General features: G+C 31.6%; 8 protein-coding genes across 10 annotated transcripts in view; 5 read left to right on the top strand and 3 right to left on the bottom strand.

Annotated features, from left to right (window-relative positions):
* The window catches only part of LOC130966354 (small polypeptide DEVIL 13-like), a 479-nt gene extending 171 nt beyond the window's left edge, over positions 1-308 (bottom strand). The window contains exon 1 of the mRNA XM_057891145.1: positions 1-308. This exon is cut by the window's left edge and continues 171 nt beyond it. Within this exon, the coding sequence (XP_057747128.1) occupies positions 1-308 (308 nt within the window).
* Positions 309-24,598: 24,290 nt separating this feature from the next.
* Positions 24,599-27,447, top strand: LOC130969535 (ATP-dependent zinc metalloprotease FTSH 3, mitochondrial-like). The gene is made up of 4 exons (XM_057895298.1): positions 24,599-24,619; positions 25,419-25,611; positions 25,864-25,991; positions 26,771-27,447. Exons 1-4 carry the CDS (start codon positions 24,599-24,601, stop codon positions 27,152-27,154), a joined length of 726 nt encoding a protein of 241 aa, XP_057751281.1. The 3' UTR covers positions 27,155-27,447.
* Positions 27,448-28,484: 1,037 nt separating this feature from the next.
* LOC130967805 (ATP-dependent zinc metalloprotease FTSH 8, mitochondrial-like) lies at positions 28,485-31,195 on the top strand. The gene is made up of 5 exons (XM_057892815.1): positions 28,485-28,918; positions 28,996-29,218; positions 29,400-29,471; positions 29,703-29,833; positions 30,645-31,195. The coding sequence occupies exons 1-5, from the start codon at positions 28,868-28,870 to the stop codon at positions 31,020-31,022; spliced, it is 855 nt and encodes a 284-aa protein (XP_057748798.1). The 5' UTR covers positions 28,485-28,867; the 3' UTR covers positions 31,023-31,195.
* A 2,393-nt stretch (positions 31,196-33,588) lies between these two features.
* On the top strand, positions 33,589-38,476 carry LOC130967670 (ATP-dependent zinc metalloprotease FTSH 10, mitochondrial-like). Of its 2 annotated transcripts, none has more exons than XM_057892630.1 (8): positions 33,589-33,971; positions 34,073-34,298; positions 34,483-34,557; positions 34,779-34,918; positions 35,654-36,127; positions 36,306-37,073; positions 37,408-37,635; positions 37,867-38,476. In XM_057892630.1, the coding sequence occupies exons 1-8, from the start codon at positions 33,921-33,923 to the stop codon at positions 38,347-38,349; spliced, it is 2,445 nt and encodes an 814-aa protein (XP_057748613.1). In that variant the 5' UTR covers positions 33,589-33,920; the 3' UTR covers positions 38,350-38,476. The 2 variants fall into 2 exon arrangements, with proteins under 2 accessions (XP_057748613.1, XP_057748614.1); XM_057892631.1 differs by having other exon boundaries at positions 33,590-33,971; positions 34,486-34,557.
* Positions 38,477-39,532: 1,056 nt separating this feature from the next.
* On the top strand, positions 39,533-44,243 carry LOC130965261 (uncharacterized protein C24B11.05-like). The gene is made up of 8 exons (XM_057890001.1): positions 39,533-39,685; positions 39,772-39,837; positions 39,922-40,022; positions 40,106-40,143; positions 40,269-40,359; positions 41,381-41,707; positions 42,112-42,177; positions 44,091-44,243. The coding sequence occupies exons 1-8, from the start codon at positions 39,616-39,618 to the stop codon at positions 44,187-44,189; spliced, it is 858 nt and encodes a 285-aa protein (XP_057745984.1). The 5' UTR covers positions 39,533-39,615; the 3' UTR covers positions 44,190-44,243.
* A 4,798-nt stretch (positions 44,244-49,041) lies between these two features.
* On the top strand, positions 49,042-51,392 carry LOC130966000 (uncharacterized protein C24B11.05-like). 2 transcript variants are annotated; one of them, XM_057890746.1, is made up of 9 exons: positions 49,042-49,179; positions 49,594-49,682; positions 49,787-49,852; positions 49,953-50,050; positions 50,158-50,195; positions 50,298-50,385; positions 50,479-50,778; positions 50,870-50,935; positions 51,141-51,392. In XM_057890746.1, exons 2-9 carry the CDS (start codon positions 49,622-49,624, stop codon positions 51,288-51,290), a joined length of 867 nt encoding a protein of 288 aa, XP_057746729.1. In that variant the 5' UTR covers positions 49,042-49,179; positions 49,594-49,621; the 3' UTR covers positions 51,291-51,392. The 2 variants fall into 2 exon arrangements, with proteins under 2 accessions (XP_057746729.1, XP_057746730.1); XM_057890747.1 differs by having other exon boundaries at positions 49,115-49,299.
* A 160-nt stretch (positions 51,393-51,552) lies between these two features.
* Positions 51,553-54,118, bottom strand: LOC130969517 (uncharacterized). The gene is made up of 9 exons (XM_057895272.1): positions 54,101-54,118; positions 53,801-53,929; positions 53,292-53,316; positions 53,150-53,182; positions 52,926-53,047; positions 52,609-52,739; positions 52,279-52,508; positions 51,868-52,091; positions 51,553-51,783 (listed from the first exon to the last, which is right to left on the bottom strand). The coding sequence occupies exons 1-9, from the start codon at positions 54,116-54,118 to the stop codon at positions 51,679-51,681; spliced, it is 1,017 nt and encodes a 338-aa protein (XP_057751255.1). The 3' UTR covers positions 51,553-51,678.
* A 2,484-nt stretch (positions 54,119-56,602) lies between these two features.
* On the bottom strand, positions 56,603-59,232 carry LOC130968533 (scarecrow-like protein 30). Its single transcript, XM_057893867.1, has 2 exons — positions 59,074-59,232; positions 56,603-58,974 (listed from the first exon to the last, which is right to left on the bottom strand). Exon 2 carries the CDS (start codon positions 58,931-58,933, stop codon positions 56,852-56,854), a length of 2,082 nt encoding a protein of 693 aa, XP_057749850.1. The 5' UTR covers positions 58,934-58,974; positions 59,074-59,232; the 3' UTR covers positions 56,603-56,851.
* Between the last annotated feature and the right edge of the window lie 12,240 nt (positions 59,233-71,472).

The following is a 71,472-nucleotide window of genomic DNA, read 5'->3' as shown; positions in this document are numbered from 1 at the left end:
CTTCTCATGATGTAAAATCTTGCCTTTTGTTCCTTAGCTATCTTGGTGCATTTCCTTCCAATAGAAGGGTTGTTACTGTTACTGTTACTATTATTCTTCTGCGAGAAGCTCCTATGGAGATTATTAAGATTGTTACTATTGCACTTTGATGTGGAGGAACTTCTCCTCAATAGAGGGGAGTTTGAAGAAGAAGATCCTCTTGTTGAGCAACTCCTTGAGAATAATGACTTGTTGGTGTTGCTGCTGTTGTTGCTGCTGCTTGAACCAGTTTCCTTCTTTGATGATGATAGCTTCCACTTCTCATCCATTGAGAAATTATACAAAGAAATTAAAGTTTAGAATCTACAGAACTAGCTAGCAATATGATACACCCTTATTAGTGTGTAGTGTGAAGAGGGGAAAAAGGTAGTGAATGAATCTAGTAAGAGAAAAAAAAGAAAGGTTGTTGTAGTGTAGGACTGTGCAGTAGTGTATAAATATAATAAGGGTCGATCATAGAAAAATTATTAGTAAAATTCGATGCCACATTGTGCTAATTAGTTTTATAACGATATGCATAACAGGTATGCAATACTTACTCATCATTCACATATATATAATATTCTGTTTATATTTACATGGCATAAGCTGTGTCACACACTGTACACTACACTACAAACATTTTTAAGCATTTTTTTCTTCTAATTTGCTCTTTTTTATTCCAATTTTTGACTGATTAATTAAGGAGTAGTAGAATTTTAAAATAAAAAATTTGAGACACTATTCATATGTATTTATACATAAATACATATGAGTTAATTTAAATGGCTGATTTTGATATATACATAGCACTTTTTAATAACTAATTATGATCTAAACAACTAGAATTCAATGTTTATTGGCTTCAAAAGAAATAATTTTAACATAAGATGAATAAAAAATAAAAATATTTATGCGAAAATTGACACGAATTCAAAAAAAATCTTATGTGACAAAACGTGTTCAAAATATGATCATTTATATTTTTCTTTCTATTCGATTTAAACTTTTAAAAGAAATAACTTCATTAGGTAAAAACTCAGGTGAAGTCGACTTCACGTAAAGTTGATATTTGAGAGTCATTAGATGAAAATTTAGTCAAATCAGTCAAATAATCTAACGCTCTTAGGTATCAACTTCACGTGAAGTCGACTGCACCTGAGTTTTTACCTTATGAAATTATTTGACTGCACGCGAAGTTGATACCTAAGAGCTATTAGATTATTTGACTGATTTGACTAAATTTTTATCTAATGACTCTCAAATATCAACTTCACGTGAAGTCGACTTTACCTGAGTTTTCACCACTTCATAAACATTATTGCACGTATAAATTCTTTTTTTTTTTTGCATAATTATGAAATATATTGCATTGTAACTATTAATTGTAAGTATGAATTACTGAGTAGTAAGAGTTGAAAGTGTGTATTATTGAATGGGAAGCTCAGCCTCGAAAGGTTTGATTCTTTATGGAGACAGAGTCTCCCTTGTACGCTTCTAAAATGGGCAATCACTTATTAAAATTGTCCACTGTTGTATGTAGACCACATCGTTAGCTGGTTTTCATGTGGACGGTTCTGTGCCTTGTGCCCCCTTTCCAGCATCCCAAGTTACTAAGACACCTTCCACATATTAATCTTCATTAATTAAAACAATATTTTTCACACTATAATAGCTACTATTACTACTTATGATTAGTTCGCCTAAGATGCCCTCTCTTCTTGCTTCACCAAATCAATTAAATGTGCACATGCATGTGGGGATTAACCAACCTTGTCACTAAGCTAACCTAACTCTAAGATCCTTGTTGAGAGTCAAAAAGTTGTCTTTGAATAATTACAAGTCCTCATCATCATAGTGAGTAATGTAAGATACCATATAGTCCTCATGATTCTTATTATTATTTTATTCCTGTGAACGTGACTCTTGTTTGTCAATTGTCACCCATGGAAATTATTTTTTTATTTTTTTAAAAATTTGCTCTTGATAGGAATAATTTACACCAAGGTATGGTGTGATGCATAAGAAGACAATATGTTCCTTAAATCATCTTTTTGAATATCTCTTGCTCTCTCCTTTTTTTCAAAAGGTGAGGAATAATAAGAAAGGATATCATTTTATACTATAATTGATTTCTTAGAATTTTTTTATTACCTATATATAGGTATTTTATAAGATATGTTAAATTAATATATATTTTTTAAATTGAAAGATATTGTTTATGCGTTTTACATTATTAAATAAAATTTAAGAATAAAAATATCAACTTATTCATGCACGAATCAAAAAATAAATTTAAATAATACATATGTTAAAAAAATAGCTCATGATCATCACTTAATCTTATATATGAACTAATTATTAATTAACACCGGAGGAACATAATTCGGTGCTAAAGTATCTTTCACCCTTGATATATATGATGTTGATGTAGTTTTCAAATTTTTCTAATGATTAATGAAAAATATGGCATATCAGAAAAGAAACTAGCTACAAGTCGATCCTGCCAAATTTGGTGACAATCACAAACCACTGTTAAGCATATTCATGTAATTTAAATAATGGCCGTAATATTTATTTGTATTCGTTATCTAATATTCTGGATTCACAGGCACATGGCAACTACGTAGCTAGACTGCTAGAGCAGTGGTTATGATCAGATTTCAAAATTTTGAATTAGGATACAAAACCTTAGAGTTAGCTAAACTTAACATGTGAATAAATTGATTTGTATTTTTCTTATGAATGATATAACATCTTAATTATTTTAATATCGAATTCTGATAATTAATACTAGCTTATTATATATATAGTATATTTTTCGTGCATTATTATTGTTGCAACACTTTTTTTTAATTACGACGAAGGTTAATGCCTTCCAAAAAAAAAAAAAGAAGAAGAACGAAGTGCAATGCTTATTGAATTTTTAAGTCTGAATTTTAAATTTTAAATTTTAAATTCTAATTTTTAAACCAAGAATATGAACCTTAAAATCTTAAATTTTAAATATAAATTATTGATATAAAATATAATAAATAAAGAGTTAGAATTTATTTAATTGGTTACTTAATATAAATAAAAACGAACTCATAATTATTCACATACAATCTCGGTAGATAACCAATTAAGGTATCAGTCAATTTGATAAACAACTTTTTAAAATTATTAAAAAATATATTTTTTAATTTTTTAAAATAGGATTTTTTTTAAAAGAAAAAACTTCCATTCAAGGAAATAGCCAAACGTCACTTTTGCATATTGCAGAAAAAATATTAAATTTAAAACTAAATAAAAAAATAAATAAGTTCTATGTTAATCTATGGTTTGAGAGGAGGTATAAAGTTCAATTACAAAGAATCTTATAGAAGAAAAACAGAGACCAGTTACAATATCTTTTGTTTCTAAATCTAAACAGAAAGTATTACAACACAGAAACATATCTTCTCTTCTTCTCAAAATTGGTCTGAATGCTGTTTGAAATTGTAAATATTTCCATGGATGAAAGACTCTCGTTATATCTTCATCCTGTATCTACGAAAACATATCCAAAACATCCATAAAGGAGACCAATATACTATAAAAGGGGAGAGAAACACCATAAAGAGATTATTTGATCTAGATCTGGATCTCAAATATAGATCTCTAAAAAGAAAGTAAAAAAAAACAGTGAGATCAGTAAAAACAACAAACTAAGAAAAGGAAAAAGAGGAGAAGGATGGGTAAAAGAAGGAAAGAAAGAAAAAGGCGATGGCGAATCACAACGTCAACGATCCGATTTCACTACAGGATACGTTGCATGGAGATCGGCACATCACACCAAAGAGGTTTCGATGCAGAGGGGACTGGCGCTGTGATGCGATATCAGTTATGGTCTATAAGGCGACGATTGCTAAAGCTTCAGGAAACACACGTAAGGAGATGATGTTTGTATTGCAGAAGCGGCTACACGAGAATGGTACGTGGAGAGTGTTTTGCGTTAGGCTTATATGACGCGTTTTTTATATCCTAATAATATGTTTTCAAAATTCTAATTTCTGAAAAGTTGTTCAAGTGGACTTATAGTGGAATTTGTTCCTATACTTTCTCTAATACTAATAAAGAATAATTACACAATGATGATGATGATGATGATGATGATGATGATGATGATGATGATGATGATGATGATGTATGAATTTAAAAAGATATTTTGTCATGAAATACTTGAAAAGGCGAAATTTTTGAATATTATTCTTGAATTGTTTCACTTAGAGAGTGATTACATACATAATATAAAGATTATTTATAACCTAATTAAGGAAAGAAAATAACAGGTAATAAAAGCTATTCAAAACAAATCTACACTAAATCTGTCATAACATAAATAAATCTGTACTAATTATAGAATAATTACAACACTCCCCTCAAGCTGGTGAATGTATATCTATCATTCCCAACTTGCAAGTAAGGTCTTTTAAGTGCTCTGTGGGAAGTCCCTTAGTGGACATATCTGCCAATTGGAGTCTTGAAGGGATGTACTTGGTGGCTATAAGATCATTGTCCAATTTCTCTTTAATGAAATGTCGGTCTGTTTCTACATGCTTTGTTCGGTCATGTTGAACTGGATTCTGTGCAATACTAATGGCAGACTTATTATCACAAACCAGTTCTATAGGAGCTTCATACTTTACTTTGAGGTCATCGAGTATGATCTTCATCCATAATACTTCGCAAATTCCTTGGGCCATGGCTCTAAATTCTGCCTCTGCACTTGATCTTGCAACTACATTTTGCTTCTTGCTCCTCCATGTCACCAAATTTTCACCCAAGAACATGCAATATCCTGAGGTGGATCTCCTATCAATAATTGATCCAGCGTAGTCAGCATCAGTATATACTTTCATGGATAAAATTCCTTCCTTTCTGAATAGCAATCATTTTTCTGGAGAGGCTTTCAAGTACTGAATAATCTTGTTTACAGCCTACAAATGTCTCTCTCTTGGATCATGCATGAATTGACTAACCACACTAATTACATAGGCTATGTCAGGCCTGGTGTGTGATAAGTAGATGAGTTTTTCCACAAGCCTCTGGTACTGTGTCTTCTCCACCTTTGGGCTTTTCTCATCATTTTCAATTCTATGATTTTGCTTTATGGGCACTCCAGTGATCTTACAATCTAACTTACCAATCTCTTTGAGGAGATCTAGGATATATTTTCTTTGGAAAATAAATATGTCTTGTCTAGAGTAAGCAACCTCTATCCCAAGGAAATACTTTAGCTTGCCAAGATCCTTCATCTCAAACTGAGTGGCTAACTTTTCTTGCAAAGTTTGTTTTTCTAACTTATTATCACCTGCAATAATCATATCATCTACATAGACCAAGAGTAGAGTGAGTTTGTCTTCCTGTGAATGTTTTATAAACGGATTATGATCACCTTGCCTTTGTTGATACCCTAAATATATCATAGCTTGAGTAAATCTTTCAAACCAGGCACGAGGTGACTGTTTAAGACCATACAAAGTCTTTTTTAGTCTGCACACCTTATTTTCTTCACTAGTGATACCATATCTTGGTGGAATCTCCATGTACACTTCTTCTTCTAGACTTCCATACAAGAAGGCATTTTTAACATCAAATTGATGCATCTCCCAACCAAAGTGTGCTGCTAAGGAGAGGATAATCCTGACGGTATTCATTTTTGCCACCGGAGCAAATGACTCCTCGTAATCGATTCCATAGGTTTAGGTATATCCTTTTGCAGCTAACCTTGCTTTATACCTGTCCAGTGTGCCATTAGATTGATATTTAACTATGTATATCCACCTACAACACACTGCTTTCATGTCCATTGATCTCTCTACAATCTCCCAATTCTCGTTCCTTTCTAATGCACCCATTTCTTTATTCATAGCTCGAACCCAATTCTCATCTTTTGAGGCTTCTTGTATTGATGTAGGGATTATGACAGAATCAATAGCTGAAAGAAAATTCTGGTGATGTACAGAAATATTTTTAGTGGATACAAATTTAGAAATATGATATTTGACACAGGATCTTTTTTCTTTGCTCATGGCAATAGGTAAATCATCTGGGTTAGTTGCACAAGTGGTATTTAAGGTGTCAAGAGTCTCAAGAGTATGAGGTCTTACCTACGGTTCAAACGAATGAAGTTGCTGTTTGACCAGGACGAGTTCTCGTTGCCTTCGCTGATATTTTTTTTCAAAAAACCTGTCCTCATTATTCTTTTCTAGTAGTGATGCTGATTCAGGGTCTTTGTTATCCTTCGGAGAAGTAAAATTCTACAACAAGGGAAAATGTGACGACTCAAGGAACTCAGCTTCTGGAATACTCTCCTCCTGAAGCTGAGAACCAGGAAAGAAGGACTCGGACTCATGAAATGTGACATCTTTTGAGATATAGAATCTATGATTTTGAGGATGATAGCATTTGTATCCCTTTATGTTTGAAGCATAACCTATAAAGACACATTTGATTGCCCGAGGATCCAACTTACCCCGATGAGAACTATGAATATGAACAAAAATAGGACAACCAAAGATACGACTTTGAAGACTACTCATAATAGGGATAGATAAGTAAATTTTGGTCAGAAATTGAACAGGGCTAACACCGTCTAGGACCCGAGATGGTAATCTATTAATCAAATAAGTGGCCGTTAGGATAGCTTTCCCCCAGTAAGACTTATGAACAGACGTTTGGAAGAGTAATGCTCGAGTAACCTCAAGAAGATGATGATTTTTCTTTTCTGCCACCCTATTCTGTTGAGGGGTGCCTACACAGGTCAATTCATGAATAACTCCATTATCCTTAAGGAACTTGAAAAAGTTTTAGTTCACATATTCTCTGTCACTATCAGAACGTAATCGCTTAATCAGGCTTTCAAATTGTGTTCGAACTATTTGGTAAAAATTTTTAAACAAGTAGAAAACTTCAAATTTATCTTTCATGAGAAAGATCCAGGTAATTCGAGTACAATCATCAATAAAAGAAACAAACCACTTTGTACCAAAAATATTGCTAATAGCTGAAGGTGCCCACACATCAGAATGAACACGATCAAAAGGTTTAGAACTTTAATTATTACTAGGAGAAAAAGTAGCCCAATGGTGTTTAGCTAATTGACAAACATCACATTAAAAAGACTCGACAGACACTTTTGTAAATAAAAAAAAAAATAAAAACTTTAGGATACTAAATGGAGGATGACCAAGACGTTTATGTTGAAGGCATATCTTAGAGTTTGCCCAGGACGGTATGTTTGTCTGATGATTTGAATTAAGTGCCTTTTGTGTGGTACTCTTTTCATGCGGTAAGTAGTATAACCCGTCCTGCTCTTTAGCAATTTCAATCATTCTTCCCATAGCAAGATCCTGAAATACACAATGAGTATGAAAAAAAGTTGTTGCACAATTTAAGTCTTTGGTAACCTTATGAATAGACAAGAGGTTAGTAGATAATTTTGAAACATGAAGCACATTTTTTAAATGGATAGAAGGTTGAAGGTGGATGTTACCATATCCAGTATTAGGAATATGGAACCGTTAGCAACAGTGATTTGTTTGTGACCAGATGAATTAGTGTAAGATGAAAAAGAAAAGGGAACATATCATCTGTAGCACCAAAGTCTACAATCCAGGTACTCTCAGTGCTAGGAGCATTAAAGGATAAGAAGTTAGAACTCTTATCAGTCATGGTTAAAGCACAAGGGCCAGATGTCTTACTAAGTGAGTCCATATGACCACATAAATGGTCTAATTCTTCTTTGCTAAGGGCTGGGGCCTCCGTTGTAGCTTGTGAGATAGTTGAGTCTTCCACACTTTTAGGGTCAGACAATGTGTGGTTAGCACATCTTTTTATGGCACCTTTGAATCATCCAATACATTCAAAAACCTTCTCCTTTTCATGAAGTCCAAAACATGAGTCCTTAGTATGACCCGTTTTCCTACAATAACTGCACCAGCGATCATCACGGTGAGTCTTTGAGGGAGGCTTTTCATACGAAAGGGATGGACCTTTTAAAGGACCTTTGCCGGTGGCTAGAGCTAAACCATCAACAAAATTTCCTCCTTCCAACATAACTAACTTCCGAGTTTCTTTCCCTCGTATAATATGAAAAACTTTTGAGAGAGAAGGAATTTTTTCTTTACCGAAAATTTGAGCTCGAATTGGATCAAATTCAGAGTGCAAGTCAAGACATAAATTTAAATATACGTATCCTTTCAATAAATTGTGTCAATGTAGTAGAATCAGGTATGCACTGCATAGTCAAATTTTGATAATGATCTAACTTGATCCACAAATGATTCAGCGTCCTATAGTAGTCTGTTACAGAGAGGCTCCCTTACTTGGTATTGAAGATCTTGTTTTCTATTTCATAGCATGCTGCAGTATCCTTCTTCATTGAGTATGCCTAACTTAGGTTATTCCAAATCTCCTTAGCAGTGGGAAAGAACATATAATTACGGCTGATTTATGGTGTCATAGAATGCCATAACCAAGTCATGATAAGAGCATCCTCATCATCCCAGGCTTCATATTTGGGGTCTGTCGTGGCTGGAGGGTTCCCTTCTAGATGATTTAATTTCTTTCGCCCCTTGAGAGTAGTGCGAACCAGTTGAGACCATTGGAGGTAGTTGCGCCCATCAAAACGATACGACCCTTGTAACACCGGTAGACCATTGGGGCTGACGAGAGGCGCAGTCTTATCATCCGTCATTAGTAATAAGAATCAGCAGCAAAAGGAAGACAGAAGAAGAAAAAAGAAAACCGACGATCGTGTCTGGACAAGCAGCGTCGCAATCAAAGAGATCGCGTGCGGAGTGGCTGATGGCAACGAAATCTCCTGGACTTTGTATATTGACAAATCTCGCTTCTATTTGTGCGGCAGCAGCAGGGCATCGAAATAGGTATAGTTGCAACAATGAAGGTTGCTTGAAAAAATGCTGGAAAAATGTGGAAGTAGAGCCCTCAGAATCGGGAGCTCTGATACCAATTTGAAAAGAAGATTTTCAAATATTATTCCTGAATTGTTTTACTTAGAGGGTGATTACATACAGAATACAAAAATTATTTACAACCTAATTAAGGAAAGAAAATAACAATTAATAAAAGCTATTTAAAATAAATCTGCACCAAATATGTCCTAATATAAACAAATCTGTACCAATTATAGAATAATTACAACAAAAACTATACATCCTAAAAGTTTAAATTGATAAAAAGAGGTAATATGAATAATTATATCTTGAACATTCTTTCAAGTAAGAATTTATTTTTTTAGATTTGCTTAATCTTTGCATAGACCTTCTTTTTTATTTTTATGTCTTATGTTTTTTTTTAGAACTCACCAAAAATCGAACTATTGACTTTTCGGACATAAAATTTTGATACCATATTATGAAATCATTCATTCGAAAAAGATATTAATAATTATATCTCGAATAATTTTATACTTATTTGTTGTATTAAAACATTTTTAGAAATTGCTGCGCTCAATGCAGCAATTGCAGCATGGAGTTTAGTTAATTGATTAACATATACTGTAGTTGTTAACTATATATATTAAACCAACAGAAAGAAGAAATTAAATAATGGAAAAAGTTATAATAAATGCAGGAGGAATCTAATAATGATTTGGAAACAAACTTTTTGTTGTTGGAATTATTTGACTGGTCAAAAAATTTTCCAATGCATGCAAGTATTGCTATGATTGTAAGCAAAACTAATGAAAAAAAATAGACGCGCCATATTCGTCCCTTTTTCTCTTTGGTTGGTCATATAGAGGGTCACTCACGACAAAAAAAAAAAAAAACGAATTTATATCATGATGTTCTCTTATAGTACTCTCTCCCCACATTCAGTGGGAAATAGTAATATTTCGAGGTCTCTAGAAAGCTCATATACTGTTACTTATTATTATTATTATTATTATTATTATTATTATTATTATTATTATTTAGGAGTGAATATATATTAAAATTAAAAGCTGATGAGATATGCATAAAAGAAAAATGGTTTAAAGATGACAAGGATGAATGATGATCAAAATAATGTCGTATCACGTGGAGTTTTGGATTTTTAGGCCGGAATTGAATTTTATTCTATGGTGAGTTCTTTATCTCCTCGATTCTTTGGTGTTATTGGATTGCTAATTAATGATTATAGATACATAGTGGTTAAGAAAAATACAATTAATAAGTTTAGACGATATAGGACGACATGCATGATGATTGTCAAGCAAAGTAAAAACCTTTGCAGTATAGTTTACACTTTTTTGGGCAAAAATTAATTGAACTTGTTGAGAAAAAGGATTCCTCCTAACACAAAGGGACATACATGATACATGCTTTAGGATCCACAAAATAGTTACAAAAATACCAATATATAGAAGAACCCAATGTATAATCAAACTTAAATCAGAACAATGAAATGCTATATTCTCTTTTATTTTCACTAATAATTAGTATGCGTTGATATTGGCCATCATTTTGTCGAGAGCTAATATAAACATAGAATATTTAAAGAGTAGAGTGAATTAGTTATTGAGGATTTTGATTTTAGATTAGTTAATCTTTTTGAAAAAAAAAATATCAATTAGATCTTTCGTAATAACAAATAATATATATATATTTTGTTGTTAATGAATAGTATAATACGAAATAAAGTTATCCATATATTTATCATTTTTACTAATATGTGTTCTGTTGCTATTTGCCAATAAATATATAGAAACAATGTAATTTTAGATAGTGATATATTTATTTTTTTTTTTAAGATATCATATCATTTTTATTAACTGTTCTTTATTTATAATAAATTCTATCAAAACAAGTAAATTTTTGCTTAAAAAATTGTTATTTGCATGATGATTTTTTATAAATAAATAAATTATAATAAATAACAATATATATAAATATCACTGTTAAATTTTATGTAATAAATTAATAAAAAAATATTATATATCTATTATTTACTATTATAAAAAATTAAATTAATACTTCTTTTTTAAATTAATTAATTTAAAATCAAAATTTATAAAAATTTAATGGTCACACTTTATTCATGAACTTTATTATAGCAAGTGAATTATAGTGTATGATTTTTGTTACTATTTAACTACTAGGATAGGATTTTGCAATTTGGTGGTGGGCTGGCCATGTCGGCTGGAAAATGAATATGAGGATCGAGGAGTGCCACATGCACACATGTGACCTGCAACTCCATCGTCATTCCTCAGCTCCAACAGTTGCACCTCCAATTTAAATTATTAACAAGTATACGGAGTAATTTATAACACAAATTTGGACAAACAATTTTATTAAATTTTTTTAAATAAATAAAATATAAAAATTTATATTAACAATAGTTTATAAATAATTTTTTATTTTTTATTTTTTTATAAATACTTTAAATACTATTTTAAAAAATTATAATTTATTTTTAAAAATTATATCAAAATTAATACTGTAATTTTTCATAAATTAAAAAATAAAAAATTACTTATAAACTTATCTAAATTGATAAAAAAATTAAAAAGAATTCGTTGATATATTGATAGAAAAATTAATTCCTTACTTGAACTTAATTATTAATTAATTAACTGCAATTCCCACTAGGTAATCAATAGTAGCTAAATCTACCTCTCTAATTAATACACCACCGCTCTTGATATTATTACTTTGGCACTTTTCATTGTTTCATCTATCTCATATTAATTAGAAAAACAATTTTCTTCTTGTTTTGATGAGCTTCTCCTTGCATAATTATTCGTCCTAGATGAAGCCAATCTTAATTTAGTTACTTTTATTCCCAAAAAAAGATAGTTGTTTAATTTGTGCAGTTCTTTAATTAGTTCTTTTAGTATTATTAATTTTGTGGCAAACGCTAATTGAGAGTATATATATATACACTCAATATTTAAGAGTAGTTTATTGCAACTTATCAGCAGGTATGCATCACTATGCAATATTTTAGGTGCATGGAGGGAGACAGATTCTGTTTTCTGTATGAACGACGTTTTTTTGAGTTTAGATGATGTTCTTTGACTGGTGACCAATGGCAGCAGTTATAGCAATGCATGACAACCACCCTAATCTTCAGGCGAAAATATAGAACACAAATTAAAGCTAAGAAAGAAAATGTATGAGAGGGACAAAAAAAAAAGTAAATTGTAAACATACATGTGCTGCAATATGTGTGTCTTTTATATTATTATATGTAAATGAATGTTGCTATATTTAATTAGTATAAAAGATATCATAGATATATGTATGCGTTTCAACATTACACATACTAATCAACCTTAGAGTCGTCAGAGATAAAAGTTGCTAGCAAGAGAAAATTAAATCGTAAAAAATTTCTAGTACCAAAATAAAGCACTTGTCCAGTTGTCATTATAAATCTACGAGAATTTTATATATAAGCTAGGATCCTGAGTATGTGTTGATCAAATAGGATTATATATATATATATATATATATATAGAGGTAAACAATAACTATTTTAAATAATATGAATACTATATTAATTAAATAAAAATATATTACATCCTAATTTAATACTATTAATTAAATTTAAGATTAATTTATTCTTTTAATTCTATTAATTTATATTATTTACCCATTATTCAAAAATATTATTGATTACCTGTACTTTTTGATATAGATATGTGTGTGTGTGTTTGGTGACATATATATATGGATGCACAAGAGAAGGCACAACATCAGTCAACATATATATCAAATTAATGTAAATTATTCTGCATCGTATTACTACTTTAATTTATTTTTTGAGTGATAGTATGCTGTGTTTTTTTGGACGTATAATTATTTATGTGATTTTTTTATTAATTTAACTTTTTAAAAAAAATAATTTCATAATATGTTATTAGAATTTTTATGAAAAAAAATAAAATTTGATTTTTATTATCATTTACAAAAAATTAGCATAAAACAAATAAAAAAATTTAATAATAATAAAAAAACAATCTTGTGTTAAAAAGATGTATTTGATACACAAATATTTAAGTTTAAAAAAAATAATTTTATGACACCCAATATATTTATATATTGAATAATAATAATATTATTTATATATTTAAATTAATATTTTATGTTTAGTCATCTATATATTATGCACTATTATTGATTAGATTTTGATTTCTGACTATTTTTTATTTATTTATTTTTTCTTTTCATCTTTAAAGTTAAATAATGTCATCAATAGACATTGGATTACTTATATACTATATTGCCTTTAATTTTTATTATTGGTTATGTAATTATTATTATTTCTTCATCTCCTTCGACATACATATGGGAGATAGCTAGAGGAATTGTGCTACATGATTAATAATTTTGTAGACATATGTACATACACCATATAAGAGAAAAAAAAATCTAATTAAGTATATACATTATTCTCATTTCTTGAAATTAAATAAGAAGAAAAAGCAAAAATAATATTATTAACTACATGTTAATTAAAAAATTATTGTTGATACTTGGATCCAATTTTTCATAAAGAATATCTTATTGACTTATTAGAGACTTTAAATTAAAGGAAAAACTTAGTAGAAAAAAAAATATAAAAATGTATATTTCTAATGAGAATATTTTAATATAGCAGCATTATAATTCATTGTTGGCGTTCCTTCTAACCATAAACCATAGTTTTTGTCGCCAACACTGTGGCAATAGCATGCATTGGCCAGCAATAAGCTAAGTTATATTGAATATAGGATGGGCATGTTTAAACCTCTTCGCCTTTTTCCCCCCTGGGAAACATAAAAAATAAAAAGAAATTAATAAATTTATAATTTTTTTTATAAAAATTTAAAATAATCATTAAATTAATTGATGATTATATTATTTATAATTTTAGATTGAATTTTTTTAAAAATTTATTATTTTAAATTTTATTTTTAATTTAAATTTTTTATTTTTTATTTTATTAATATATATAGAATTTGAAATAATTAAATTTTATATTTGTTTAATTTTTTTTATTTTTTTGCAGATAGAATTAGATAGAGTTTAAAATTTTAAGATATAAATAAAATTAAAATTAAAAAATTTACAACCTACAAATAAAATAGAATAAAATTTTACAAATATTTTTTAATTCGCGAATAGAGTTAAGATACTCTACTTATTTCCAACCCTATTTGAACGTATTCATAAAGTAGCAATTAAGAGAATTTAGATATTGTAGTACAATTTACTATTAGAGGTTAAAAAATAAATAAGAAAAAAAAAGAAACATACATTATTCCCATGCATTTGAGGACACTCTGATCTTATATTAATTAGTTTCCAAGACAAATGCAAATTGTAACGAACATTTTTTTATTTTAAGAAGAAATTAAACTAATTAATCAATGATCACAAACACACGTTTTTTGAGGGCGTGGCAATAGAGAGAATAGCTCCTCCAAGTCACAAGGCTGAAAATATGTTGATGGCCGCCATTGTTTCTTCTTCTTCTTACCAAATGAAAACGGCTTCTTTTTCGGTGGTGGCGGTGGCACTAACGCCGCCGGTATCCGGCATTCCCACCGCTCCGGTGTTGAACAACCATCACTTCCTCTTATCTCTTCATCCATGTACCTAATATTAATTCTGTTAATTTTTTTGTTACCCTAAATTTTAATTGAAAGATCAGAAACCCTACAAAAGGCTCTAATTATATATACAAAGTGGAAAGGGAGTTAATAATGGAGTGATAATAATAAGAAGGAGGTAATCAAATTAAACATACATGCATGCATGAAATTAAATGAAAAGCAAGTAAGCAACAATGGAGGAAAGGTGAAAGTGCAAGGTGGCTAGCGAGCAGTGACCAATATTTATATCTATTAAGTCTTAACCAAATTGAATTCAGCCACTGAAATTCATGTCACTTGTTGCCATGCATGCATGCATGCGTATACTAATTCTGTGGTTTATGATAGCGACACCTACTCTTTACTTCACTTCTTACGTGGTGAGATCAGCTTAATCTTTTATATATACGTGTCGTGATGCTATAGGTATCCTTTTTCAGCTAAAAAATAATTTGGTGTAATCCTTTAAAATGAGACTTTTGAATAAGATAAATTTTTTTTTTATAGAAACAACTTTTGGTTCATAGAAATAGTCATATAATTCATATAGATAATAAAGCTAAATTAAAAAATAGATATTTTGTTAAAATTTACTACACATACAATTTTTTTTTTTACATAAAGTCAACCAAAACCTAATAAAAACAATTCTCAATTTAAAGAGCGTGTCACGTGCTTTCTCAACTTTGAATAGCACAAAATTAGAAATGGTTCTTCTTTAACATTTGTATTCCACGTTCTTCCTTCTCCTCCTTCTCCTTCTTCTTCTTCTCCTTTTTTTTGCATTCTTCCTCATTTTTTTTGCATTCATTCTTCTTCTTTTTCGCGTTTTCATTCTCATCGTGGTTCTTTTTATTGTTATTATTGTTGCTGCATTTTTTCTCCTTCTCTTTCTATTGATTTTGTAACATTACGTATCTTTTTTTTTCTTTGTTTGATTTTTTCTCCCAAGATGAATTATAAGAAAACAAAATAAGAAGTTGAGGAAGAAGAAGCAGTAGAAGATGAAGAGAAGAAAGAGGAAGAGTTTTGAATTATGTAGAACTTATCAGAATAAAAATACATCTAAATATCTTCATGTTACATCCAAATATCTTCGTATTACACCCAAATTTGCTGCAAATACAGAAAAATATTTCCTCTAATGCTGTATTTTTTTCTTCTTCTTCTTTTCTTATTTCTTTCTTTTTTTTAGTTAAATGAATGTAAGTTCATCATCTTTCAAGTAATTTTTGCAGCATTATGTGTTTCTTCTTCTTCTTTATTTGATTTTTTTATTTTTATTCTTGTTAAGAGAGTAAAATAAGAAGAAATTTGAGAATGTAAAACAAAAAAGAAAAGATAAATAAGAAAAAAAGAAAAAGAAGATGGTGATGATGATAAAAAAAGAAGAAGCAGTATAAGATGAGGAGGAGGAAGAGGAAGAGTTTTGAATTATGAAGAATTTATCAGAATAAAAATACACCAAAATATCTTTGTGTTACATCCAAATTTGTTACAAATACAGAAAAATATTTCTTCTAATGCTACATTTTTTTCTTTTTTTTTTATTTCTTTTAGTTAAATGAATGTAAGTTCATCATTTTTCAAGTAATTTTGCAGCATTATGTGTTTTTTATTCTTATTTGCTTGATTTTTTTATTTTTATTCTTGTTAAGAGAGTAAAACAAGAAGAAATTTGAGAAAGTAAAACAAAAAGGAAAAGATCAATAAGAAAAAAAAAGAAGAAGAAGATGGTGATGATGATAAAAAGAAAAAAGAAGCAGTGGAAGATGAGGAGGAGGAAGAGAAAGAGTTTTGAATTATGTATAACTTATCAGAATAAAAATACACCCAAATATCTTCGTGTTACACCCAAATATCTTCGTGTTACACCCAAATTTGCTGCAAATATAGAAAAATGTTTCCTCTAATGCTACATTTTTTCTTCTGAATTGAATCACACATCAGCCACTTGATGATTTGATTCAAAATAATAAAAGGAAGAGAAGAAATTCCAATGAAAAAGAAGGAAGAAGAGGAGGAGGAGGAAGATGAGGAGGAGGAAGAGGTGGCATTGATGACAATGATAATGAAAAAGAAAAATAAAGAAAAAGAAGAAGAACATACAGTAACGGTACGAAGCGCGTGAATATAAATGACTTGTAAAAACTTGTATAGGAAAAACGTTTGTGATCCGTCATCTTATAACTCGATCTTTATTGTGCATTGTGCGTTATAACTCGACCTTAATTATCATTCATTCTTTACTTGTAACCGACACATTTATTACCGACTTAATGACCAAACGGTCATAACATGAATATTATTCATCAATTCTATGCCTATAAAAGGCACCAATTTCTATATTTTATGTCTTACATTCTATATTCATAGAATTATTATAACATATACACATGATAAGTTATATTTCATGTTTAACATTCTATAACCATAGAATTCTTATACCTCTAAAACACTTACTGATTTGAGCGTCGGAGTGTCTTTTGCAGGTACCCACCCGCTGTATTTTCTGACGTCCGAGTTATTCTCACTTCATTAAAGAAAAGGCGTATTACAACAGCGCAAGAGACGAGCTATACATCAGAAGTCCATCCACACAAGAACAGCTTGTATATATGTGGAGAATAATTCTATTATTTTATGTCAAATTATAAATTAAAAGTAAGTCAAATTTTCAATTTCAAAAAATCTTAACAGATAAAAACCTGTGATATAATTTTATACGAACCTCATTCATTAGATTTAAATACAATTTTCTGATAACTCAAACATTCTTAATTTCACCTTACTTAATCTACCTTAATATTATTTAATTTTTACTTACATTAAATTAACACAACAACTCCTAATAATAAAATGTTAAAACAAATTTAACCACTAATTTAACAAAATTACTAATAACATACTTCATTTAACAAATTTAACCACTAGTTTAACAGAAATCTTAACAAAATGTTAAATTTACAAAATAATCTAAAAAAATGTAATAATTATACCAACAAATCAATTCGATGATAGTAGCTACAGTTTCTCTTTAATATGCTGATGGTGACAGAGGTAGGGGTAACGGCGACGACAACGGCGTGAACATCAACTGTGGCGGTGCATTGACAGCAGCAACAACAGAATTGATGACCACATGTAGCAGCTGTGACAGCTGGTGCTCCAGGCGCGACGGCGGCGATCATGACGACGACTTGTCCCTGGGGCAACGACAGTGGGAGCAACATGGAGAGAGAGAGAAAGAAAGAGAGAGAGGGATTTCGCGTTTAAATTTAGCCCCAATTTTACCGTCAAATTTCTGTCGGATTAATCTGATGTTACGTCACCTAAACGGCGCGTTTCATTAAACTTTCATACCGTTGGAATTTTTTGATTTTTCGACGCTAAAACCAATGGTAATATTGGCACGTGTGACATCCGTTTTCACGGCAATAGCTACCATCAGTTTTAACAACGGAAAATATAATTTAACGATAATCTTTTATAACAATGGTTTTTTTTTCCGTAAAACATTATGCTGTTAAATCCAATGCTATTAGTCAACGCTAATTTCGACGATAAATTTAATAGTACTTAATATTTTTTTATAGTGTTAACAAGATACTTTTTGGATGACTTCAAGAAAAAATAAAAAAGAATATTTCGCCCATCGCAAGAAGGATGAGCCTCCTACCTCGCTGTTCAACACCACACATGCATTGCCATCCTTAAAAATAAGGGCAATTTACTAGAATAAACAAAGTGTGTGAAATGTTTACCCAAATACATAAAATGGGATCCTGTTACTTGAATGTGCAAATTCAATTATATGTAATCCGTGGGAGGTTAGAACGGTTTAGGGTTTACACATAAACCGTGGGAGGTTCCCACGGATTATGAACATTGCGTTGCATGCATAAACCGTGGTAGGTTACCACGGTTTATGAAGAGAATGATATGAGCATAATACACGGTAACCTACCGCGGTTTATGAAGAAGTTAGCATATGCATAAACCCCTCTAACCTCCCACGGTTTATGTGTTGTAGTATATAAATATGTAATCCGTTGAAGGCTATCACGGTTCATTTGCTTCACCCAAAAATTTGGAAAGTTGTTGTGTTGAGAGGAGCTTGTGGAAAAGCTTTGAAGGTTTGAAGGAGGAATCCGATGGAGCCAGCGGAGTCTGAGGATCGCTTGTACCGACTAAATGGCGTTGCTCACGTGGCAGGATACCTCGCTGAAGAGGTAAGTTATTATCATTAACATTGTTATTAATATTGCTTGTAATGTTTTTATATAAATGTTGACATTATGAGCGTTGTTATTTGTCAAATTATTTTTTATGTGTTTATTTAAATCGTTATTCTGATTAATATTATCTATATAAATATTGATATTGTTATGGTTATTGTTAATATAAATGTAAAAAATATAGAAATTGACATTATTATGGTTATGGTTAGTAAGAATAATTTATTTTTATTCTTATTGTTATTCCTAGAAAAATTGTTTATATTAATATTGATATTATTAGGATTATTGTTGGTAAAAATATATTTTGTTATGTTTATCCTTATTGTTACTCTGGTTAGACTTATTTATATAAATATTAAAATTATTATTGTTATTGTTAGTAGAAATATTACTCGTAGGTTAGAAATTTTTATGACCATGGTTATTGTTAGTAGAATTTAATTTTATTATTTTTATTGTTATTGTAGTAATTTTTTATAAGTTATTTTTGATGGTTTTAGTGATGGATTTATGTTGAAGGTTTTTTTTACCCACATTTTGCAGCCTGGTAGGGTTATTAGCGGCGTCAGAAGACAACAGAATATGCCGTTACATGATCGGATTATACCCTATCTGGAGACAGCGGGGTTGTATCATTTGGCTAGGCTTAACAGTCAGTGGTTCTGGTCGATGAGCCTCTCCTTAGCGCATTTATTGAGCGGTGGCGTCCTGAGACGCACACCTTCCATATGCCTTTTGGGGAGTGCAGTATTACTCTGCAAGATGTGGCATATCAGCTTGGTTTGCCGATCGATGGTGAGCCCGTTAGTGGGTGTCTGACCGAGTTTGAGAATTTTATGGAACACGGTAGGCCAGCATGGGTGTGGTTCCGGGAGTTGTTTGGGGAGTTACCTCCACAGAGTAAAGTTAAGCAGATGACAGTGTGCTACACATGGTTCCATGAGAGGTTCCGGGTTCTCCCAGCAGATGCTAGTGATGAGACCGTGCGTGTATACGCTCGTGCCTATATTCTGATGCTTTTGTCGTCTCAGCTGTTTGCGGACAAGAATGCAAACAGGGTCCACCTTCGGTGGTTGCCTTATTTGGCATCTTTGGACGACTTGGGTAGATATAGCTGGGGCTCGGCTGCGCTTTGCTGGTTGTATAGATGTCTTTGTCGTGGAACAAACAGAAACGTTGTTAACTTGGCTGGGCCGCTTCAGCTTCTACAGTCTTGGATTTTCTGGAGGTTTCCCACTCTTAGGCCGAGTGGATTTGATAGATTTGGGTTTCCTCTTGCTTCCAGGTTAGGTTTTATTTTTTCGGTTCTTAAATTATTCAACATGATGTGTTATTCTTCATTTTGACATGATTTGAATGAAATTCGTAGGTGGGCCACGTTTATGCCGAGAAACGATGGAGGGGCCCAAAGATTAGCTTCTGCACGCCTTTTGTTGGATCGATTGCGTGTCCATGATGTGAGTTACTTAGATATTGATCTTACTTGCATTGGTTTATGCTATATTTTTTGTTCTAACGACATTGTAACTGCTTTGATACAGTTTCTGTGGGAGCCTTACTCTTCTGTCGAGGTTGCTGCTGTTATTCATCCCGAGATACTAGTTGAGGAGCACCGTAGGCTTTGGACTGCCCTCACTAGCCTGATATATTTTGCGGCGATTGAGTGGCACCAGGTTGATAGGGTGCTACCACAGTTCGGCGGTGTTCAGCATCTCCCTCAGCCGGCTCTCAACATAGATTGGTTACATGCAAAGGATGGCAGGGGTGGTGACCGGTGGTTCCCCACATATTACCGGGAGTGGCATCAGTATTGGGACTCTCGGGTTCAGTCAGTCATATGGGTTGATCGAGTCGCTGACCCCGGTCCATCATCAGAGTACCTGGATTGGTGGTGCCGTGTGGCGCACAGATTCCTATCCCCGGATGATGCATTCCAGGATCCGAGGCCGATTTTGTTGTCTGAGGAGGCACGTCACAGAGGGTTGTCCCAGGCTCCTCCCAGGGTGCACGTTTACGACAGACCGGATAACAGGCGAGTCGATCGCCGTCGTCGCATAGGCACCAGGACCACGGATCGAGAGTGGCGGGAGTTCGCCCACCGTTTGGAGGAGGACCTCCCTGGACCTGAGCATGGGGATGCAGCGGAGTATCGTGTTCCTCGACGCAGAGCCAGACGTCAGCCTGGGCGGGATGGTCGTGCAGGGGCTCGAGGTCCAGGACCATCCGTTGGGGATGATGGCACGCAGCACGCTGTTGGTGAGGATGTAGGTGTTTCAGCGTCAGCTATGGATCAGCGGACGTTCGACGTGGGTAGTAGCTCTCAGCTCTTTGCGAACATGCCTCCACCTGCATTTGCTGAGTTTACTACGGCGGCTGTCGGGATGGAGATCGATGATCCCGTTACTCAGTCAGAGTTCTACATGGATATAGCAGACATGCTCAGGGATGATGATGGTACCCATTATAGGCCACAGATGGCTGATGACCCTGCCCAGTTCCCTGTACAGCAGCCACCGGTTGACGACGTTCAGGACCAGCTGCCTGTTGACCTGAACCAGCCTGCAGCATCCCCGTCTGATCCCTGGTTCACCTTAGGAGGGACACCTGCTTCCGCATTTAGCGCTGTTCCCGGACAGCCATCAGCACCAGCGGCAGATCAGAGACCGAGGCGACTTAGACGTCCTCCATTGTGTGGCACAGGAGGTCACCTGCTTGGTCAGTTTGACGATGATGATAGTGACACCATTGAGGATTCTGATTAGTTATGTCATATGCTCATGTCTAGTATGAACTTTGTCAGTTTATTTACTTAGCATCTTAGTGAGACTTCTTATCTTTATGGTTTTGTATAATGTTATGTTTATTTTCATGTCTAGTATGAACTTTGTCAGTTTATTTGTACTTGTATAATGTTATGTTATTTCATTCAGAATTATCATGCGCATTTTTAACGATAGAATAGTAAATCAGTTCAAACATATAAATTAAACGCAATTTACTAATACGAAATTAGCGCACTAAAATAACATGTTGGCAGTCAAAGACTTAACCAACCATACATGGCTTAAAAAAACTAAAACCACATAGAACGCATCATAAACGGCATGATCTCTAGGCTTACACTCCTCCAGGCTGTCTTCGCTGGTCACAGTTCCTGCGCGTATGGCCAGGCTGACGGCATAACCCACAGCGCTTAGGTTGGTTCTCCTGAGACTGATCCATACTACCACGGATCCTGGTTGCCCTCGGACGACCCTCATTTGCACGCCTCAAGTCAGGGTCAGGTATGATAGTAGGCCCTCCATATGGAGGCCATAGTCCTTCAGGGATAGGTGGATAAAAACCCTGCTTGTAAACGTTGAAAACCTCACTCATACGATATACCTCGTGAACATATGACGCCCAATTAAGGCGGGAGTATGCGCAACACGCAATGGCATGGCAACAAGGATAGTGTAGCGCTTGAAAGTGGCCACAGTCGCATGTGTTATCTTTAAGGGAAACCTTATAGCTTCCCAGTGAGAAGCTCCCGGTTGGTGTTGTCTCAGCGACCGTGTACTCGGATTGATGCCTGTCATACAACGTCACCGTGAAGCACCTAGAGTCTCTTATATTCCGATCAATAGCCTTGACCAAGGCCTGACAAAACTCATGCCCAGCACCAATTTGTGCCTCTGCTGCCTGTCCGCGGACCACAAACAGCTGAGCAAGCCTCCCGTAAGTTGACTTAGCCAAAGATGTGACCGGGAGGTTGCGAGTTCCCTTTAACACCGAGTTCACGCATTCACTAATGTTGGTTGTCATGTGCCCGAACCGTCGACCGCTATCCTCATGTTGGGTCCATTTGTCGTACTCCATCCGGTTGGCCCAGTCACACATTGCTGGATTCTCAGTGCGCATGATGTCGAACCAGTAATAGAACTCTGCTTCAGTCTTTGCGTAGGCAGCATTCACAAGCATCCTCCTTGAGTCCTTACCTTTGAACGTAAGGGCAAAATTGGCCGCCACATGACGAATACAGTACGCTCGGAAAGCACGGGGAGGGAGCCAGCCGTTCTCCGGTGCCTCAAGCGCTGCCTTGATTCCATTATGCCTGTCGGAGATAACAAGGATACCCTCTTGAGGAGTTACATGCTCTCGTAGGTTGGACAAGAAGAATGACCACGACTCTGCATTCTCACCCTCCACAAGGGCAAATGCAATCGGCAGGATGTTCGAATTCCCATCCTGCGCTATTGCCAACAGCAGCGTTCCTCCATACTTACCATACAGGTGGGTACCATCAATACTGACAAGGGGCTTGCAATGACGGAATGCCTCAATGCACGGTGGAAATGTCCAGAAAAGTCGGTGAAAGTACACCGTCGACTCGTCAATCTCACCACGAAGCCGAACGGGAGAGGTCTTCAACACCGTGATTGTTCCAGGCATTGTTGACTGGACCCCTAACATCCAACGTGGCAGGTCCGCGTACGACTCTTCCCAATCGCCATATATTTGTGCCACTGCCTTCTGCTTGGCCATCCAGACCTTCCTGTAGCTAGGCCGGAACCCGTAATCAGCTTCTGTAGCTTCTTGCAAAACCTTTACCGTAACCGCAGCGTCTGCCCTAACCAACGGAAGAATCCTCACACAGATAACGTGGTAATCCAGCTGGCGGTGATCACTCGATATAGACGTTGCCAAGCATGTGTGTGGCCCGTTGTACCTCCTAACCTCCCAAGTGCCCTTGCGTGCACGCAGGGCTACTCGAATCAACCAACTACAACCCTTCTCGAATTCCTTGCATTTTCCATGATACTTCAGATGATCTGATTCAATGACTCTGTACTCAACACCTCGCCGGATGCTATAGTCCTTCACACTCAGCACAGCTTCTTCCTTGTTTTGGAATGATTGCCCGATCTGAAATTCTGTAGAAGAGCCCCCGACTATGTTACCTCCGTCCTCCTGTTGAGCCAGAGCATCCAAGTTTAGTGTCGAGAAGTGTGGAGGGTACTGTTGAGAGGCAGAACTTGAAGGCATATGCTGCGTATGTGGATTTGCACCTGTGTCATCGTCACTGTCCCCTGCGATATCAACAGGCTCCTGCTCAGAGTCATCGTCACACATTGCGTTCTCTACTCGATCGGGTCCACCAAAGCCTTCCATATAAGTTAACAGGCCACCCCCAGTGCCGACATCGTGAGGAGGCTCATCGACTGCTGCATTCTCCAAAGTTACAGAACCAACAACCTCTCCTCGGCCTAAATGCACTGCGAATGAAGGGGATGCTATCGGTTGATGAGACGGTCTGACGGTAGGCATGGAACTAGATGCACCTCCGGCGGCAGTGGAGCCAGGAACTGGAGCGGATGCCCCAGAACTTTCAACACCGACCTCCAACTTCGCGAACAACTCATGGATTCTGATCTCCGGAAAACTCCTTACGCAATGGAACAAAACCCTAAGATCTTCATCAGCCTTAACCACAAAGGTATCATACTTAACACCGGTCGAGACAACTGCGATGGGGATCTTGTAGTATAGTTTCTTCACCCACTTGCTACCAAACACGCCAAGCTTCTGCAAGATGCTGTTCTTCAAATCTGATAAGGAGCTTGACGAACTGATGAAAACACTCAGTGGTTCTCTATCAGTGAACTTCACACCCACGCTTTTGCTTTTTTTAATTTTGCCACAGCAATGCACTAAGGCTAGAAAACTCTCTCCCTCACCTGACATTGTGAAAATGATCTCTCATGGAGCTTCAGTCACTCACATATATATAGATTTTCAGTGACTGTAAACCGTGGCAACTTTCAGGGTATTATGCACAACTCTCCTTACACATAAACCGTGGTAGGTCATAGAGGTTTACATTCATCTCTTTTTCCTCATAAACCGTGGTAACCTACCACGGTTTTATAGCTTGCTTTCTTCATAAACCGTGGGAACCTCCCACGGTTTACGTGTAATCCCTAAACCGTCCTAACCTCCCACGGATTACATATAATTGAATTTGCACATTCACGTAGGAGGAATCCATTTTATGTATTTGGGTAAACATTTCAACCAATTTGTTTAATTTAGTAAATTGCCCTAAAAATAATTCTAAAAAGAGTTTCATATCGAAAATTTTAGCCTTAAATTAATCCCATATCAAAACTAAGTTTTGTTTTTTCTCTCTTTATATATAAAATTTCTTCTGATAAATAGAAAAAATTATACCTAATTTTTTTAAAAAATATACATTACACTATTTTTTAAGAGTGTTAGGAACAATAAATTTTATAATTTATAGTCATTATTATTATTTTTAATAATATAAAATTATTCACTTTTATTTTATTAATTAAATACTAATAAAATTTTAATAAAAATATTATTCCCTAAACTTTCTCTTTTTTTTATTCTAATAACTAAACACTTTTCTTTCTTAATCTATCATTTAATCGTAATAAGTATTTAATGAACAAAACTAACTTTAAATACTTAAATAAACAATATACATTGGTTCTACTGACCCACCCATAATTTCCTCCAATTAAACATTCCTCTCCCAACTTCAGCATCTCGGAGCTAGGCGAACGAATGTGCATTCACAAGGAACAGAATTGGGATTGGGGTTTTTCAGGGGATACGTTGCTCATGCTAGAGCTCGTGGAAACGGAATCCTTTCCAGTTTGCCTAATTTTAAGTGTGTTCCGGCGAACCCTAAGATTCATTACCGGTTGTTGTTCAGCGAAGGACCTAAGAAGAATAGTAAGTTAGGGCTTTTGCTGTGCCATCTGTGTACTGCCTGCGTCTGTATTGCTTTTATTGTGTGAAGTTGATCATCGCAAATTGTGTGATTGGTGCACTAATATCAACTAATTATAGGTTAAACAGTTGCTTAACTTTTGTGTAGTTGTTATAGACTTGTAGATGCTCTTTTAATTTTTCTTTATTCTTCTTGGGTTTGGCGTATCGTGCTATAACTTTTATAATGTGTACATTTGCTCCTTCTAATTTCAGAAGAGCCAGAGACAAATACAGATGATCATGGAAATGTTTACTTTTGTCCCTTTAAGCTACTTTTTATCTCTACTTTGGAGATGGTGCTAATCACGGTTGCATTATGTTATCGTCGTGAAGGACAACAGGTAAGCATATTACCAGTGCCTGTTGCTTGGTTTGAATTTGTTGGATCAGTGAAATTGGGTTGAGTTGAGAACTTGAGATATACAAATACCTGCTTTTCATTTGATGAAATCAGTGATTTCAAATGCATGAAAAGTTCACCATGTATTGCCCCGATAAGTGATACATTTTGCCTCAATTGTCTTCATCTTTCAATGTATTGGGATACATGGAAATAGCAGAGCTCATAAAAACTGGTGCTATTTTATATCATGCATCACACTACGTTGTTTGCTGAATTCTTTTGATGCTACATCAGTATCTTTTCTGAGACCTGCATTTTTTATATCATTAGGAGCCCTCCCTGATAACTTGTCTTCTCCTTAGTCCTTATCCTCATTTGCATGCGTGTACCCTTGGAAGTTTTATTTTCAGGGACTCTTATATGAAGCTCATTTAATTGATATACCTTTACTGATTTTACTTGGTGAATTCTTCTATGGCTAAAGTTATTCATATTGGAAAATTGGTGTATCTGCTACATGAGCTCTATGCTGCTGTCACCAACAGCTTGCGTGTATTGAAGCTCCATTAATAATTTTAATGTTTGTTGCTAGTTTTGAATTTTGTTTGAGCTGTAAGTGCTTGCTATAATAAGGATGACTTTGCATGATTTTTAAGATGAGAATACACCACTGTTCCTCTTGGCTATAAGATGTTTTTTTGTGTCTGATTTTGTTAGTTTCTTTTGTTTTGTTATATGATTTCGTGCTGACATCAAGAATAATTTGATTATGTGCAGATTAACTTTCAGGAGTTTAAATATGAGCTTTTGGAGCCAGGTTTAGTAGACCATATTGTTGTGTCAATAAATAAGTCAGTTGCCAAAATATACGTGAGGAATACTCCACGAAACCAAACAGACAGTGAAGTTGTCAAAGGAACCCTCCCCGCGAAGGGAACTGGTGGGCAATATAAATTTTATTTCAATATTGGAAGTGTGAAATCTTTTGAGGAGAATTTAAAAGCAGCACAAGAAGAACTAGGCCTTGAACCCGATGATTATGTTCCTGTTACATATTCTTTTGAAGTGGATTGGTGGCAACAGGAGTTGATGAGGGATGGTCTAACAGCGATTGCTTTGTTTTCGGGATCCTTCCTGTTATTCCTGTATATGATAACGTGATTGTAAGGTGGACTTGGTGTTGGGGTGGACTGACTTAGCAATCCATTAGTCCAGATAATAAAATTTAACTTCCACAAGACAGCAATGTGGAGCCGTTTAACTCGTATGGCATTATAAGTTAAGTAGCAGTGTTACTAGTGTTAATCATAAGGGCGAAATCCTAAGAACTCAAGTAACACAAGTAATTGGTGCCTATGCAAGGGAAGTATTTCTCTGGATGTATTTCCTATGTACTCTTTTCTAAGATAAAGGATACTTTTATTGTGGAACTATAAATTAACGTGAACGTTTTTACTGGTACATTGTTAAAAAGATGTATGTGTAGTGCTACAGAAAAAATTAGAGGAATTTGATGAAAACCGATAAATTCATGAACAAAAGGGAAGGATAAGATCGATACTCTAATAAATAATAAGAATAAACTACCAAAATTGACCCTGAAAGTTTTAATTAATTACAAATCTGACCACGAAAGAAAGGAAAGTAGGAAACTCTTAATGATCCATTTCGTTCGGCAAAACTAACTAAATGTCCATTAGGGATGGATGACATTAGTGATTTAGCTTTTCTGTCAATGTTAGGGAACATACTAACTAAATGTCCATTAGGAATGGATGACATTAGTGATTTAGCTTTCCTATCAATGTTACGGAACATCTGTCACATTTGACGTGGATATTCAATTTTAAAATAAAAAATCAATGAATGGTGAATGGTTAAATTAAACACTGCACATCATCCAGTTTTTTTTCACTGGAGAGGATCCCTCCCATTAATTTTCTCCCAAATTGAAGAATCTAGATAGACCTTGACATTGTTCCCAATCTTGTGAAGATAAAGCGAGAGGGGAAAATATCAGAAAATGTCTAGGCATAAATTGAATTATACACAGTCGTTGGTAAAAACAGTCTGCAAGTTCATGGATGAAGGGCGAAAGCAAAGTTGATGGCAAATGCAACTGTGGTATGGACGTGGTTCTCCTTGAGTTTGGCACAACTCCTTAATTTAAATTTTAAACAACATTCATCAGATGTTAAAACCTTATCTAACCCATTCGTCATTCAACCATTACAAGTATTTCAGTGTTACCCAGAGGCTAACATAATAAAAAATTTAATTTTTTTTAACTTCAGAAGAAAACCTAGAACAATTTACGAACTTACTCAAGTATGTGTCGTCGTTTTGGCACCGAGGAGTGAATCTCCTTCCTGTAAAAGACAACCCCTCACACATTCTGATCGATTCTCCACCATGAGAATGCTAGTATTACTTAACCGCTACTCTTTTCAAACTACAACTTCAATTGTGATCAAGTTACAGAGGACTCTGTTAGGACAAGGATTTCATGAGATAAAGAGCGCAAGTTAGTTTTTTCTCATTAATTTTTCTTTAATTTTAAAATCGAATATCCCCGTCAGATGTGACACGTGTTCAGTGGCCGAAATGCTGCATCTCTATTACAAAACTGCCTTACCGCGTCGTTCATGTTATCTTCGCCACCAATAATAACACACTCATTCTTTCGCTATTCCATTCTTCAGATCTATCCAATTCAACCTTCACGCTTGATTCTTCATTCTTATTGTGATGATTATATTTTATTTTTATTTTTCTAATAAAAATTTAGGATAGAATTATTATATATTTATACTTCAATCAACTTCAACCTGCGACATAAGTATATAGAATCTCTGTTTGCGTCTTCTTCCAACCATGAATTTTTCAAGGATTGGGCGCTCACTCTCGCGCTCTTCACGCGCCAAAGTAAGAAACCTTCTCCCTGTTTTCTTTTCCCTCTTTCGATCCGAGTTCTGTTTGCTCCTCAGAATATTGGATTGCAGGATTATTTTCGCGGTGATGCGAAATTGGGTACCCTTCTCGGAGCTACGCGAACGAATGTGCATTCAGAAGGAACGGAATTGGGATTAGGGTTTTTCAGGGGATATGTTGCTCATTGTAGAGCTCGTGGAAACGGAATCCTTTCCAGTTTGCCTGATTTTAAGTGTGTTGCGGCGAACCGTAACATTCATTATCGGTTGTTTTTCAGCGAAGGACCTAAGAAGAGTAAGTTAGGGCTTTTGCTGTGCCATTGGTGTACTGTGTGCGTCTGTATTGGTGGTGGAAATGGAACTGATTCTGTTGTTGCTTTTATCTGCTGAACTGAGCTGATTGCTTTTGCTTTAGGGATTGTATGGATTCAGTTTTGCAATTTTCTGATTGATGTTTGTTGTTGTTTTCTTGGTAGATTTTGAGAAGTTCTATCCCAAGGAGAAGGAGGAAATTCCAAAGGGGGAGGATAAAAAGCATGAGTCTAAAGGTAAGAAAAAAAGAGAGGACATTTTGTGTGAAGTTGATCATCGTAAATTGTGTGATTGGTGCACTAATATCAACTAATAATAGGTTAACAGTTGCTTAACTTTTGTGTAGTTCTTGTGGACTTGTAGAGTTGTAGATACTCTTTTAGTTTTCGTTTATTCTTCTTGGGTTTGGCGTATCCTTTACGTACTATAACTTCTGTAATGTGTACATTTGCTCTTTCTAATTTCAGAAGAGTCAGAGACAAACACAGATGATCATGGAAATGTTTACACGATTGAGATGCCTCTAATGGAATTTATCATCTCTTGTTTGGTGATGACGCTATTTGTTAAAGTGTTTTTTCATCGTGAAAAGCAACAGGTAAGCATAGCTTTAAGTGTATTACCCGTGCCTGTTGCGTGGTTTGAATTTGTTGGATCAGTGAAATTGGGTTGAGTTGAGAACTTGAGATATACAAATACCTGCTTTTCATTTGATGAAAGCAGTGATTTCAAATGCATAAAAAGTTCACTATGTATTGCCCAGATAACTGACACATTTTGCCGCTATTGTCTTCATCTTTCAATGTATTGGGATACATGGAAATAGCAGAGCTCTTGAAAACTGGTGCTATGTTATATCATGCATCACACTACTTTGTATGCTGAATTCTTTTGATGCTACATCAGTATCTTTTCTGAGACCTGCATCCAATGTATCATTAGGAGCCCTCAATAATTCCTTGTCTTCTCCTTAGTCCTTATCCTCGTTTGCATGCGTGTACCATTGGAAGTTTTATTTTCAGGGACTCTTATATGAAGCTCATTTAATTGATTTACCTTTACTTATTTTACTAGGTGAATTTTTCTATGGCTAAAGTTATTCATATTGTAAAAATGGTGTATCTGCTAGATGAGCTCTATGCTGCTGTCAGTGACAGCATGCTTGTACTGATGCTCCATTAATAATTTTAAATACTGTTAATTTCAAGAATTTGGTTGTTGCAAGTCTTACATCTTGCTTGAGCTGTGAACTGCCTGTTATAATAAGGATGACTTTGCATGATTTCTAAGATGAGAATACACCACTGTTCCTCCTGGCTATAAGATGGTTTTGTGTCTGATTTTGTTGGTTTCTTTTGTTTCGTCATATGATCTCGTTCTGACATCAAGAACAATTGGATTATGTGCAGATTAACTTTCAGGAGTTTAAAAATGAGCTTTTGGAGCCAGGTTTAGTAGACCATATTGTTGTGTCAAATAAGTCAGTTGCCAAAATATACGTGAGGAATACTCCTCGTAACCAAACAGACGGTGAAGATGTCGAAGGAACCCTCCCCGCAAATGGAACTGGTGGGCAATATAAATTTTATTTCAATATTGGAAGTGTGAAATCTTTTGAGAAGAATTTAGAAGCAGCGCAAGAAGCACTAGGCCTTGACCCCCATGATTATGTTCCTGTTACATATTCTTTTGAAGTGGATTGGGATCACGAATTTATGAGGTATGCTCCAACAATGATTGCTTTGCTTGTGGGATCCCTCTTGTATATGGTGACAAGGAGATTGTAAGGTGGACTTGGTGTTAGTGGCGGCAGTGGTAATAAGGGTGCTCGTTTTGTAGACATATATATACACCATAAGAGAGAGAAAAAAAATCTAATTAAGAATATTCTCGTTTTGGGAAATAAGACAAAGCAAGAATAATATTATTAACTACATGTTAATTAAAAATTTATTGTTGATACTTGGATCCAAATTTTCATAAAAAATATCATATTAAAGATTTGAAATTAAAGGAAAAACTTATTAGTAGAAAAAAACTGTAAAACTGTATATTTCTAATGGCAATATTTTAATATAGCAGCGTTATGATTAATTCTTGGCGTGTTTCATTCTAACCATCAACCAAAGTTTTTGTCGCCAACACTCTGGCAATAGCATGCATTGGCCAGCAATAAGCTAAGTTATTGAATAAAAGATGCGCATGTTTAGACCTCTTACCTTCTTTTCAAGAAAAATAAAAAATTTAATAAAATGAGTATTTCTAAATTCAAAAATTATGAGAAAATGAAAATATAAGAATCTAATTGTTCTTAAATTAAAATAATTAAATTCAAACATAGTATTGATTATAAAATTAATAATGATTAAACTCCTTTATTTTCACACTTTTAACATTAAGATCCTTTTTCTTTTAAAATTGATTGATAAAAATCGTTAAATGTATTAATAAATTTAACTAAATTATCATCTTATGACTCTCAGTTATTAATTTTACATAAAATTTATTGCACCTAAATTTTTCTATCATGTATGTTAAGCCCGCAAATATTTAAAATTATTGCTAATGAGAAGCTTATCATATATTTTTAGAGTACATGTTAGCTAAATCCTAAATATAATTATACTCACATCCAAATCTTTTTATGAATTAAATTCAACTAAGTTAAACAATAAAACTTTGAATAATGCTAGTCATAATTGTTTTTTGTTATGTTCGACCAACTTAATTAGACTTGGTTAACAAAAGATTTAGATGTATAATAAAAATGATGAACAAATAATGAACTAATCACTCAACTAATTCAAATTAGTTACCTGATCCATTGGTTAGGAGGATGGCTGGTATGGTTTTTTAAGAAGCCCAAAGTTTTCCTTTTTAAATGAAAACATTGGGCCATTAAGTGGGCCTCTAATTTTAACCAAAATTCATATGATACAGTACTGTTGCCTCAAGGAAATGGCCGAAATGCTGTATCTCTATAACAAAAATGAAGAAATAAGAGGCCGCACCTTATTTTGCAAAATCTTTTCAACTAAATTAGTATAAATACAGTAAATCTATAGTTAAATATACTGAATTAGACTAATTGTTTGGATCATCATTATTTTCATCCAAACAAGAAAAAAAAACTTTGGATCATTACTTTCGGATCATGTGATTGGCTAACCATCCTAACAAAAAATATCAACAGGTAGGGTGAATTATTGACCTGATTACCCAGGCCAACTTTTAGTTATTCATCTCATTTGATTTTTTCTATCAACATAATTCGGCTTAGTTTGGTAAAGCTTTTTCTTTTTAAAAGTAGTTTATGAAAGCTGTCTTTTAAAAGACAGCTTTTTAAAAGCTGCAGCACTTACGTTTGGTAAAATCAAATTAAAAAATGGCTTTTAATAAGTACAAGCACCATAATTGTGTTTGGTAAAACAGCTTTTAAAAGTTAAAAAAATTATAATAAACATGTTTATAACAAAAAAATAATTTTTTTTAAATTTTTTAAAATTTTATATAATATTTTAAAATAAAATAATGTTAAAATAAAAAATTCATAATAAACATAAATATAATAAATAAATTCTTCTATTTTTTAACTTTAAAATTTTATATAAGTATCATAAAATTTGTATGTAATCCAATGTTAGTACTGGGTACGTCCATTATCCACCTATGTATATTGGCTCACCTTTACAGATCATAAAAAATGGAACACATATCTCAAATAAACTACTCTTATGATTATATATCTATATTTACATATGTATATACATGTTGTTATTATAATTTGGACTAATGCTCATGCAAAAAAATTTTATGATTGGTTTTCATCAACCTCTTCCCGTTTCAAAGAACAGAAAAAAATAAACAAAGATAATAAATCTACTGAAAAAATACAAAATTAACGCAAAAAAAATAATATAAATAGATAGAAGTTCATACCTAATATGTGATAGAGATGTATTTGTGTAGAAATTTGTGAAGATTAGGTTGAAAAATAAAAAATATATGAAGATTGTGTTAGATTTTATGAAGGTTAGGAAGAGAAGTTAGAAATATATGAAAATTTTAATGGCAATATAATAGAGGGGAAATATGTGCGAAAAATGAAAAAAATTTGGTAAGCATAAGCCAGCTTTGAAAAGCTCCCTCTAGGTGCTTTCACCCCTAACTTTTAAAAGCCGCAAGCACAAGCACTTAAACTTTATAAGTTACCAAACGCAAAATGACGTACTTAAGCACCTCCTAAAAAAACTTTACCAAAGCCAGCCTTCATTTTTTTGGATGAAGAACCTGTGGGTCGAGTACCGTGTTTGCCAAGACAATTTATAAAAACTAAGAAAGCAAAAGCAAACTTGCTTCTTTGTTGACCTCTAATGACATTTTATAAACCAAAGGCAACGTCGTTATTTTCCTAACCAAACACTGCGTTAAACCACCGCGTCGTTCATGTTATCTTCGCCACCAATAATAACACACTTCTTCATTCTTTCCCAAATCCTTTCTTCAGATCTATCCAAGTCACTCTTCACGCTTAATTCTTCATTCTTATTGTGATGATTGTATTTTGTTTATTTTTTCGAATAAAATTTTAGGTTAGGATTATTATATATTTATACTTCAATCAACTTCAACCTGCGACATAAGTAGATAGATTCCTCTCTGTGTTTTCTACTTTTCTTCCAACCATGATTTTTTCAAGGATTGGGCGCTCACTCTCGCGCTCTTCACGCGCCAAAGTAAGAAACCTTTTCCTTTTTTTTTTCTCCTCTTTCGATCCGAGTTCCGTTTGCTCCTGAGAATATAGCGTAAAAGTTCCAACTTTGGATTTGGATTGCAGGATTATTTGCGCGGCGATGCGAAATTGGGAACCCTTCTCGGAGCTACGCGAACGAATGTGCATTCGGAAGGATTGGAGTTGGGATTAGGGTTTTTTAGGGGCTATGTTGCTCATGCTAGAGCTCGTGGAAACGGAATCCTTTCCAGTTTGCCTGATTTTAAGTGTGTTGCGGCAAACCCTAAGATTCATTACCGGTTGTTTTCCAGCGAAGGACCTAAGAAGAAGAGTAAGTTAGGATTTTTGCTGTGCGGTTTGTGTACTGTCTACTGTGTGCGTCTGTATTGGTCGTGGAAATGGAACTGATTCTGTTGTTGCTTTTATCTGCTGAATGAGCTGATTGCTTTTGCTTTAGGGATTGTTTGGATTCAGTTTTACAATTTTCTGATTGATGTTTGTTGTTGTTTTCTTAGCAGATTATGAGAACTTCTATCCCAAGGAGAAGAAGGAAATTCCAAAGGGGGAGGATAAAAAGCATGACTCTAAAGGTAAGAAAAAAAGAGAGGACATTCCGTGTGAAGTTATTATGGCAAATTGTGTGATTGGTGCACTAAGATCAACTAATGATAGGTTAACAGTTGCTTAACTTTTGCGTAGATCTTGTGGACTTGTAGATACTCTTTTAATTTTCCTTTATTCTTCTTGGATTTGGTGTATCTTTTACGTGCTATAACTTTGTGATGTGTACATTTGCACCTTCTAATTTCAGAAGAGTCAGAGACAAACACAGATGATCATGGAAGTTTTCAAGAGACTTTCATGAAGCAAGTTCAAAATTTTATCACTCCTTTATTGGTGATGGGGCTATTTCTTGGATCATTTAATTTTGGTCCTCGTGAACAGCAACAGGTAAGATAGCTTCAAGCATATTAGGAGTGCCTGTTGTGTGGTTTGAATTTGTTGTATCATTGAAGTTGGGTTGAGTTGAGAAATTGAGACATACAAATACCTGCTTTTCATTTGATGAAATGATTCCAAATGCATGAAAAGTTAACTTTGTGTGCTCAGATAACTGACACATTTTGCTGCTATTGTCTTCATTTTTTGATGGATTAGGATACATGGAAATTGCGGAGATCACAAAAACTATTTTGTGCTATATCATGTATTATACTACTTTGTTTGCTGAATTCTTTTGATGCTACACCAGTATCGAGCCCTGCATCCAATATTTCATTAGGATCCCTCCATGATTGCTTGTCTTCTCCTTAGTCCTTTTCTTATTTGCGTGTGTACTGTTGGGATTTTTTTTCCAGCGACTCTTGTATGAAAGCTTATTTCATTGATATACCTTTCCTGATTTTACTTGGTGGATTTTTCTTTGGCTAAAGTTATTCATATTGAAGCTCCATTAATAATTTTGCATTCTGTTAATTTCAAGAATTTGGTTGTTGCAAGTCTTAAATCTAGCTTGAGCTCTGCACTGTTTTCGCTACTTTTTATAAGGGTGACTTTGCATGATTTCTATGAGAGTATACCACTATTCTTCCTGGCTATAAGATGGTTTATTGTGTCTGCTTTTGTTAGTTTCTTTTATTTCATTATGATTCGTGTTGACATCAAGCACAATTTGACTACATGCAGATTAGCTTTCAGGAGTTTAAAAATAAGCTTTTGGAGCCAGGATTAGTAGACCATATTGTTGTGTCAAATAAGTCGGTTGCCAAAATATACGTGAGGAATACTCCTCGTAACCAAACGGAGAATGAAGTTATCCAAGGAACCCTCCCCGCAAAGGGAACTGGTGGGCAATATAAATATTATTTCAATATTGGAAGTGTGGAATCTTTTGAGGAGAAGTTAGAAGAAGCGCAAGAAGCACTAGGCATTGACCCCCATGATTATGTTCCTGTTACATATTCTTCTGAAATGGTTTGGTACCAGGAATTGATGAGGTTTGCTCCAACACTGTTGCTTCTGGGATCCCTCTTCTATATGGGAAGGAGAATGCAAGGTGGACTTGGTGTTGGTGGCGGCGGCGGTAATAAGGGTGCTCGTGGAATATTTAACATAGGGAAAGCCCATGTTACTAAAGTAGACAAGAATGCGAAAAATAAGGTTAATTGCTTTATTCTTCATCTTTTATAAGATGGCCATTTTGCTGAATCATTGTTTAACAGCATGTTTCCAGTTGCTCTCATTGCCTTGCAATTTTGGTTATTTATTCAAAGGAGATGTAGGTGGTGCATAACACAGTGCAGATACAAATTTCTTATTTCTACTCATATATTTACAGGTTTTCTTTAAAGATGTTGCTGGTTGTGATGAGGCAAAGCAAGAAATTATGGAGTTTGTCCACTTCCTTAAGAACCCAAAGAAATATGAAGAACTAGGGGCAAAAATCCCCAAGGGTGCTCTCCTGGTTGGTCCTCCTGGCACAGGAAAAACCCTTTTAGCAAAAGCAACAGCAGGGGAATCTGGTGTTCCATTTCTTTCGATATCTGGTTCAGATTTTATGGAGATGTTTGTTGGTGTTGGACCATCTAGGGTAAGAAACTTGTTTCAGGAAGCAAGGCAGTGTGCCCCTAGTATTATATTTATTGACGAGATTGATGCAATTGGTCGAGCAAGGGGACGTGGAGGTTTCTCTGGTGCAAATGATGAACGTGAAAGTACATTAAATCAGTTACTGGTGGAGATGGATGGTTTTGGAACCACTGCTGGGGTGGTTGTACTTGCGGGAACAAATAGACCTGATATCTTGGACAAAGCTCTACTTAGGCCAGGGAGATTTGACCGCCAGATAAGCATTGATAAGCCTGATATTAAGGGTCGTGACCAGATATTTCAGATCTACTTGAAAAAGATCAAACTTGACCACGAGCCTTCATTTTATTCACAAAGGCTGGCAGCCCTTACACCAGGATTTGCGGGAGCAGACATTGCTAATGTTTGCAATGAAGCTGCGCTGATTGCTGCAAGGGGTGAGGAAACACAAGTGACAATGCAACATTTTGAAGCAGCTATTGATAGGATCATTGGTGGTTTGGAGAAGAAGAACAGGGTAAGTTCTTTTTTAGATTTAGCTAAATGGATTTTTAGTGTAAAATACTACAATTGTCTTTTTAAACTCTAATATTTAATAAAAGTTTTCAGTGTTTCCCTTTCATCAAAGGTTATGGTGGCTAAGAAATAAGAAGGGATGGATAGGTTGTGTGGGAGTTGTGGAAAATAGCATTCTATTCCAAGTTATATGTATTGTTCAGTTAAATATGTAATCATATCTTATTGCTATAATAGATTGAAAATGTTGGACTGTTTAGAATCTGGAACTCTTGACTGCCCTTTTTCAACTTATTATTAGAGTTTCTCTAATAATATCTATGGTTTTCAACCAGGTGATAAGCAAGCTGGAAAGACGTACTGTAGCTTACCATGAATCAGGCCATGCCGTTGCAGGCTGGTTCTTGGAACATGCCGAACCTTTGTTGAAAGTTACTATAGTTCCTCGTGGCACAGCAGCTCTTGGGTTTGCACAGTATGTTCCAAATGAGAACCTTCTCATGACAAAGGAGCAGCTTTTTGATATGACTTGTATGACACTAGGTGGTCGAGCTGCTGAGCAGGTAATTTTCTCTCCATTGATATGTACTTGTCTTTTCCCATCACCTTTTTGTTTCTTCCCCTTGTTATTCTTTGTTGTAGTTAATGTTTGATCTCCTATTAAGAGAAGTAATGATGCTCATTGCTTAATTGCTGATTTTTCAATCTCAAGTCTTTATTACCGCCATATGTCATGGTTTACCAAACTCCAACCTTCAATGACAATAATCATTTAATTTTCTGCGCTGATGTAGATTCTCGTCGGAAGAATCTCAACTGGTGCGCAGAATGACTTGGAAAAAGTGACCAAGATGACATATGCCCAAGTAGCAATCTATGGTTTTAGCGACAAAGTTGGCCTCCTCTCTTTCCCTCCAAAAGAGGATTCGTTTGAGATGACTAAACCATACAGCAGCAAGACAGCTGCGATCATTGATAACGAAGTCCGGGAATGGGTGACCAAAGCTTATGAACGGACCGTAGCGCTCATCGAAGAACACAAGGAGCATGTTGCTGAGATCGCAGAGTTGCTTCTTGAAAAAGAAGTACTTCACCAGGAAGACCTTGTTCGAGTTCTCGGAGAGAGGCCATTCAAGCCTGCTGAACTCACCAATTATGATAGGTTCAAGCAAGGTTTTCAAGAGGTAGAGGAGAAGGTTGTAGAGAGAAGCACAGTAGAGAACCCTGAGGATAGTGATGGTTCTTCACCCTTAGAGCCCCAGGTTGTTCCCACATAGTTGAACTAGTTTCCGTCTGTTATTTGTACATGAGTTTGTTGTTTTTCCATTTCCTGGTATGATAAGGACATGACCTTTTATGATAACTGCAACGAGGAAAAATAATTCGTCCCCGATTTTTCTTTAATGGTATATACTGACTTAATAAAATTTAATTTCCACAATCCACAGAAATGTTGAGCCATTTAACTCCATGACAGTACGAGTTGAATAACACTGTTGCTAGTGTTAATCATAATGGAGAAATCCTAAGAACTCAAGTAACATAAACATTCTAGTTTCGATGGTTATATTTTCCTATGTACCCTTTCCTAAGAGAAGATAACTACAGTATTGAGATTAATGTAAACATTTTTAACGGTACAATACTACAATGTTAAAAAGAGCAGTGCAATGTCAGAAAAAAGTTGGAGGAATTTAATAATTTTACAGCTTGATCCAAACCAATAAATTCACTAACAAAAGAGAATATAAACCATAAATTTCACTAACATTTTATATGTTTTACAAACTCTTTTTGTTCACCTTTGCACATCTATGATATTGCAGTCGCATACAAGTAGGCGATATCAGAAGATATATTACATAAAACTATTAAATGATATTCGAAAATTTATGTTAGCTGGCAAAAATACTTTTGAAAAATGTGTATTTAATCTGAATTTTTGTGGAAATGTTTAGATAAATATTTGGAAGGTACATACAAAAAACTGGAGCAAAATTTAATCACTAAACCACTTTTTTCTTTCTTTTTTTTTTAAATTCAACCATAAAGAAATACAAAAAGCGTAAAATCACTAAATTTTAAGAATAAAAATATCTTATTTTTCTAATTATATTTGTAAAAAGTTGTATTAAAATTCTATTTTTAACAACATTTTTGATAATATATATTTTATATATGATTATTTTTGTCATTTTTAAATTCTTCTAAACCTTATTTATCGTTAATATTTTTTTGAAATTATTTTTATCAATTAATAGTAGTGTACTCTTATGGTAAACATAAAATCTGAAAAAGTATATATTATATTCAGTATTAATTGCGTCAAACAATGTATTAATTATGGTTTGACTGAAAAAATTGTCTCGCTCTTATGCTGTAATTTCTCTAATTCATTTTCCGCAAAAGTTTGTGTTAGAGACTCAACCCACAAAAGTGAGGAGAATCTTCTACTTCAATTTTCCACGAAGTCTTTTCTTTTTACGTTTAGTTTCGTTTACTTTAATTTGTATACAAAGTAGGCCAACTTAATTCTGGTGCCAATGGAAGAAAATAATGGACAGGATCAGTTCCATGAAGCTTCAAAGGCTAAGTACGATTGTCTTTTGTTTGGTAAGGCCTTAAATTCATCACAATTCACACCAATAATGCTTGCATTTCTTTCCAATTTATATGTTAATTTTGCCATGATTTTTCAGATCTTGATGACACCCTTTATCCTTTTAGTTCTGGTATGACAGTCCAGATCGGAGAAAAAGTTATAGGTAATGAACTTATTACATATTGAAGATTTATTTAATAATATGAACTTATGCTTTTAATTAAATGTTGAATGAATTTCACAACAGAGTATGTGGTACAAAAGATTGGTATAGAAGATGTGGCTAAGGTCCGTGAATTGTGCCTTGCGTTATATAAGACTTATGGAACAGTATTGGCTGGTTTCAAGGTATAGTCCAGAATTATTGCATTTTATCTGTCTAAAGTCTAAACCATTAATGAACTAATTTTTTTTTCTTTTCTCTTTGCTAGGCATTTGGACATGATTTTGACAATGAAGAGTTTAATAGGTGATTATTGATTTGATTTTCCAATTTATATATTTCACTATTTGGCAAATTCTATTGTTAATCATCATCAAGTTGAAAGTTGAAAGTTGAAACTAATGTGGATATGTTATTTTGTGTTTGAACAGTTTTGTACATGAGGCATTGCCATATGATGATGTACTGAAACCAGACCCTATTCTAAAGGACATTTTACAAAACCTGCCTCTCAGAAAGATTGTAAGTTTCTCTATTATTTTATTTGGACCACAAAGCTTGCACAAATTAATTTTAAAATGGAACCCAAGATGAAATACGTGAATATGGAATTTTTGTTTTCTATGGAGAGACTCAAGCATGTTTCTCCCAAGATGCTAGATACTTGAATCCAAGTATCAACTCAATATGTAAAAGCATGTATCTTGCAATTTGCAAAAAGTTAATTCATAAGAATGAATCATCTTAATTTTTTTTAATTGTTTTGTCAAATATTATGTTTAGTTTTTTTTTTTTAGTGAAATTAAGAAAAAATGTGTGAAAAAAGATATTAAATAATAAAAAATTACAATTAAAAAAATTATTGAAAAGATCTATTCTGTAGAATCTATCATTTCAGTTTGCAAAAAATATGTTTTTAGAGACTACAAACTCTTTTTTTTTTTTTTTTCACAAACTGGTAGAAAAAAACTTTTTTCACAAATGACCAGAAACTTAAAATAAACCTTCTTATTGGGAGAAGCCTATCACTATATATTTCTGCATTTCACTCACAGATCCCAATTTAAGGCATTACACCAAAACTATACCCATATACGAAATTTCAGCCACAAAACTTCTCCATTTGTTTTTAAATAGTTTAATTATTCTGTTAATTTTTATAGTTTCACCAAATTTTTAATTAGGATTCTATTTTTTTTTTAATTAGTTTTTTACATTATTTTTAATTTTGTAATTAGATCATTTTCATGTCAAAAATATTAAAATTAACAGAATATTTCTCTCAAAATCTATACGGTCAAATATCAAATTAGGTTTTTAATTATGAATACCTTTAATTTGCGATGAAATATTATGTTAATTTTAACGTTTTTTATATAAAAAGGATCTAATTACCAAATTTAAAACAGTGTAGGGACCGAATTAAAAAATATATATATATATATATAAAGACCTAATTGAAAATTCAGTGAAATTTCAGAGACTAATAGCGTAATTAAACCTTTTTTAATTTATTTATCCTTTTTTCATTTTTTGCTTTTAGATTTTTACAAATGCAGACAATGCTCATGCCGTTAGAGTGCTTAAAAGGCTTGGACTAGAGGACTGCTTTGAGAGAATCATAGACTTTGACACTTTGAATTCCTCTAATAATAACATAATGGATCCTGCTCATGATTACCAACATGGCATTGATGGTGAATCAAAGCCAGTTAGTGCAAGAATATGTGAGATTTATGAGTATATGAAAAACCCTCCTGATTCTTCTTATATAGACACGGTGCTTCCTAGGACCCCGGTTGTCTGCAAGCCCTTTGAATATGCATTTCAAAAGCTTTTCAAGATTGCTAATATTGACCCCCAAAGAACAGTAAGCACTCTAATCCAGTAATAATTCCTTACATTTTAACATTTTTTATTTGATTAACTTTTTTCTATGTCAGTCTTAGTTGCTGTTTTATTTTGGGAGTATATATAATACATGCATGTTATTGATGAATCTCAAATTATCATAGTAGGGTGGTTTAATTTTTTACATAAAAATGTTTTCAGGTGAAAAAATACTTAAGATGTGAGTTACGTATTATTTCATACAATTTAGTTAATTATATTAAATTCTCTAACAGTTTTTACCAATTATGTCAATTTAATCACTTTATTATTATTATTATTATTATTATTATTATTATTATTATTATTATTATTATTATTATTTGTGATAGATGAGATGGGTGATTTACATGTTTTTTTTTTTTGTTAATTTGGTATTTGCAGCTGTTCTTTGATGATAGTATCCGCAACTTACTGATGGCCAAAAGCTTTGGCATTCACACTGTCGCAGTAAGTACAATTTCATTAATTATTTGCTACTTAGGATATATATTTGGTCTATGAATGAATTTTATTTATAATTAAACTTAATTACACAATACATTAATTCATATAATCTTTTCTCTATTCGATTTAACAAATGGGACGAAACTCACGAGGCCTGCCTATATAACTTGTCAAAAAAATGCGGGCCAAACTAAAAATTTAAAATCATTATAATTAAAAAAATTCGTCTAACTTGCACTATTTAATTCGTTGATCTTGGTGGGATGAACTTAGCTTTTTCGGTGGACCTGTCTTTTTTTGATAATTGAAAATATTCTAAATTATAATAATTTAGATTATGTTTTATATTTGATTGGTTAGAAAATAAAGATATTTAATTATATATTTTAGATAATATTTATTTTATTTGTTATAATATTAATTTTATTATTTTATTTTAAAAAATTGTTAATATTATATTTATTATATATTTAAAATGATAAAAACTTTAATATTTATGAATTTAAAATTTTTTTTTATATCTTTAAAAATTATAAAGTTATTGAAATAGTTATTAAATTATATATATTATTTAATATTTAATAATTTATTAATAAAAAATTTAATAAAAAAATTGACTAACTTAGCCGGTCAACTTACCATTAGATGAGAAAAAAAAAATTTTTCTGAATGGTTTCACTAGGTAGGACAGGGTGGCCAGCCCGCCATTTTTGCCCCCAACCAACATTGCCTTAATTATAAATCTATTAAATAAGCCATTAGTGTAGCTACAATCTTCCATGCATCTTTCTAACTACCTAGTTTCCTTTTTCTTCCTCCGAATCTATATATGTCCATTTGACATTTAATGTCATTTATGATCATGTTCAAAAGAGAGAAAAGGTTACTTTTTTTTTGCTAAATTTCAAGTGCTCTTTTTAGTGTATTAGGGCAGTAAATAAGCATATATCTTGTGAAAAAAGTCACACTCAATCATCCGCTCAAAAAAATAAGAAAATAATTTTACTACTCCTTAGAATACTAGTGCAATTCACACGCAACATATTTTTATTATTTTTCTTAAAATACCTCCTTTTACTCTTCAATTCTACTTTATACTCCATATTGTTTGCTCTTGTGTGTTTCTATCATTCTTTCTATTTATCTCTATGCTTCTTTCATTCTTTTCTCTTATGTTAAAATACATAAATATATAATAATTAATTTTTTTTATACACTTAACATTTTTGTTTTGATTTAGGAGTAATCTAGGTAGAAAATTAAAATGTTAATAGATAAGAAGTAACATTATGCACTCCATGAAGAATATAATTCATAATGATTAAAATTAATTAAAAATGAAATGCTGATAGTATGTAGTGTGACTGTGTGAGATTGTGAATTTAATGTAAAATAGTTCAAATTCAAATTACGAAATATCACATGGATGCATTATTATAATTACAATAAATAACTATCTTTAACAATTTAATTTTTTCTTTAATATTTTACTAATTTTTAATATAAAATAAATAATAAAATATGGACTATTTCAGTTTTTAGTGCATGCTAATCCACTAATAATAAGTATTATATTGTAATAACATTTAATGAGATCATCAGTGCATCGATCAAAAATATAAAAACAAAAATAGACTTTTCAGTACGTATTAATATATAGTAAAACAAAATTGAAGAGAAAGAAAACTAATATACTTGATAAAATACAATAACGTGAATCACATTTCTAATTAATTACTGCAGATGGAAGGTAAAATTTCACATGCAATTATCACGTGAAGTTGATAATTAAAAATCGTTAAATGATAATTTAGTTAAATTGTTAAATCATCTAATAATTTTTAATTATTAACTTTATATGAAGACAATTGCATTTAAGTATTTACCCGAATTAAGTTATATCTACATTCATGCAGGTGGGTACTTGCATTGAAACTGCAGGAGTAGATCATTCATTGAAGAGCATCCATGATATCAGGAACGCATTTCCAGAGCTCTGGAAACAACGCCCATGAAACCTCGTCTTTGGAATGATTTTACATGCAAATTAAACGTAATATCTCATCAAATTTGATAAGGAACATGCACTTGTGTGGGACAATTGCCCCCATTAAATTTAGGAAAATAAATAATCACTATGTATGAATATCTAATTTTCATATTATTTAAAATAAATAATTAAATTTGGATCATGTGGATTCGCGAATTAGTGACAACTGTTTCTTATTCTGTTATTGTGGAAGGACAACCTTATGGTTTTTTCAAACCAAATAGAGGTATTCGACAAGAAAATCCTCTATCCCCCTATCTTTTTTTTTTTGTGCAGAAGGTCTCTCCTTCTTGTTACACAAGGCAGAACAAAGCAGACTAATTAAGGGTCTTCAGATACATAGGCAATGTCCCAAGGTCAACCACCTCCTATTTGCTGATGATTCCATTTTATTCTGTAAGGTTAATCCTGAAGCATGTTCAAATATCCTGCAGTTATTGAATTCTTATGAAAGCATCAGTGGCCAGAGGGTAAATCTTAATAAATCTGCTGTATTCTTTAGCCACAACACTCCGTCCACTACTCGTACACTACTGGCTAACTCTATGAATATTAATCATATTGGGGCTCAGGATAAATACCTTGGTTTGCCTTCTACAGTCTCTAAATCAAAAAAGGCTTCTTTTAGTATGATCAAAGAAAAGGTTCGAAAAAGAATCCAAGAGTGGAAGCGCAATCTTCTTTCGTCAGGTGGTAGACACGTATTGCTTAAGGCAGTGGGAGAAGCTATTCCTATTTATACATTGTCTTGCTTCAAGTTGCCTGATGGTTTAATTTCGGAAATTCACTCTCTACTTTATCAGTTCTGGTGGGGACAAAAAGGTTCTGAAAGGAGGATGGCTTGGATTAGCTGGGACACTATGACTCACCCACGAAAAGAAGGAGGCCTTGGATTTAAAGATCTCAAAATCTAAAATCTGGCGCTTTTAGGCAAACAGTTTTGGCGAATTGTAACACAGCCTACTTCCTTATTATCCAAAATCTTAAGAGGTAAATACTTTAGCAATGGTAATGATATAACGGCAGAAATTGGAGTCTTACCTTCTTGGGGATGGAGGAGCATACTGGAAGGCCGAAAGATTGTTGAAAAATGTCTTAATTGGGCTGTGGGTACTAGTGAGAATATCTGAACCTTTGAGAATCCTTGGCTGCCTCATCCGTATCCTTTAATGATTTCTGACATGTCAAATAGACAGGCTATTTCTGAGTTATTTCCAAGAGTTAAAGATCTAATTACTGAAGATAGAAATTGGAATCAGAATCTCATTCAAGAGCTATTTCCCCAAGACGTTGCAAACAGGATTTTGTCAGTTAAAGTTCAGCAGAGTAGGGACAAATTGCAATGGGATTTGAACAAATCCAAGCAATATGATACAACTTCAGGTTACAGAATTGACTATTTATTTTACCATCTGCCTCTGGAGCTTTGCCCTAATTATATGCAACAGAAAAAGCCGTGGATTGATCTATGGAAGTTGAACTTGCCTCACAAAATTAAGCTATTTATCTGGAAAGCTCTCCATGGCCGGCTCCCGGTGCTTGCTCAAATTCATCACCGCATCCCATCTATATCACCAATATGCCCCTGCTGTCATGAAGCCACCGAAACAGTCACTTATTGTTTGATCGATTGCTCTAGAATTAAAGACGTATGGTCTCAGAGTTATCTTCGTGATTGTCTTCCCCCTCAGAGTTCTAACGACTTTTGGACATGGTGGACTGCATCAACAGAGATACTTAACCCGTTGAAGAATGCTGACCGTAATCCTCAATTGCTTGCCATCATTTGCTGGAACTGCTCGAAAGCTCGCAACCAGTTGATTTTTGAAGGTTCTACTTCTATGCCGTCTGTCATTCTAGCAAGATCTGTCAAGTTGCTCCGTGAAATCCAAAGAACTCCCAGTTTAGGTCGTCATCTCCATGAGACAAGCTCTTAGGTGCATTCAATTTGATTTATCATTATTTCTTCTTTAAGATTTTTCTTCGTTTTTCGACCACGCACCGTTGGATGAATACCTTCAGTGTAGTGTTTTTGGAAAATCCCCACCTTTTATTATGCTGTCCTACTTTTGGACATCTTTGTATTTCATTTTTAATAATTAATGAAATATAATCTATTATCTTTGGAAAAAAAATATTATTTAAAAAAAATTAATTTATGTGTGAACAAATTTATGTTATTAAAAATTAACACAACTATAAAAACTATTGTATTATATACGTTTAATCTATTTAGATTTAGAAAGAAAATGCTCAAATAAAAAATAAACAACTAATAATAATAATAATATGTAAGTTAATAACTATACTTATTTAATATTTCACAAATATATTATATTCTTAGTATCAACTCTTGTCTAGATATAGCTTATTAGCTTATGAAGTTTATCAAGGAGTGGATTATATTTTAATATATAAAAGTTAAGTGTACCAAACAAAACTATGCTGAATCATAGTTAATTACATATACTTGAGACGTCATTGGTGACCACAAAAACGAGTGTGTATATATATAATTTGAAATCATTTCATCTCATGCTTTGAAATTTAGGGTCTAATTAATAGTTTAAGATTATAATTATTAATAGAAAATTTAAAATTTTATTATTTTTTATAAAAGTAATTTTAATTAATAATTTTAATATTTGTTTTTAGAAGACATATTAACTAATAAACTCTAAAAATTATTTAAAAAAATTAATTTAAAGATGTGTAATATTACTTTCGATAAAAAGACTATTATTCTTTTATTTTGTCCTGCATTCGTGTATATATCTTTATTAGTGAGAATTGATTCAACATTGCACTAATGATACAATAATTCAAGTGATAATTGGAACTTGATTCTCTTAATAATAAATTCCATATAATGTTGACACAAACAGTGCCAGTGCGTGTCACACAAATAATAAATGAAAATAAATCAAATTAAGAAACCTATGTTTACATTGGGCTGCTTCAGTTTCTTTTTAAAAAAAATATGAAAAAATATGTATGAGAATCCAAATGCGAACCGCGAAGTATAAAATTATTTGAGCAGAAGAAGAAGACACGGTCGTTGGTTGTTGTAACTGTTATATGGGAGACTTGGAGATGAAGAAATAACTTGTCAAGATGTAAGAACTACCACGTGGTACAAGTCAGAAAGAGAAAGCTCAACCAAATTGTAGGGAAGAAAAAGAAAAAAAAAATGCATGCATGATTAAATGATAATTACTCACGTAGATATATTTTTAGGGTATTGCTAGGGAACTAATGGCCTAAGTGTACGCTAAATCTTTGGTCGATAAATAAAATAAACATCACTCTTATTATTCAGAATAATAAACATCTCATCATGTCATAAAATTATTCATTCCAAAAGTTTAAACTGATTTTGGGGTTCACGAAGGATCAAACTCTTAACTTTTTGGATCTAGAAGTCTAATACAATGTTATGAACCCACTCATCCAAAAAACGTAACCTGACAGGACAATATAACACTAATGTTATATCTCTAATACTTCCTAAACCTCCATTGTACATATTATACGCTTAGGCCATTAGCTCCCTATAATAGAAGTTATTAAATAATTTAACATATATAACTAAATTATTTAATATAATGTATATTGATGTTTAAATTATCCTTTTTCTACATAGAAATATTTAAAGAAATAGAGTTAAACAAGGGTGGAATGATATTACAACAATAATTTTTTAAAAAGATTTTTTTATCGGATGTTAAATATTTTTAGGTGACTACTTTAATTTTTTTATGTGAAAACAATATATAAAAATTATAAAATAATTTAACATGTTTAACTAAATTATTATTTAATAATTTTTATTAATTATTTTCGCATAGAAACAATTTGATATATATATGAGTATCTATCATATTTTTATATTTATTTCTGTAATCTATTCTCATAATGTTAATTAGTATAAGGTTAAATGCATGTAGTTCATTCCAACTGATGAAGTATTTTTCTATTTATATATTAAAAATCACCACTATATATTTAAATAAATAAATATATTATTTAATTTATTTTTAATATATATTTTATATTTTAATATTTATTTTATGTTAATAGTTAATTTTTAATATACACATAAAATTTCTCTATTTCTAATATATAAACAATATATATATATATATATATATAAAAGAAAGACAGCCCAATATTGAATTATTTATTTTTTGAGACATAGTTCAAAATAATATTATTTTTGTGAAAAAGATTAGTATATCCCAAAGTGAATAATTAATAATTAATTTTTGTAGTTTAATTTTAATATATTAATAATATAAAATATTTTATACAATTATTTCAGTATTTTTTTTGCATTATCATTTAAATAATTTATATAAAAAATAATTATTTTTACTAACATAACAATACATAATTAAATATACGTATAAAATTTATTTTGCAATGACAATGCATAAAATTATATTTTTAAAGAAAACCACGAAATTTTTTTGTTATAATAGATACTAGTAAATCAATAGATATTTATTAAAATAAATATAAAAATAAAAAACAAATTAGTTGTGATAATATGAGGTTTATAACTTAAATAAGATATTTAAGTTTAAATTTTTAAAATAATAAAATAGTATTTTTTATAAATTATATATAACAAATAGTATTTTAGCAAAAAAGTTGGACACGAATTCATACTAAGTCCGAATTAAATATTTAATTCTTAATTTTATTTTTAATTAGATTTTGACATTCAACAAGCTATTCCAAACGTCGTCGTTCTAGAAGAGTTAAGAGTGACCAACAATCGCTTTCTACGAACGCGATTCTCCAAGAATCTGTTTCATATTTTCAACGGCGCACTGTTCAGTGTTTCTTCTTTCTATTTAAAGTTTCAACCTTCCCCTTCTCACTTCAATTCTCCATTCTCACTTCTCTCTCATTTTTCTCCCCTGCGGAAATCCAATTCATCCTTTTTCCCTGTAAGTTTTCCATTATTGGATCTGCATTTCTTCCACACCCCACTTACTCTACTTTGTAAAAACAGAAACTTTTTCCCGTTTCAACTGTTACTTTTTTCGGATAGTGACTTCGGCTTTTGGGTATATGTTAATTTTCCCTCTTCTGTAATGGGTTTCGGCTTATGCTTAATAGAGTTCTTTTTGGATTGAGATCGTCTAAAGTGGGAATTAATTAGTAACTACCCACCTTAGATGATCCAAATCCTTGTTTCTGTGCAAAGCTTTTAGTTATCAATTGTTTATTTGTTTATGAAGTTGTTAGTTTTTGATATGGAAATTCATATAGGTACTCCAAGTTGATATTTATTTATTTTTTAATCTGAAGGGTTCTATTGTTAAAATGCTCTTATTTATTTATATTTATTTTACAATTAGGCATATCAAACTGAACTCTTAAGTCAAAATGGAAAATGGACATCAGTTCCAGGAGGTTTCAAAGGCAAAATATGACTGTCTTTTATTTGGTAAGCCTTTTAAGGATCACTGCTGAATTTTCCTTTTGTTTTCTTACTTGCATCATTCATGATGCTGTCTTATATATAACTTGCTTTGGTTTGATGATTTGCAGATCTTGATGACACCCTTTATCCTTACAGTTCTGGGTTGTCGGCTCAGACAGCAAAGAACATTGAAGGTACCGGGTTGTTTGATATATTTGGTTTTGTTTTTGTGTGTGTGTCTAAAAAATGACCTGTTTTTGAATCTGAAAGTGTTATTATGCTTGCATTGCTCAGAGTATATGCTACAAAAGCTTGGTATGGAGCCTGCTGAACTCCCTGAAGTGAACCAATCATTATATAAGATTTATGGGACAACAATGGCTGGTCTGAGGGTATTATTTAATCAACCTTATATTTGATCTATTTATTAAATATACTTTTACAGTTGTTGATAAATGAACAAGTCATTTCCCTTTTGTCTTCTATTATATCCTTCCAGGCAATTGGCTATGACTTTGACTATGATGACTTTCATAGGTAACACACACATTTGTTTGTCCATTTTATTGTTCTTCACATTCATTTTAATCAAGTTGAATTATTTTAAATAGGTATCTAAAACAATTTTGTGTTGTACAGATTTGTTCATGGGAGATTGCCATATCACTTGCTGAAACCAGATCCAGTTCTAAGGGGTACTTTGCAAAGCCTCCCTATTAGGAAAGTGGTAAGGTCCTCTCTATTTTTCAATATACTATTGTGAAAGTAATATCTGATTAGATAATGATGATGAAGTTTTCTTTGTTTTACCCCTTTTCAGATTTTTACAAATGCAGACCATAGTCATGCAGTTCGGGCACTCCAAAGGCTTGGACTTGAGGATTGCTTTGAAAGAATCATAAGCTTTGATACTCTGAATCCCTCCAACAAGATCAATACACTTGATGTTAAAAATGGCAGCGAATCCAAACCAGTTTCCACTGGAATTTTCGATTTCTATGAGTACGTGCGCCACCCAGGCCCTGACGTGATACTTCCAAAGACCCCAGTTGTTTGTAAACCCTTTGAAGATGCATTTGAGAAGGTTTTTGAGATAGCAAATATTGACCCTAAGAGAACAGTAAGATTACCGATTCTTCCCTTACCAGTGTAGCCTTTCTAAATGGCATGCTTCTTATACAACTCTCCTTTGTAACATTTTCTCTTTTCAGTTGTTCTTTGATGATAGTACCCGCAATTTACTGACAGCCAAACGCGTAGGCCTCCACACAGTTGTGGTAAAGATTCCTATCCCAACTACTTTACTGATTAATGAACTAAATTAGTCGTAAAAGCGGATGGAATTGCATTTTCACATTTTATTGTCGTTAGTTTTACATGTTGATCAGTGGAATGGACCAGAGTGTTGTTTTAATTGACATTCAATATTTAGTGCACTGAATTAGCATCTAATGGTTCATTTGAAATGCCACATGAATGCAGGTCGGTACTTCCGTTCGAACTACAGGAATTGATCATGCTTTGGAAAGCATCCATAATATCAGGGAGGCATTTCCAGAACTCTGGGAAGCCAGCGAAAAGCATGAAATTGTCAAATATAAGGTTGCTATTGAGACATCAGTGAAAGCTTAGTCTAGGATACAAGTTTAGTGCCTTGTTTTGTGTAGACGCCTGTCTCATCAATGTAATTGTTATTTGAATTTTTATTAAATATGAGTATTTTGTTCAGTACTAGAGAGCTTTCTATCATTGCAATTTTAAAGCACATGTTTGCATGTTATTGCCAATAATCCAAACTGTAGTTTATTATAACTGAGAATTTCAGATTTCTTAATAACGAATGAATATTGTAAAGTGAATATCAGAGAATCCTTGTCAAGAAAGGAATGAATATATTTCATGTTAGGTTTCAGCAAAAATAATAAAATAAATAACCATTATACTAATACTAATAATGTTGCTGTTACACGGTAAATTAAAATTAATCTCAAGACATAGACAAAAAGACCTAATAAAAGAATCAACTCCTTAGTGAGTACTTTTTTCCTGTGAAAGCTTGGAACTTTGGTTCTTGTGGCTTTTGGGTTATTTCTGCCTTGTCTTGATTAGTGAATTTCTGAGAGGCCTTAACACGGAAAAAAAATAGTGAATATTACCAAGATTTACAAACTCGCAAGATTTATTATACACAGATAGGACTCACACTCACCTTGTGTGGTCTTGACCCAAAGAGAAGCTTCCCAGAAGTTATAGTATTCGATGAAGATTTGGAATCAGAACTCTTGTGTTCATTGTCACCTTGCTGTTTTGCCATACAAAAGGAAGAAGAAGCTTGTTTATCTGATGGTGTGGATGGCTTCCCATCTAAACGCCTTGCAGAACCAGAGAATGGTGCAAACTCTCCAATCTTTATTAGAATGTCAGTGTCATCAGCTGAAAGTGCACAACATAGACTAAACTCAAAAGCTGTCATGAAATTTTACACTAGACCAAACCGTTCATGTAAAAAGAAAAAACAAAAGTAAACCCATTTTGTTTACACATTACTTGATTGAATAACAATTTAAAACTCTTTTACGCTCGCATGACATAGAAAATAAATCAAAGAAATAATCACAACCTTCTTGCTGTTGTTTCCTGTCAAATGAAGTAGATGGCAACTGTTTCTTAACTTCTTCTTTATAATCAAGAGGTGGAGCAAAATCAACTTCACAGTCTGTTTCAACGAGGCTGATAGCATGAGATGGCTTAGTTTCAATCACATCGATGTAGTACTCTTTGTTGTTGTATGGAATCATTATTGTGTCGCCAGTTGTTACACATGAGAAGCTCCTCAGATTAATCTCCAGCCTGAATATAATAGAAAAGAAAGAAAAATATCATTGAACTATTGTTATGTGAAGCATGTAAAAATTATCTAAGATTCAATTAAATCTGGTATTCCATATACATTGCTTTTATATTTGAGAGATCCATGAAATCCTTTGTGTGAGGCTGCAGCTTGAGGTATGTTCCTTTTACAAGTGTGGTGCTTTTCAGAAGTACAAGATCTCCATCTTCCAGCTGCATATTTTTCATCATCTGATAACAACAAATGTAACAAAAAACAGCACAAATTGTAAATGAAAAAGAGTTCAATTTCAATGTAATGTCAACATAATTAGAGAAACTATTTGTATTTATAATACAATGTTTGATTAGATGTTTACAGATAATGGCATAAAGAAAGAGATTAATATGAACAAATAACAAAAGACAATCACATACCCAACTCGGTACACAAATTTTTCTCTCTTCAGCAGTGAATTCTAGGACTCCACAATGAGAAAATTTTCCATTAGAAAGATGTCTCATTTCAAATAACATAGGGTATTCCACTCCAGCATACACTGTAATGTTTACAAATTATATGAATAAGCTTATTAATCTAGCTCATAGGTGAAAAAAGATTGAATTAAATTACTGAAAGCACACATATATATTTCACTCACAAAGATTATTAAGTGCTGAAGGGGGCATGATAACTGGTGGCAAAAAGAATACACATTAGCATTTACAGGCATAAAAAAAAAGTATCAAATCTCATAACTACTTCATATCAATTAGCAAAACGTAACATGTTAGTATACATACTCTTATTGCCCGATTCCAAATTTGACTGCAAAAGAAAACAAAAAGGCCATAATCAGTTTAAGATTCGTAGTAAATAAATACACAAATAGAATGCATAACAATGTTGTGATGCAATTGATTCATACAAAGTGCATACTATGGCTATTAAAGTAACCCAACGTTTTTTAATTTAAAAAAAAAATGTTACTAAAAAGGGTTATTAACACTTTTTAAATAGGTTTAATTAGGTCTTTCAATTAGTTGTAATTAGGTCTTTCTTATTGTAAAAAAAAAATAGAATTAACTGAATAAATTAAAGGTATTTATAATTAAAAATCTAATTATATCTTTGATCACATATATTTTAGAAGAAAAAATATGTTAATTTTAACGTTTTTAATATGAAAAGGACTTAATTATAAAATTAAAAGCAATGTAAAAATTCAATTAAAAAAAACCTAATTAAAAATTTAGTAAAATTATAAGACTAACAGGGTGACAGTGGAAGACTCGATCTTTATATAATATACCTTTTCAGTGGAAGAAACAGGGTAACAGTGGTAATAATTTTTAAAAGCATAATCCTCCTCCTCCTCGCCGCCCTCCTCATCATGATTCACGTAGACTTCTTCATCTTCTTCGCTGATGTAGTAATCACCCTGCAAAACCATTTAAAAAAAAAATAAACAAAAACCGTGATTAATTACCACGCACGAAACCATCAAAACACCAACTAATACAAGTTCTATTAAAGCTTTTATTTTTAGTTACAAATTCAAACAAGGCTAAGGATTCTGAAATAGCTCATAAGTCATAACTCGTTAACGTACCATGCCAAATTGGTCCATTGGTATTTGGTAATGCACGATAATAAATATGAAACTGTGAACCCAAAGGAATTCTACTGAAAACAATTAAAGAGTCGGGCTTGGATTCCTTGCCTACTTAACTTCCCGGAAAATGGATTCACCGGGTTTAGTAATGGAAGCCTAGAACAGAGGCGGGGAAACTATTAACACAACACTATTCTTAATCGAAATATATATTAGTAAAATTCAAAGAGCAGATAAAGAATGCGTTTTTGATCGATTGAATTATGAAAGTAAAACCAAATATATATAGAGTATTATCTATAAAAGATAAAAGTAAAAATAAGATAAAAAATAATATAAAGATGAGATAAAATAAAGACTAAAATTGTAATTCTGTTAGGTTAAATTTGTAAACTATAAAATTTTTTTATTATTGTCATGAATTAAAGTAGAAAATAATTGATTAAGGTAGAGAATGATTTAAATATATATATATATATATATCACCTTTAACAATCTTTTAAATTTTATGTTGATTCGTTTTACATTTAAGATTAATTTTTTGAAAAGGATCTACTAAATATACTTTCTTAATTTACTTGAACAAACAAATCAGTCAATCACATTTAAAAACAAATCCAATTCAAATCACAAAAGATAAATTGAATTAAAAAAATAAATTCAAATTGATACAATACAAATCACAACCTTTTGAATAAAATTAGATTATATTAGATTAAAAAAATCAAACCAATTTCATTTAAATCTTAACAAATTACATTAATTTTATTTTTTTAAATCAATTCAAATCGTATTACAAATATAATCTTAGGAAAACATATATAAATAAACAATCTATTTATTTAAAGAAAATCCTATAAATGGTGGTTCAATATTTTTTAAATATTTTTTATCGCATTTTAATTGTAACGGCTTTTGACTATGTTCTAACTTTTAAGTTCTAACAATCACACTACACTCACATGCTATATTTAAGTCTTGCTCTCGACGAGACTTGAATTCATATATGTGATTTATTGTTACTTGAAATGCTCCTATATAAAAAATTAATCCCTAAGAGCTTGTTTACATGTTATTAAGTTGTTAAAAAAATAAAAAATGTTTTTTTATTTTTTAATATATTTAATAAAATTTTAGTAGTAAAAATAAAAATACTAAAAAAATTTTAAAAAAAATATTTTAAAAGGTTACAATTTATTTTTTATTTTTTTTCACTTAAAAAAATTATTTGTAACATAAATAAAAAATATTTTTATATTATTTTATTCAAATATAATTGTTAGATAAAAATATATTTTTATATAAAATATTTAAATATAAAATTATTTTTATTTTTTAAAAGATTTTTTAAAATAAGATTACTTACAAAAAATATCTTTTTGTAAAAACTTATCAAAACAAGTCTTAAATTAATCATTATATATTTGTATATAAATAATATATTATTAAACTCATTTTCAAAATATATATTATGTTCTAACATATATTTAATATAAATAATTAATGTAGTGATTATTTTTTGTGTCCATGATTGATTATTTATATATTAGTCATCCGTTATAAAAAGACAATCATGGCTAAATAATTGTATGTGGGCTCTTTCGTAAAACAAAAAGGAGATAAGCTCATGACCCGAAAAAAAAAAAGGAGATAGGCTGGATTGGAAGATGCGCCTTAAAATTTGTAATTCCTTAATAAATCCATAGTAGAACGTTGAATTATTGAATAGTATAGTTAGAGTTTAAATCGAAGTGGCAATACAAAAAGATAATAGATAGATGTTTATAGACTATAGTTGTGGATTGGCATAAAGATATAAAGCATGGGCATGATAAGTACAGATCCACCACTTCTATAGCATATGAAAATGAAAAGAAGAAATGATTTAAAGATAGTTGTGTGTCAGGGATCCACACTTCACAATATAAAATGTGTGGTGATTTTATAGATTGGTTTTATGAGTCAGCAACACATGTCTGTGTTGCAACTTGGTTGAACAAGATCAAAGTGGGCACAATCTAACACAGTATGATATATGTACGGACGATTTGTATTATTCATGGGACCAACTGTAGTTTAAATCTGTGGCAAGTTATGACATTCACCAAGTTACAATTATGGAGGAAGTTGCTAATATCTTATTACATGAAGTAGGAGACATCTTAATAAGAGAAGTGGCAAATGCTTTTCCAATAGTTGAAGGAAAACCATTGGAGTAGTGCCTCCAAAATTGTGTGACTTGGCTTCCAACAAAAAAGGTAAGAAAAACATAAAGGGCCAAACTTATGTTTTGATGTCATGCTACATGCCTACAGCCTAAGTTTGTAAGGATTGTACTTGGAATCCATAGTTGAAATTATTCTACTCATTCAACATTTCTTAATATGACAAAGTTCCAGCAAGGTAGTAATGAAAAAGGACCAAAAATGTTAGCGATCTTCTTGGGAAATTGAGTTATCATAACATAAAAAGTGCACATATTAACAGAAATAAGTGCTATTTTCATTCTATTTTGCGTCTATTCATATTAATAAAAAAAGAGTACACCGTAATGGAGATATCGGATAATCTTTTATCTAATATGTGATTTCAGATTAATCTTCTAATTTTGGCTACATGCAGATGCATGTTACACCAAGCTAAACTAAGGTACTAGGAACCAAATTTAGCACCAATAATCTAAAACAGAAACTCAAAACGGAAAGAAAGAATAATAAAGATTACATTGGAATGTTTCCACATGATTGGTTAAGCAGGAACCCAAGGAGAGAGCGCATGGAGAATTCTCCCTTTCCATCCTTGTAAGACCCATTTTCCATCTTCATCCACTACAAAATCTTTGTGATATTCCTTCTTCACCATTCCTTTGACTCTATTTAACAGTTCTGGTGCAATTGCAAGTTGCTTGAACCCTGCTCTTCTGTTCCTAACTTGCCACTGCTTATAGGTCTCTGGCCTTTCCACTCTTTCAGCCCCTTCACATGCTATGACATTGATGGCATCCCTTCCAAACAACCCCTGCTCAAACATCAGCCTATGTGGATTGTCGCGTGGCACAGTGGCCTCAAACATGTCAAACAATGCCGAGAAGTGGAAGAGCGCCTCCCTGAATCGAGTCAAGAAAAATGGGGCATTGTAAGTGCCATTGACCACACCATGGATAAAGATGTTTGGATTTATCCTCCTGATCAACCTTAACACGGCATCCCTTGGACAGTTCGCGGTCACAGTCTCATCAGACAGGTTCTTCAATCTGTATAGACAGTTAACCACGGTCACTTCATTCCTGTCGATATTGAGATCTTCGAGTTGTATGGTTTCCCACTTCTGTGCAAGGCAATTGTACTCAAATGGGACCCCAAACCTCTTGCAATAGTTTTTCAAGCGTCGCCCGGTCTCCTCAACCCTTTCTGCAGGCCTGAATCCAGGCTGAGGAAGATCAATTCCAGTGATCCGAAGCCTAGGAGGCCCTCCAGGTCTTTCTGAAAGGCGCTGGATGAGGCAAGGCCACTGGAAACCATAGAAAATCCCAAAGTCAATAATGTGAAGACTGCTTTCATTCTGTGCTAGCTTCAGAATAGTCCTATTAGCCAAGAAATTTGACATCCTTTGAAATGGGATGGCTGTGATGTAAACTTTGTATGCCTTTAACATATCTGCAGCAGATGCTGACTGAAGGAGGATATACTTGGGTGTCCCGGCAGCTAACCTCGACTCAAGGCCATCGGCGAAGTACTTAGCCAAACGCTGCAACCCATCGCCAGAAGCCGGAGAGTTCTGCCTTATCTGCTTGAGTATCTCATTCGCACTCCTCTGATCATAGCTTGCCACAGCTTGTGCACATTGAGTTAGGAGACTCCATAAATCAACTGTTGTACTTATGGTGCCCCCTTTGTTGGTAGCTCCACCCTTGTTCGCACCTTTCTTCGAACGGCTTGCCTTCACAGTAGATCCACCCGAGTCGGATTCGCGGTCGCCACAAAAAATGGCAGGACTCTTGCCATCCTGACAAAGCAGCACTGCATCAAACATCTCCAATGGCTCCGACTCATCGGCATACACAGCTGAGAGCTTGTTTCCTCTCTCCCCTTCTTGTGTGCCATCATCTACATGATGGCTCCTCTTTTCCCTTGATCTACCACTACCTCCTCCAGTAATTGGTGGCAGCATATCTGGAATTATGTTGTGCAAGGTTCCATTTTGAAAATAGACAGAACCATGCGAATCCCTGATTTGAGAATTACCTAACCCTAAAACCTCATAGGAGTTCTTCATTTCTGGGGACTCAATCAAAGAGTTTTGAAGGAATTTGGACTCAAAATCACCCCATCCATTGAACCAATCAGACTCACATGAATTTTCACTAGTGTTGTAGCTGCTACTATTGCTCTCAGAGCTAGTTGTTCTACCAAAATTACTATCATCAGGATCATGGCAATCATCCCCAAAACCACCATAGATCTTTGACGGCGACGAAGGGTAGCTGCGGCCGATGGCGTCGTAGAACCCCTTCTCGGCAGCCTGGAGCTTCAAACAATCATGCAACATACAGGGCTTTTGCTGCAAATCATCTTCCTCATCCAACAGAATCTCACTTATGTATCTGAGAATAGGGTTTGAGTGCTTAGTACTCTCTGCGTGTGATTCTCCATTATTTGTGCCATCAGGATCATCACTAGTAGGAGATTCTGCATGATTTGAAGATGAATCTTCAAACTTGAACACATTTCCAGGGTTCTGATGATTATTACTATTGGAGAACACCGACATAGGACCATTCTCATATACGAAACCAGCATAATTCTCCGTACGAGAATCTGCAGATATCATGATTGCTACCAAACACAAGAACTGAATCCCAAAGATAGAGGCTGAACAAGAAAGAGTAATTAATTAGGAAAAATTTTAATCGTATGAAGATGAATAGAGAAGAAACAAAAAGACTATATATGATTGATTGTGTTGTGTACCTGGGAAAAAATTAGAGACAGAATCGAACTGAAAGAGTGAGAGAGTAATAGGGGATTAGCAATGAGTTTAGTTGGCGAATGGTTAATGGGGGTTATAAACCGTTATGTGATTTTACTATTATAACCTTCATTTGTGTCTACTGAACCATTGAACCTTCCAGGAAGGGATTGGATTGGAGACAAGATGAACCAGTCACTCTCCATATATATTTTTTTAATAATAAATAAATATTATATATTTTTAATTCACGTGTTTATCTTTCAAAACATAAAGGACACATACAAAGACTTAAATACATTTGTTATTAAAAATTAATTTGGAGAAGTTTAGGGACTAGCAGATTTGTTAAAATTTGATTAGTACTTAGCCAATAAAATAAAAATGAGTGATTTTTTACTATTAGATAAAATTTCACACCATTAAATACATTATTAATAGCTAATTAATTATTACAACTTACAAAATCTACTGTCCTCCTAGCACTCCTCAATTAATTTTACATCTGATAAACAAAAAGTAGTTGTTAGTGATGAAGACACAAAAAATATGTTAAAATGACCATAATTTTTTTTATACTCACTTATAAAAAAAAAGACAACGGAGATATTAAGTGAAATTTTAAAAAAATTTAAAAGGATAATATCTATACTGAAATTTTTTATTGAAACACTGAACACATTCTTATATAAATATATTTTATAAGTTTAATAAAAAATTTTCATTCTTTTCTAAGTTTATGTGTATAATAACGAAACTTCTAATTAAATAAATTGATAAAGGTCTCATAAACCTTCTTAATTAAAAAACTAACTAATAAAAAATTTCATATTATATTTAGAACTGAATGGTCTTAATCACTTAAACCAATAAAAAGTTACAGCTTGGGGAAGAAGGCAAAAATGTCTCACATTTATAGAGAAAAGTTATTTATTTAGACTATAGCTATATCTAACACATTTATAGTGTTAATTGGCGGGCTAATTAACAGTGAGTGTAATCAATGTAAGGTATTATTGGTCCCCAATATAATTTAGCAGGATAATTTAGCAGTTGTTATATTATTGGTCCCCAATATAATCCATGAATTATTAGTGAGTCAAGGATGGCTGGGTAGTAGTCAAAAGCACACGGATGCAGCAGAGTCATGAAAGCAAAATAAAGCGGTGCCTGCTTGACCCTCAAGTCTTTGACCATATCATAGACTATATTACTAATAAATTTTCTTCAATGTCGAATCAAATGGGAATACACTTCCATGCAGGAGTCACTATTTTGCATCATATAATATGGGGAAATATTAAATATATACCATATTGTCCCATAATTCCACACACACCACCATATTATGTTTGAGTAATTGACTTGGCAATGCAAGTTGCCATGATGAACAACATCATATCATACTAGAAAAAGGAAATAAGGTAATATTTATTATTCAACTTTTTCAATGTTCTATATTCAAATATTGTTTTTAATAATTTAATTTTAATATATTGATATTATATAATATTTTATATAATTATTTAATTATATTTATTTTTTAAATAATTATTTATTTAATCAATATAAAAAATAATTATTTTTAATAACATGATATTACATAATTAAATATATATATATATATATATATATATTATATATATATATATATAACCGTTTTATATTATACAGTACTTTTAAATTAAATTTTATTCTCAATTATTATAAACCATGTTAGATTGATTGAAACTTGAAAGTGATTAATTAAATTAAATTGAATCACATTAGATTAGTATTCAACCAAAAGTGGATAGAAAAGATTTATTTGTTGTTTAAATGGACAGAAAAGATAATTATTTTATAAAAATATTATTTATACATTAAAATTAGTTACTAAAATCAGTCATTAATATATTTGTGTATACATACATATGTGATTTAATCTATTTTTAATATATATTTATATTTCGACATATATTTTATATTGATGACTGTTTTAGTGTATAAATAGTATAATCCTTCTTTGTATGGATGTGTTACTTTAAAATTTATATAAACTCTTTTGACGATTAAAAAATTCTTGTGCTCTCTAACTCCAACTTTTAAGTTTTAAAATAAAATTTATTAGTGTGTAGGGTGTAGATTCATCCAGATACAATGCATCCCCCTAATCGAAGTTTATATATTGCAGTGACTTGCTTATAGTATTTTATGACTGAAGATATCAATTTAATTATTACTACCTTGTTTACGACAATAATCTAATTAAATAGTCAAAAATCTAATTGAACTATTATTTAACTAATTTATAAATTATCTACTGCATGATGATACTCCAAAAGCAAATGAATGATCGTATGGATGGGAGATCGATCTGATGCTTAAGATGAGAAGAATCAATTAAGAAATAGGGAAGAATATCTGCAGGAGATTTGGTCAATCTTGTTATTAGTCTCATTCACCTAACCTTACAGCAAGCTTTTGTCATTCTTCTTGTTTTTTATTATTCTTTTATTTTTAATTGATTGAGAATTAGAAAAAAAGATACTCTACTATACAAATTAGAGTGATATAGAAAAAAAAAATAATTTTTTTATAATTATTTTTATTATTTTATTATTATTCAAAGTGTGAATCCTATATTTTTTAATCTCTCTTTCATTCCATAAATTTTTTTTTTGTAAATTTACATTTTGACTATATAATTCACTTTATAAAAATCAAGAGTAAAAGAGAATAATATATATATATATATATATATATATATATATATAAACATCCTCATTAAATTAAGTTGCTTTCTGTCGCGTCCTTAAATTAAACTATGCAAAATAATTAAAAATTCTAATTTATTCTACTAATTATTTTTCCAATTTTTTAAATAAAAAAGATTTGAATTTAATTTATTTATATTTTTAAAAATTAAGATATACTTTTAGCCATATCAACTCCTTAAATATTAATTAAGATAATGAATTAACAGTGATATTAGTATATTACATGATTAAATTATTTTAATAATTAATAAATTTAATTAAGTTAGTCCAATAACTTAAAGATTGATAACAAAAAATTTTAATAAAAAAAATAAAAATAATAAATTGATCAAATTTAGTTACAAAAATAATTTATTCACTAAACATTATTCATTAACTTATTTTAGATTTTGAAATTATATCTTTTAAATTTAAAATTTTTATTTTAGAAAATAAAATGTGATATTTTATTTTTAAATAATTTTTTTATTTTTTAGTTTTATTTATAAAATAAATAATAAAAAATTATATTTTATTTTTTAAAATAAAATTCAAAATTTAGATGATCTAATTTCTTTGATAGACAAAGACGACGACACAGCCTCAAATCACGTTCACTGAGAGCCTAATTATGAGTGGTAATTTTGAGCAGTCGACACAAGATGGAGATGGACCCTTTCATGGTTGGACTTTTGATGCATAAAATAATGTAACCCTTATATAATTAAATTTTAGGAAAGTTTTCACCTATATCAGCCAATTTTACTGGCATATTCCTATGTCATGTACGGTCCATTAGCATGTTTATTATTTTGTCTTGTAGCTATTAGTGAAATTACAAAAGAATTTCTAAAATGTAATAATAAAAGACGAAAAAGTCAGACGTAATAGTAGCTAACACAGGATACGACTATAGCTGTATTAATAAATGTAACCAAGCTGAAAGTTGGAAGAGTAGCAGCTGGTGGGCGCGTCCTAGGTTAAAATGTTGGGCAAATAATGGATCATTAGTTGGGTCAATTTTTATTTTTGTTTTTGATGTACAAATTATTAATTTTTAAAAAATTAAAAATATTATTTCATATTAAAATTAATTATTAAAATTAATTATTATATATTTATATAAATACACATAATTTTGATAAATCAATATGTTACACATTATTAAAATGTTAATATTTTTGCAATTGAATTAAACCGTATTCTTCTAAAATTCTAAATCAAAGAAGAGATAAAAAAAATTCAATAAAAATAAAACTAAATAAAAGTATATTATTATATTTTACACATTTAAATTTATCTATAAAAAGACACGCTAAAAATAAAAACAAAAATCAAGGTAGCAACATATGTTTTGGAATTTGTACTAATTTTATTTTTTATCTTTCAATTAAATTTAAATTACCTAATGTTTAGTATTTTTAAATTTGTATTTTAAATTTTGAAAAAAATGTATCAAACATCATATCTATTGAATATGTTTGTTTTAATTTTTTAAAATTCATATAATAAAATACTAATTAAAAGATAAAATTTTTTAGTGTTATTGTATAATTAACTATCACTTTTTCATTAAAAATTAAATTCATACTACTTTTTTATTACCACTCCTATTTTATATAATACAAAACTCTAATATACTGCTCTTAATTATAAAGCTTTTTTTACTTGAGTTTTCTTTTAATTTGGTCCTTAAACTTGTATAACTCTAAAAATATCAGTACTTTAAAATCTTTTTAAAATATCCCTTTAATTATAATCAACAAGTTCTTAATGTTAATTGCCGTTGCAGCCACATTATGTTGTGTTCTCTTTGCCATTGCAATGTTCATGTGTTCGGAATAAATATTACTTTATGCAATGTGGTTAATTGAGTTAATTCCAACATCACTCATTCGTTTTCTAAAGCAGCTTTTTATTTCACATATGATAATGTCATATACATAATTTTAACACTAACAAGTAACTAGAAAGGTGTTTCTATTGAGAAAGGAACATAAAAAATATCGATAGATCAACATGTAATTTAGAAATATTTTACAGGCTACTTTCAATATTTACAAGTTTTACTCTTCACCTAATATTATTTTTTTTATTTTATTCATTAAATTATTATCTGTTAATATAATTTTTATTCGTCTTTAACCGTAACAAAAGTATCAAAAAGAACCACGACAATGACTTAACATTTATTTATTTAAATATATATATATATTAATAGAACCTATATTTATGAATTAATTTTCAAGTTAAACCTACCTAGTTTCATTCATTAAATTGTTATATATTAATAATATATATAACATTGACAAAATTAACAAAGAAAAACACCAAACACTCAACCATTATTTTTTAGTTTTATCTAACTTATACTCTAAAATTACATTTTAAAATTACCAATTAAAAAAATTTATATAAAAAATATATAATTTATTTTTGAATACATTTGATGTTCATTTATTAAAGTAAAAAATTTTAAAAACTTTTATTAAAAATAATCTTAACATATATTTTTAGAATACAACTTAGTTAAACTCTTAATTCTTTTTTCTGTAAAACAAAACCTATATTGTCAATTTTAATTTTAATCAATCACCTTAATCTCTACGGTTGCATAATTATAATTTAAATAATTCATCCTCCTGCCCAATAATATTTTGTCCGATCTTTAATGAAGGTGATCCTATTATTTTTTCAAATTCTCCATAGACCGAAATGCTACCCACACAAAATAAATGGCCCAATCTTTCCATTGGCTTGTGGTTGTAGCTGATAGGTCAGCTATAAATATTGGCTACGAAATTAAGTTGGGTTGATCTAGTGGTTAGTTTACTAGTCCGCTTAAACAAGTGTTGGGGATTCGAATCCCGCCTTGTGCATGCAGCAATCCTTGGCTAACGACAAACCCTTAAATAGAGCTCAGTATCGCGACGAATTAGTCATTGGTCTGTCGGGTTAGAAAATACTGTGAGAAACCAAAAAAAAAAAATTTGCCTAGAAAAAACGACAAAAATACCCTGAAGTGCAAACAAAATAATTGTCAATAGGTCTATTTTGGTTCACGCTTCTACCGATAAAGAGAATTGTCTACACCATCTTTCTATGTACTCTACAATATAATTCTGCCAATTTATTTGTATCTTTAAAATTTTTTAATATATATCTCACTGGTTCAACTTAATGGCATAGCAATATGTCAATAAAGTGGTCTGGGATATGTGAAAACTTTCTTAAATTTTTAACTAATGTCCCATATTGGACCTTACATAACTTTATGTCAGTTTCATGCATGGTTATCATCATTTCATAAATATGTAACTTGGAAATCAAAAGTGATGTGGAAAGCAAAAGACTTGTAGGTCGATGTTAATCGGCGCCTCTTCAATTTTTAATTTATTAGGGTTCCACCTTTGCTAATTGCTACTATAGTATTGTATAATGTATATAGGATTTGGATCTTCTAAAGTTTAAATTTTATTTTAGAGAATAAAGTGTAATCTTTTATTATTAATTTTATAGGTAAGACCAAAAATAAATATGAAAAAAAAATTATTCAAAGATAAAAAATCACACTTTATTCTTTAAAGTAAAATTTAAATTTTAGAAGATCCAAATCTTTATATATATATTCTGTCATGTTTATTTGTCTCCGATCTATTACCAGATTTCTCATTTTTAAATTATCATCTCTTTTATTTTTATTGTTTTAGTAGATTAAGTGGTATTATTTTTCAATTTCAAAAGATATTAATTAAATTTTACTTATTATTCTCTTTATTATTAAATAGAAAAATTGTTTCTTTTTTTTTTAATTGAAATTGCTTATTATATTTTAATAGAATTTGATAATTATATTAATAATTATGCACAAATAAAAACAGAAATGATGAGAACGAGGAAATAATTAATAATTAATAATAATATCTTTCAGTAATGAATAATGGTCACCTAAGGGTTTTTAATTTTTTTTATTTAGATAAGTACGTGATGACAAGGGTGCATTAGTCCACGACATGACGATGTTGCAAAAGAATGGGTCATCGTGTTTATTAATTAATAAATTATTATTTTGTTTCTTAATTTTTTGGTCAAATTTTAATTTGATATTTAATGTATTAAATATTTTATTTTAATTTTAAAATATTTTAAATAAATTTGACGATGTCTTACAATTAAATTTGACCTAAAAATTAGCATATTCAATAGCTAATATAATGTTTGATTTTAATATATAAGTAAAATTGACCTATATAAATAAAATTAATTTATTAATTATTACTAATATACCCAATACAAATTGGTACAGATAGATGAGGGTCTGTGTCCCTTAACCGTTTCTTTCGAATTCGATACTCACTTGAGGATGGAAATAAAACTTATTTGCTTGGAAGGGTTGTCCACTTTATGTCTTCACAGTATCCGAAAGATTAATCATTGAACTTTAATTAATCGAGTCAAATTTAACAATAAGATAATATTAAATCCGTTTAATTTTTTTAATTAAAATAAAACATTTGAAATTTTAAATATCAAATTAAAAATTAGTTTAAACACTATATATCAAAATCAGAGCTGCTACACATACAAGTCTTTTTGGTATACAAGTTCATACAAGTTGGTCCAAATCCAACAAAAATAATTCTCAATTTAGATTGCGTGTAAACACACGCTTCCCTAATTATTGAATAGCACAAACGGTTTTTCTCCTTCAATTCAAACTGCAACGCTCAAAATTCAAACAAGGATCAAAATCTCTCAAAATCGTCACGAAAAGTGAAGGAAGTTACGAAGCTGAATTCGAAAAGAATTACGAGAAAATGAAATATGAAGATGAAGAATAAGAAGAAGCAGCCGAAGATGAGGAGAAGGAAGAGGAAGACTTTTGAATTATGCAGAAGTTATCAGCACACATGCACCGAAAATTCTTAAACAATACACTTAAATATCTTCGTGTCACACCGAAATTTACTGCAAATACAGAAAAATATTTCCTCTAATGCTGTATTTTTTTTCTTTTTCTTTTTTTTTCCTTATTTCTTTCTTTCTTTTAGTTGAATGAATGTAAGTTTATCATCTTCTAAGTAATTTTGCAGCATTATGTGTTTCTTATTCTTTTTTGTTTGATTTTTTTTGTTTTTATTCTTGCTAAGAGAGTAAAACAAGAAGAAACTTATGAAGGTAAAATAAAAAGGAAAAGATGAATAAGAAAAAAAGAAGATGGTGATGATAATGAAAAAAGAAAAAAGAAAAAGAAGCATCGAAAGATGAGGAGGAGGAAAAGGAAGAGTTTTGAATTATGCAGAACTTATCAGTACAAAAACACCGAAAATTCTTAAACAATACACTTAAATATATTCGTGTTATACCGAAATTAGCTGCAAATACAGAAAAATATTTCCTCTAATACTGCATTTTTTTCTTCTTTTTTCTTATTTTTTTCTTTCTTTTAATTGAATGAATGTAAGTTCATCGTCTTTCAAGTAATTTTGTAGCATTATGTGTTTTTTCTTCTTCTTTATTTGATTTTTTTTATTCTTGTTAAGAGAGTAAAACAAGAAGAAACTTGAGAAGATAAAACAAGAAAAAAAAGATGAATAAGAAAAAAAAGATGATGATGATGATGAAAAAAAAAGAAGAAACAGCAGAATATGAGGAGGAGTGAGAAGAAGAGTTTCGAATTATGCAGAATTTATCAGCACACATACACAAAAAATTCTTAAACAATACACTTAAATATCTTTGTGTTACACTGAAATTTACTGCAAATATAGAAAAATATTTTCTTTAATGTAGAACTCTTACATTACATTCAATTCAAACCATAAACGATGAACAACAATTTTCACAAACAAAAATAATATTATTCACATACAGAATCATAAACTACTAACGAAAACATTAACTAGAATCGAACCACACCTCAGCCATTTGATTGGATTCAAAACAATAATCAACTTCGTTTTGGTTCAATTGACAATCTGAACTTGAATTCTTCATTATCTTCAATAATGAGATAACTATTCAAAACTGATTTTAGAGCTTGATTTTAAAAATGTAGAGAACGAACGAAGAGAAAGGCAGAAAATGCAAAGATAGAAGAGAACATAGATAAAAAAATGTTGAAAAAAATCGAAAATCAAAACGAAATCTTTTCGAAAAAGGTAGTTATATATTCACGCATTGATTAAAAAGTTAGTTAAATAATAGCACGTAAAGTGAATTATGTTAAAAAAATTTGTATAAACTTATATAAAATAATAATTTATATGCGGAGAATATTTGTATCAAAATAATATTTTATTCTTACCTTATATCTATTATTAGTAAGAGAAATAATTTATCAACGAAGTCCATTATATACATCAATTATATGTAAGCTTTCTATTATTTGATATAAATGAAATTAATTTTGGTTTATCTAATAATAACAAAAAAAAACACATATCGAGTCAATTATAAAATAAAATAGATATAAATAGGATTATCTACTATATTATTTAATACAAAAGTGAGAACCATGTCATGCACAATGAACCAAAAAAAAAAAAAGAAAAAAGAAAAAAGACGTGGATGTAAAAAGCATTTTCACCATGCTTTAACTTTTATCAAGGTAAGTTGCCTTGCTATAGCTAATGCAAAATATTCGATATAGGGTAAATGATAATGTTTGCTCTAGTTGTTAAAATAAAAATAAAAATAAAAATTTGTTATCTCAAAATTATTTTTTAAATAAAGAAACCAATAATATATTATGAGTTTAACTTTAATATAATAAAATATTTTACATAATCATCTAATTATATCTGTCTTTTTAATAATTATATATGTAATTATAATATAAAAATTAAAGTAATTATTTTTGATTACATGTTATTACATAATTAAATATAAGAATTTAATTATTTATACTGATAATGCATTAAAATTAAATATTATATTTATTTTTAAAATTCTTTAAAACATCTCCAATGTTAGTTTTAATTTCAGTTTTATTTTGTGTTTTATGAGAATATTTGTAAGACCATATATCATAAATGATAATTTGAAATAAAAATAATGTAATTTACTCCTCCAATGCTTAATCTTAGTTTATTTAAAAATTTGTATTATTTTTAATTATTTTATCAACGTAATTATACGAGTGACAAAATTTTATTGGTTCTCCATCAAAGTGATACTATATCTCTAAGGTGATACCAATTTCATTTCATAAATCAACTGGAATGTAGATTTCAATTCTAAATTAATTTTCTTCTTGAAAAAGTATCAAGCGTTTTTTAAATCAAGTTTTCAACTAAGTCATCACGCATTTCTTCTTTTTCTGCGCACTTCTTTCTTCTTTTTCTTCTTCTGCGCACTTTTTTCTTTAACATCGTTGTCATCGTCTCTGCCGCTACCGTCGTCTCTGCCGCTGGCTTGTCTTTTAATTTATTCTCTTCCTTTTTCTTCTCTCTCCATCCTCTTTTATATCCTCGTCATATTGATTTTCTTCTTCTAGGATGCGTTTGTTTACAGGAACAGGACATTAAGACATGAACACAGAGACATAATCGTGTTTGACAGATGAGACATAGACAGAAACATTGTGTCCAAAGATATTGAAATAGTGTATTTTGTGTTCATCTTGATAGGAATGACATAAAGACACTAATAAGGGACACAACTTATTTTTATTTTATTCTTTCATTATTTTTGTTAATTTTTCATAATTATATTTTTCTTCTCAAATTTTTTGAATGAAAAAAATGAGAATAAATTGAATTTTCATAATTTGTTATAATTTATCACCAAATAGAATACATGAGCACAAAATTTTGTGTCTCTATTCTTTGTGTCTTGTTCTCAGTGTCTTGTCTTATCTTGTAGTCCTATATATGTTCAGAAAACTAGAGCACAAAAATTTCGATGCACAACACAAAAAATTTGGTGCCCAACACAAAATTTTTTGAAAAATTACATGCCTAAAATATTGACACCCAATCAACAAAATATGCACAACACATAAATTATAAGAATTACATACCCAGAACATTAACTCACTCAACTAAAAAAATACATTTGCAGTAAAATTTTATGTGTTATGTGCAAATATTTATGTGACATGTGCAAAAATTCTATAATATATCAATAAGTTTGTATTATGTGCAAAATTTTTTATACTTTCTAATAAAAGTTTATGTGTTGCACAAGTTCAAAAAATAAGTGATGACATATGTACGTTTTTTTTTATTGAATTTATGCTAATTTAATTGGATTAGTTTACAAAAATACTTGTACGTATAACATTATCGGTAAATAATAGGGTTATTAGAGTAAGGTAGGTAGCTTGTTTAAATATAGAGTTAGTGTTGATCATCATATATATTTTGAAATAATTAAATCATGAAAAAATAATCATTTGTACCCATGAACTTTACGAATGTTGACAAAAGTACTCATTAAAGAAGGATGGATTCCGTACGACATAAGTACCCAAATCCTAAATTTATGTTGACTTTTTAATAAAATTTCAGAATTACCCCCATCATTATCTTCAACCCCTCCTCTCTTCTTTTCCAAATCTCAAACACCTTCATTGTCTAAAAACATAATCTCAATACCTAAAAACCCCAAATTACCATTTTCTTAACCCTAATCTCAATATTCCTTTCAGCAAATTTCAATCTTCTCTTTATTCTTTCTTGTCTTCATCAGATGCTGGAGGAGATAATGCAAAGGTACATGGACAAAGTGATGGTAAAGGTGCTTCAGGTGATGGTAATAACTCTTTACTCGGTTCATCGTTGAAGGAGAATAATGGTGGAAAGAAAAGCTTGTTCTCTAGGAGTAAGCAATCACTTAGTAGAGTTATTCGCCAAGTCACTAGTATCGGTGGATTTCGCCATCAGAGAAGGAAGGATAATAATTCCGAAATGAATTCTGATTGTCTAAATGGTTCTGGATTGAATGGTATTGAGATGAATCATCTTGCAACTGTGAAAGGGAAAGAATCAGAATCTGTGTCTTCGGTTGACATGCCGGAAAGAATCTTGTTATTATTTATGGCTGTGACAGTGGAGAAGGAGGAAGATGAGGCTGACGGTTGGTGACGGTGGTGGTGATGATGGTGTTGGTGAAGGAGGTGGTAAAATTGATGAAAAGAATAAAGAGAAGATTGAAATTTGCTGAAAGGGGGTATTAAGATTAGGGTTAAGAAAATGGTAATTTGGGGGGTTTTTAGGTATTGAGATTAGGATTTTTAGGCATTGGAGGTGTTTGAGATTTGGGAAAGAAGAAAGGAGGAGTTGAAGATAATGGTGGAGGTAATTCTAGAATTTTATTAAAAAGTCAACATAAATTTAGGATTTAGGTACTTTTATCGTACGAAATCCATTTTTGATGGATACAACATTAGTTTCCTTTTTTAATAGGTACTTTTGTCAGCATTCGTAAAGTTTATGGGTACAAATGGTTATTTTTCCTTAAATCATTTATAAATTAAAGTATTATTATTATTATTATTATTATTATTATTATTATTATTAGTTAGTCTCTATGATACACGGATAATAACATGAATATGGAGCACAACACGACATAGATATGGAGACATACAAATTTTAAATTTTTATAAAGCACGAAAACACAACACATATATAAAATATAAAATATTTTTTAGATAAT

The sequence above is a fragment of the Arachis stenosperma genome, chromosome 3 (assembly GCF_014773155.1).
Source record: "Arachis stenosperma cultivar V10309 chromosome 3, arast.V10309.gnm1.PFL2, whole genome shotgun sequence".
Taxonomy (NCBI): Eukaryota; Viridiplantae; Streptophyta; class Magnoliopsida; order Fabales; family Fabaceae; genus Arachis; species Arachis stenosperma.
This window is presented reverse-complemented; position numbering and strand designations above follow the sequence as displayed.

Bases quoted from the DNA above. Each gene is read 5' to 3' on its own strand.
- LOC130966000 (XM_057890746.1), top strand. From the start codon at position 49,622: ATGGAAAATGGACATCAGTTCCAGGAGGTTTCAAAGGCAAAATATGAC. The intron at 49,683-49,786 runs GTAAGCCTTTTA...GATGATTTGCAG, and splicing joins ATATGACTGTCTTTTATTTG to ATCTTGATGACACCCTTTAT. The intron at 50,386-50,478 runs GTAAGGTCCTCT...ACCCCTTTTCAG, and splicing joins GCCTCCCTATTAGGAAAGTG to ATTTTTACAAATGCAGACCA.
- LOC130969535 (XM_057895298.1), top strand. From the start codon at position 24,599: ATGATCTCTCATGGAGCTTCA. The intron at 24,620-25,418 runs GTCACTCACATA...TCCCAACTTCAG, and splicing joins TGATCTCTCATGGAGCTTCA to CATCTCGGAGCTAGGCGAAC. The intron at 25,612-25,863 runs GTAAGTTAGGGC...TTCTAATTTCAG, and splicing joins CGAAGGACCTAAGAAGAATA to AAGAGCCAGAGACAAATACA.
- LOC130965261 (XM_057890001.1), top strand. From the start codon at position 39,616: ATGGAAGAAAATAATGGACAGGATCAGTTCCATGAAGCTTCAAAGGCT. The intron at 39,686-39,771 runs GTAAGGCCTTAA...ATGATTTTTCAG, and splicing joins GTACGATTGTCTTTTGTTTG to ATCTTGATGACACCCTTTAT. The intron at 41,708-42,111 runs GTAAGCACTCTA...TGGTATTTGCAG, and splicing joins ATATTGACCCCCAAAGAACA to CTGTTCTTTGATGATAGTAT.
- LOC130967805 (XM_057892815.1), top strand. From the start codon at position 28,868: ATGAATTTTTCAAGGATTGGGCGCTCACTCTCGCGCTCTTCACGCGCC. The intron at 29,219-29,399 runs GTAAGTTAGGGC...TTTTCTTGGTAG, and splicing joins CAGCGAAGGACCTAAGAAGA to ATTTTGAGAAGTTCTATCCC. The intron at 29,834-30,644 runs GTAAGCATAGCT...GATTATGTGCAG, and splicing joins TTCATCGTGAAAAGCAACAG to ATTAACTTTCAGGAGTTTAA.
- LOC130968533 (XM_057893867.1), bottom strand. From the start codon at position 58,933: ATGATATCTGCAGATTCTCGTACGGAGAATTATGCTGGTTTCGTATAT.
- LOC130967670 (XM_057892630.1), top strand. From the start codon at position 33,921: ATGATTTTTTCAAGGATTGGGCGCTCACTCTCGCGCTCTTCACGCGCC. The intron at 34,558-34,778 runs GTAAGAAAAAAA...TTCTAATTTCAG, and splicing joins TAAAAAGCATGACTCTAAAG to AAGAGTCAGAGACAAACACA. The intron at 37,636-37,866 runs GTAATTTTCTCT...GCGCTGATGTAG, and splicing joins GTGGTCGAGCTGCTGAGCAG to ATTCTCGTCGGAAGAATCTC.
- LOC130969517 (XM_057895272.1), bottom strand. The intron at 53,317-53,800 runs GTATATTATATA...TTTCTTTTGCAG, and splicing joins CTGTTTCTTCCACTGAAAAG to TCAAATTTGGAATCGGGCAA. The intron at 53,048-53,149 runs GTGAGTGAAATA...TAAACATTACAG, and splicing joins TTCAGCACTTAATAATCTTT to TGTATGCTGGAGTGGAATAC.